Genomic DNA, 72089 nt, shown 5'->3' with positions numbered 1-72089 from the left:
GTAGAAGGGAGGCCACAGAGCAGGAGGTTGCAGTAGTCGAGGCGGGAGATGATGAGGGCGTGCACTAGTGTTTTTGCAGATTCATGGTTGAGGAATGTGCGGATCCGGGAGATATTTTTGAGTTGGAGTCGGCAGGAAGTGGAAAGGGCTTGGATATGTGGTTTGAAGGAGAGATCAGAGTCCAGGGTTACTCCAAGGCAGCGAGCTTGAGGGACTGGGGAGAGTGGACAGCCATTGACATTGATAGATAGGTCAGTTGGGGGGGGTGAATGGGATGGCGGAAAGATGATGAATTCTGTTTTGTCCATGTTAAGTTTTAGAAATCTAGCAGAAAAGAAGGATGAAATAGCGGACAGACATTGTGGGATTTTGGTTAGTAGGGAGGAGATATCGGGTCCAGAGAGGAAGATCTGTGTGTCATCAACATAGAGGTGATAATGAAAGCCATGAGACTCTATGAGCTGTCCCAGGCCTAAGGTGTAGATGGAGAAGAGTAGGGGTCCTAGGACTGAACCTTGGGGGACACCGACAGATAGGGGGCGAGATGAGGAGGTGGTGCATGAGTGGGAGACACTGAATGTCCTGTCTGTTAAGTATGAGGAGATCCAGGATAGGGCTAAGTCTGTGATGCCGAGAGATGAGAGAGTTTGTAGTAAGAGGGAATGATCCACTATGTCGAATGCAGATGAGATGTCTAGGAGGAGGAGGACGGAGTAGTGTCGCTTAGATTTGGCGGTTAGTAGGTCAGAATGGACGTGTTGTTGCAGTAGTTTTGAGGCATAGGGGAGAAGTGATATGGGGCGATAGCTAGTCAGAGAAGATGGGTCAAGGGAGGGCTTTTTGAGGATGGGTGTGATTGAGGCATGTTTGAAGCATGAGGGGAAGACACCAGTTGTTAGTGACAGGTTAAAGAGGTGGGCTAGGGTTGGGATGAAGATAGTGGTAAGGTTTGGGATGAGGTGGGACGGGATTGGGTCAAGTTCACAGGTGGTGAGGTGTGATTTGGAGAGTAAAGAGGAAAGTTGATCTTCCGTAATGGTGGAGAAGGTGGTTTTGGAGGAGGAGGGTTGAGCAGGTGTGGGGAGGGGCTGTGGGGGCTTTAGGCAAAAGCTTTGTCTGATGGTGTCAATCTTCTGCTTGAAGAATGAGGCAAAGTCTTCGGCTGAAATAAGAGGAGAGGGAGGAGGCACTGGGGGACGGAGGAGAGAATTGAAGGTGTTGAATAGTTGTTTGGGGTTGTGAGACAGGGAGGATATGAGGGATATGAAGTATGTTTGTTTTGCTGCAGTGAGTGTGGAATTGAAGGTAGTGAGGGATTGTTTGAATGCAATGAAGTGCTCATTGGAGTGGGACTTTTTCCATCTACGTTCGGCAACCCTGGAGGCCCATCGCAGTTCTTTAGTTAGGCTGGTGTGCCAGGGTTGTCTGTTGATTGTGCGAGCTTTGGTATGTGTGAGGCGGGCGACCGAATCGAGAGCTGCAGCTGTTGTGGTGTTGTATAAAGTGGCAGCAACATCTGCATCATGTAAGGAACTAATGTCTGTAAGATGGAGAAGGGATTCAGAAAGTGAGTGTAGGTCAAGGTGTCTGAGATTTCTGCGAGGGTGTGCAAGTTTGTGGAGTGGGGATTGTTGACCTGGAGAGGAGAGGGAAGAGAATGTAAGTAGGTTGTGGTCAGAGAGAGGGAGAGGTGAGTTAGAGAGGTTAGATAGGGAACAGAGGCGGGTGAAGATGAGGTCCAGCATGTGGCCATCTTTGTGGGTGGGTGTGGAAGACCACTGAGTAAGACCGAAGGAGGAAGTGAGGGATAGAAGCTTAGAGGCAGCTGAGAGGGGAGTGTCAATGGGGATGCTAAAGTCACCCATGAGGATAGTGGGGATGTCAACGGAGAGGAAATTAAGTAGCCAAGTGGTGAAGTGGTCAAAGAAAGTGGTGGTTGATCCTGGGGGGCGGTAGATGACAGCCAGTTGGAGGTTGGAGGGGGAGTAGATGCACACACAGTGCACTTCAAAAGAGGGGAGAGTAAATGAGGGCGGCAGTGGGATATGGGTGAAGGAGCAGTTATCTGAGAGGAGGAAACCTATTCCTCCACCGTGCTTGCCGGTGGGGCGGGGGGTATGGGAGAGGTGGAATCTGCCGTACGAAAGTGCAGCAGGAGAGGCTGTGTCAGAGGGGTTGAGCCAGGTTTCAATGACACCGAGGAAGGAAAGTTTGTTAGTGATGAAGAGGTCGTGAATGTAGGAAAGTTTGTTGCAGACAGAGCGAGCTTTCCATAGAGTTCCTGTTAGGGGGACTGGGGAAGCGGGGGCTTGGTGGGTGGGTATAAGGTTAGAAGGGTTACGAGAGTTTGGGGTAGGAGGTGGAAGTGATTGTAGGGATGTGGTGAGGAGGGCCGGGATGTGGAGAGATGTCGCCGGCAGTGAGGAGGAGCAGAGAAAGCATTAGTAGGTGGGAGCAGGAGAGGGCATGAGGTGGCTGTCTGTGTTTGGAGACAAAGGATTGTATGTTGAGGAATAGCTCTGAGGAGGAGGTGAGGTGGGTGGGGAGAATGGAGGGAGAGATGAAGAGTTCCTTACTAGGTGTAGGGATTAGAGGTGGCTGTAAGAAGTGAATGATTAAGGGGGTGAGAGTGAAAACAAAGACAACCATTGTTTACTGTGACTTAGTATCCAGTTACCTTCAGTTCACTTCAGGTTCAATTCAGGATTAATTCTTATTTCTCATACTTCAGCTAATGGCCATACTTAAAGTAATGGCCACAGACTAAAGTCTGACACAGACTCCTGGCCCACAATATATTTGTAACAGAATGCATTCAGCTGTGAACCAGAGGGGAGTGGTCTGTGCTCATCTTGATCAGCTGATTAGGCTGAGCCAGATGCTGGATAGTCAAAGACTAAAGGCCCCATCACACATAACGAGATCGCTAGCGAGATCGTTGATACGTCACGGTTTTTGTGACGCAATAGCGATCTTGCTAGCGATCTCGTTATGTCTGACAGGTAGCAATGATCAGGCCCCTGCTGTGAGATAGCTGATCGTTACAAAGCTTCCTGGATCATCCCTGGGTCGTTGCACTCCCGCTGGGCAGTGTGCATCGCTGTATTTGACACCTTATCAACGACCTCGTTAGCGATTCAGAACTGAGACACGTAGGCGTGCATAAATTGGACTTTTCCGCGCCCCTCGTCCTCGATTGGTGGTCGCTACAGCGTTCTCATTTTCCGCCGTGCATAAAGAAGGCAACAGAATAGCGATTCCATCCATTGTTTCTGACCTCGTGCTGGATTGCAGATCCTAGCAGAATTCTCCGGGCTGTTGATATGTGGAGTCACAGGAACAAAGCCCAGATGAATGGATACAGAGTCACAGCCGCCAATCGCAGATAAGGGGCGCGGAAAAGTAATTTTATGCACGCCTTTGTGACACAGTACAGTCCCTATCAAGGTGTGGATCATTGAAATAGCTGCTGTGTGAAAGCGTCCCAACGACCGCCGAGATCGTTAGTTAGATCGCTGGGGCGGCCGAAATCGTTGGGAAGTTCTGCATGTTTGACAGCTCCCCAGCGATCACGAAATGACTCTCCAGCGATCCCAAAACCGTGACGTAATAACGATCTCGGTAGCGATCTCGTTATGTGTGACGGGGCCTTAAGTAAACAAGGTCCTAAATGAAAGTGGGGGGTAGCTGGTGTAGTTGGGTCACATATCATTAGAAAATAGGAATAGAGAAGTATAGAGAAATCTGCATGGGATTTAAATCTATATCTATGCTGGAAATTTGTAGCACAATAGCAGAAAAACTCTGACTTCCAGAAAGTTATATTAAGTATTTAACAATTTGTGTAAGATTCTGAAAGTGTAAGATTCACTGTAATTTTGGAGAAAATTTTCACAACTAGCAGTTCTGATGAACGCACAGGAAACAAGTGTGGTGTGGAGGTGAACACATAGCATTGGACAGTATGACATGTTTAAAGAGATTATTTAGTCTTCGGATTCAAGTCTGCAGTCACTATATGTGACTGCAGACTTGCGAATCCTCACAGCGCGTGCTGTCAGGATTCTCTCATGTGACTACAAGTATGCAATTTGTATACTTGAAGGAATGTTCCAACTAGACATGCGTGGCCTTACTCCATTCACTTGTATGGAGTGAGGCTTTGTGCGTCTAGTGGGCATGTGACTGCATGTATGCAATACACATACTTTCAGTCATGGAGAATCCTGACAGCGCCCATTGTGCACACTATGAGGATTCACAAGTCTGCAGTTACATAGAGTGACTTAAACCCCAAGCTTAGCAAACCCCTTTAAGCTCATGGGGACCTAAGTTTAGTTCAGTAGGATTTACCTAAACCAACTCTATGGCACTGATTCATCAAAGTGTTTTCACCATAATTCTGGTGAAAACCCCCTTAAAATATTCCAAAATTTTTACAAACCCGAAGTTGCCCAAAAATGTAGCATTTGTTAGGATTTGTACACCACTCCAGACCGGCTCTGCTAACTTTAAGTAAAGTGGGTAGAGCTGGGGCAGATTAGGGCATGACCAAGAGCACCTGACATGATAATTTATGCAACTGAGGTGGTGTAATTGGCATTACACTTCTGTCAGTTGAAGGCTGCACCAAAGTCATTAGGAGGAACGCCTGTAAATGAATTTGGAGCATGCCATGAATTGGCAGCAATGCACAGTGTATCAAGATTGGAGAAGAAATCTCCAGTCTTGATGAATATGACCAATTGTTCTTCTCCAAAGTAACAAAAGATATTCCCAAGACCTTCATATTCCTGTTGGTAAACTGGTTTATAAGCTTAGAAACGTAAGTAAGCTCGGCGGTGCATACAGGGGTAAAGACACCAGGGAGAGGCAAAAGAAGACAGAAGTCTAAGTCCTGTGCTCCCTGCAGCTCGGTGCCTGATAGCTGGTTGTGATCATGGTCCTGTGATAAATGAATCAAGTCTAACCAGGATTATAAATGATACATTGAAGAAAATAATATTATTATATGATAAAAAATGTTGGCGACTGCGCAAATTGTGTTATCAAAACATTGAGCTTCACCCAGAAATAAAGCGTCATCACCGTCCATGTCCTGTTTATTCGACTCAGCCCATTTTATTACGTATAAACAATGTCTAGTCTGTTTTCTTGACAATGTATTATATATAGCGTAATAAACTGAATATATAAACTTACTGGGATTGTCCAGTTAAAAAAGTTATCTATCCACAGGATAGGGGATACCTTGCTGATTGGTGGGTGTGCAACCGCTGGGGACCCGCACCGATTGGCAGAGCAGGGAATTTTTTACTATGATGTTCTATGGGGTCATTCACATGTCTGTGATTTTTTGGCGGACTGAGTGGTACATCACGGTGTTGAATCAAACTTGGCAATGAAAGTCTATGGGTCCGTGACAAAATTAGACAGCACTCGGGTGACATCCATGTGCCGTCCGTTTTTCACAGACTGATAGAAGATAGAGAAACTTTTTTTTCTCATCAGGGAAAAACTGATAAAACTCTCACCAAACTCTAATGAAACTCTGATCAAAACCAGTGATGAGACTCAAGACCTATTTTTTCGTTCAAGACAATTACTGCCATGTGCATGAGCGCTTAAAGGGGTTGTCTGGTACTTTTTTTAAGTTGCCCAATGTATTCAGCATATGGGCATAAGTATCTCTGTAAATACCTTGTGCTGCAGATAATGCCTGTGAGCTTCGCTATCACTGGCTGCTCACAGGGATCACATGACCCCCGGCTGCAGCCGGCGCTGACGTCACGACAAGTCCAGGCTGCAGCCGGGGGTCCCTTTTCTGCGTTCCACCGGTGGCTGCTGGGTTGTGGGCAGGGTTACCCCCCTGCGTCACACCCGGCATCCACCGCGCGCTCTCCCTGTCCTCATTCACTGGGAAAGCGCGCAGTGGGTGCTGGGTGTGACGCGGGGGGTAACCCCACCCACAACCCAGCAGCCAACGCGGGGACCCCAGCGCTGAGTCACGCCTCACTTGTCGTGACGTCAGCGCGGGGTCACGTGATGCCTGTGAGCGGCGACCGACAGCGCCGCTCACAGGCATTATCTGCAACACAAGGTATTTACAAATATACTTATGCCCACATGCTGAATACATTGGGCAATTTAAAAAAAGTACTTTAATCTGATTGTAAATAGAAATACAAAATATGTTTTCTTCTTAAGACGGTAAAGGAGCACATTGTGGAGTTAACAATCATCTCATTGTGCCTCTGGGCATTAAACCAAAATACATCTTGTCAAACCTAAAATATTTGCATTTGCCAACGCAGTAGAATGATGTTCACTGGTGTTAGTTTCAAGTAGAACGTGTTTCAGACTTTATTGTTTTAACTGCACATTAGCCTAATGCTTTCCATCTTCTATATTGTGCAAAGTCACTTCTGGAAGGTCGTAAGTTTATCAACCGTATCTAATTATCATTTTCTAAAAAAAATTGTGCTGCATCCCATCAGATTCATTATAATTTATGCCAGAAAGTAGCAGAAATCTACTCCAGTTTATAGCCCAAAGATGCACTAAATTCAAGAAGAAGAGTGCGCCTCATAATAAATTTGCCACATCTTACTCCAGCAGATTAGTCCCAAAAACGAGTCAGGGACAGACAGCAAAGTAATGTGGATGGCTCCCCTGTTCCTGTTTCTAACGCCCATGGCTCTGACAGCATGAATCTACTGACAGGTGAATCGGCAGTGAAATCAGGAGAGCAGACTGTCAGTCATTACATGTCTCACACTGGTAATGCCCCCTTTCATTTATAATAAGCTCTGGAGGCAGATTCTCAGGGAGATCTACTATATGTCTGACCAAGGGAGATCTATGTCTGACACATAACAGATCATTGACATATAAGAATAACGTGGATTTTTGTGAATAGGACATCGGATCGCAAATATCAATGTATCATTTTATTCAACTGTCTATGACCTGCATGCCCATATAGACGGCTTAGGAGGGTTGATTCTACTGACAGATTCCTTTTAATCTGAGAGCAGTATGATGCAGGGGCAGAGAGCCTGATTCCAAGGATGTGTCACTTGCTCATAAGCTTGCTGTAGTTTCAATACTATCAGTGTTTTATCAGCAGGAGATTATCACTGCAAGACTAGGTGTCGAGTGCTAGGTAGTCCAGCTAAACTGTGTAATTCCACCCCCACCACTGATTGGCAGCTTCGCACCAAGCAGTCCAGTAAGTGACACATATTTGGAATCAGGGTCTCGCCTTCCCTGCTCTCAGATTCCATAGCTAAAACCTGGTGACATATTCCCTTTAAACATTTGTGTTAGAATTTAGGGAGCCATGCACGTTATTTTGCAGGTTAATAGCGTTCTGAACTTGCTCGGTGCCGGCACTTAGACCCACGCTGCCGGGAGAAAATAAACTTTATTCTCCACAGCAGCGTTCGGGTTTTAGTCATGAAGGTGGTGCCGGCACGATTTCAGTTGCCGCTTTGTGTATAGAGAGCGGCGGCTGTAACCGTGCTCCCAGCACTGACTGACAACAGGTCAGCATTACAGTCGGCTGTTAGTCAGTGCCAGGGGCCTGGTTACAGCCTCCACTCTCTATACACAGAGCGGTGACTGAATCCATGCCGGCACCATCCCCGTGATTAAAACAATAATGCTGCTGAGAGGAATAAAGTTAATTTCCTCCTGGCAACGGGGCTCTAAGTGTCACTGACGGGCAGGTTCAGAACGCTATTAATCTGCAGATTAACCCCATATCTGCAGGTTAATAACGTTTTTTCATGTGACCGGTTCCCTTTACATCTGAACACAATAGCACACAAATCAAAAACACAAACATTAAAAAAAAAAACTGCCACTTAGAGATTGCCAGTGTTAGTTCTTACTGCCTGGTTCTGCAGTTGGAAGTGTAGTTGTAGATGGAGTTAGCGTTTGGAGATTTGTCTGGAGATTGTTGTTTGGAGTTTTGTCTGTGTACATGTACTCATCCGCTCCTATTTGGTTTCTCCTACCTTAAGCTCCTCTGTGTCCCACTCTGTTGTTTGGTGTGTGAATTTTGTATGGTTAGTATTTTCATTTATCCCTGTCCGTCTTACCTTGTTTGTCTGGTTAATGTGTTCCCATACACTTCAGCTTCCCACTACCCTGGGTGGGGGAGGGGACATATAAGGGTTGATATAGGAGCATAACAAGGCACGTCTCCACCGTCAGGAGTAATCTGGGGGATAGGGATAGACTAGGGCGCCCCTAGTTCTAGGGACCTGGCTAGTGCCCATAGTTCCCACACCATCATGACAACTTCATTGTTGATTTGCCCATAGATATTCTCCTATTGACTTCCGGTGTCGTCACTGCATCTTGAGTGATCATTATCATTAATCCGAGTAGGTTGAAGTCCTTTACAACTTCCAGTTCATCGCCGACCATCTTAAATGTGTTCCGGTCGTACCTGGCAGTAGTCAATATCTTTGCCTTCTGTAAGGCGGCGGTGTACACACCGTGCAGTAACTGAGGCAGTGACCCAAGCAAGTCCAACATAAACAGCTTTTATTCAGCAACTCACGGTTAAACAGAAAGTCCTCCGGTTCGCAGCCGGGTTAACATGAGTTCATAAACAACGGTTGCCGGGGACAACGGCCACGCCGGGCCTCTCAGAGCCTGACAGGTGCAGAGCCTTCCTAGGCGGTGGTTCAGCCACACTCAGTCCTGCTGAGCTAACCTGCTGTGCTCCTAGCAGGTTGCAACATAGAACAACACTAAACCTTAGTGAAGGAGTTTTAAAGGACCTGTGGCAAGAGCCACTGGAAAATCCGGGTTGGAGGGAGGAGGCCACCCCACTGCCTCCTGTGACCTCCTCCAAGAAATGAAGGCCCTGCCGGGTTTTACTTAATCTGCCTTAGCCAGGTAGTCTGACCAGGTCAATGCTCACCTTCATTCCTGCATTGCAGCCGCAGCTGTGTCTGTGACTGCAATGCACTCCAATGGATTTAATAGGTCTCTGTACACATTCTGGGGGATATATAACGTCCCTCGTATACGATTCCGGTCACAGCCTCACATATCCCCCCTCTCTGTTCAAACTTGTGGGGTTGAACATTTGCCACCATACAGGGTGCCCGGGACAGGGCATCCGCGTTTCCCTGCGACTTCCCAGGGCGATGTTCTACCGAGAAACTGAAATTTTGCAGTGACAGGAACCACCTGGTGACTCGCGCATTCCTATCCTTGGCATTTCTCATCCATACCAAGGGTGAGTGGTCCGTCACCAAGCGGAACTGACGCCCGAGTAAATAATAGCGTAGTGATTCCAAGGCCCACTTAATAGCCAAACACTCCTTCTCTACCACGCTATAGTTTTTTCTCTGCCGGGACAAGTTTTCTACTCAAGTAGGTGACCGGGTGCTCTTCACCATTCACTTTTTGTGACAATACCGCTCCTAGGCCTACCTCCGAGGCATCTGTCTGTACAATGAAGGTTTCCTTGAAGTTGGGGCTGATGAGGACCGGTTGTCCACACAGGGCCAACTTCATGGACTGAAAAGCTTCCTCTGCCTTAGGGTTCCACTGAACCATTACCGATTTTTTTCCTTTCAAGAGATCAGTCAGGGCTGCCGTTCGCCCAGCAAAATTAGGTATAAACCGGCGGTAATACCCAAGGATGCCAAGGAACGCCCTCACCTGCTTTGTACTTGACGGTTTAGGCCAGTTTTTTATGGCCTCAACTTTATTGATTTGGGGCTTAATAGCTCCTCGGCCTATCACATACCCCAAGGCTTCCTCTAGCCCTATCGCACATTTCTTTGGATTTGCCGTTAACCCCGCAGCTCTGAGAGAATCCAGAACCGCTTGAACCTGGGATAGGTGCATATGCCAGTCAGTGCTAAAGATGATAATGTCATCTAAATAGGCAGACGCGTACTCCTGATGGGGCTTAAGCACTATGTCCATCAACCCAAAAGGTAAGACCACATAGTGGTATAGACCCTCTGGAGTTACGAAGGCGGTCTTTTCCTTCACCGAATCTGTGAGGGGTACCTGCCAGTAACCCTTGGTGAGATCGAGCGTGGTAAAGTACTGGGCCTGCCCCAGTCTCTCAATCAGCTCGTCCACCCTGGGCATTGGATAAAGGTCAAACTTTGACACTTCATTCAATTTCCGGAAATCGTTACAGAAGCGTAATGATCCGTCTGGTTTTGGAATCAATACGATGGGGCTAGCCCACTCACTCCGTGATTCCTCTATGACGCCTAGCTGAAGCATTCGTTTTACCTCAGCCGTGATGGCTTGCCTCCGGGCCTCGGGTACCCGGTACGGTCTTATTCGTACCCTTACGCCAGGTTCGGTGAAAATGTCATGTTGGATAACCGTAGTCCTACCTGGTAGCTCTGAGAACACGTCGTTATTGTGCTGCACCAGCGAGCGAGCCTCCCGTCGCTGCTGTTTAGTGAGGGCACCATTTATCCTGACCTCCCCCTCGGATGCTTCCCTGGCTAAAGGTGGAGAACTCTCTGGTGATATGCGCGGAGTGACGTCTGTAACTAAACACTCTCGATCTTTCCAAGGTTTTAACAGGTTTACATGGTAAAGCTGCTCAGGTTTCCTCCTTCCGGGCTGATACACCCGGTAATTTACCTCCCCCACTTTTTCTCGAATCTCATATGGTCCTTGCCACTTGGCCATGAACTTACTCTCGGCTGTGGGTACCAGTACTAACACCCGATCACCCTTGTTAAAAGTTCTGACTCTGGCTCTTTTATTATATGTGCGCCTCTGAGCTGCCTGGGCATCTAACAGATGCTCTTTCACGATGGGCATGACCGCCGCGATAAGGTCCTGCATACTAGCCACGTGTTCAATTATACTCCTATGCGGAGTTGGCTCTTGTTACCATGTCTCTTTGGCTATGTCCAACAGACCCCTAGGGTGTCTGCCGTACAATAACTCAAAGGGAGAGAACCCTGTGGAAGCCTGGGGTACCTCACGGATGGCGAACATCAAATAGGGTAACAACATGTCCCAATCCCTTCCATCCTTAGAAACCACCTTTTTTAACATGGACTTGAGGGTTTTATTGAACCGTTCTACTAGCCTGTCGGTTTGAGGGTGGTACACCGAGGTGCGTAATTGTTTAATTTTTAGCAATTTGCATAGTTCCCTTGTCACTTTGGACATAAAGGGGGTCCCCTGATCCGTCAGGATCTCCTTGGGGAGTCCTAGGCGACAGAACATGGCAAACAGCTCCCGTGCAATCAGTTTTGCTGAGGTGTGGCGTAGTGGTATAGCTTCCGGGTACCGAGTGGCATAGTCGACGACTACCAGTATATGTTGGTGTCCACGGGCGGATTTTACAATGGGTCCAGCCAAATCCATTGCAATCCGTTCAAAAGGCACCTCTATCACTGGCAGAGGTACCAATGGGCTACGGAAACTTGCAGTGGGTGAGGTCAACTGACATTCGGGGCAGGATTCGCAATACCTTTTGACTTCTGCGTAAACCCCAGGCCAAAAGAACCGCTGTAAGATATGGTCTAGCGTCTTTTTCACCCCTAAGTGTCCACCCAGCAGGTGTGAGTGTGCCATCTCCAGAATCTCTCGACGGTACGACTGAGGTACCACTAACTGTTCTACAACCTCGTCCCTGATCTTATCTGTCCTATAGAGTAACTCACCGTTGATTACCATGCGTGGAAATACAGTATCTGCATCGGGCTGTTGAGCTACGCCATTTATCTCTAACACCCTTTCCCGCGCCTGAGTCAGGGTGGGATCCCGTAGCTGAGCTGTCCCAAACGTGCCCCGGGACACTTTCAGCTCGGGGATCGATGGGGTGTCCTCGACCTCTCCTGCCAACACCTCTAAGGGAAACCTATCGGGGTCACACTCTGTCCCTAGGTTGGACACCCCTATGGCAGGTTCATCGGGCACAGCGTCTGAAATACATTTTACCGAGGGGAGAGTGGATTTTGTTTTTCCACAGAGTCCAGAACAGGGGCAAGTCTCTTCCCAACACAGTCCCATAGGGAAGAGTTTTTACCACTCCCACCACATGTTTTATGTCTCCACATGGCGTGGACAAAACTATCTCTGCAGTTGGGTACTCTCGGAGGTCCCCATGGATATACACAACCCCGAGTGACAGTCCACTGGGGTTGTCTCCTGCCACCAGCGACCCATGTACCAGAGTCACGAGGCTCCCTGAGTCCAGGAGGGCCTCCGTGGGGCACCCATTAACCAGTACCTGGCATAGTTGGAGTTCACTGTCCCGGGATTCGGCGCTCGCTGTGCAGACGGTCTGGGCGTACATTGAGACCCGGCGGCTATATCCGCAGTCCATGGGATCCGTAGTCAGGGAACAATTAGCAATCACATGTCCCGGCCCCTGACACCACCAGCACCTAAGGGTGGAGGTACTGTTAGGTCTTATGGCAGTTTGGGAGGGAACCAGTCTCCTGCCGCTCTCACTCCGGGGTTCCCTTTCAGCACGGGCACGGTGCTGACTGTCCCCAGCAGAGGGACGCGACCCCTTTCCCGACTCCTGGGTTGGCAGGAATCGGCGTGACAGCCGAGAGGGGGCGGAGTCTCGAATGAAGTCCTGAGTAGCCGAGTAGCGCTCGACCAAACTGACCACCTGGTCGAGGGTGCCGGGGTCCCCTTGCCCCACCCAACGTTGGATAGCGACTGGCAGAGTCCTCACCAGCCGGTCAACCACCACCCTCTCCACTATCTGGGCTGGGGACAAAGTCTCAGGCTGGAGCCACCACTTTACCAGCTGCAGGAGGTCATAAGCCTGAGACCGGGCAGGTCGGGTCTCCACATAGGCCCACGAAAACACACGCTGAGCCCTCACGTATGTATTGACCCCCAGCCGGGCAAGGATCTCACCTTTGAGCCTCTGGTAGTCCCGGGCGTCCTCCTGACTGAGGTCGAAACAGGCCTTCTGGGCATCGCCAACCAAAAACGGAGCCACCACTTCCGCCCACTGGTCAGCTGGTAGGTTTTCCTGCTCTGCTGTGCGTTCGTAGATGGTAAGGAAGGCTTCCACGTCATCTTCCGGTCCCATCTTCCTCAACGCTGATCGAACCTTGTCCCGGGCGTCTCGACGTTCGGGGGCTGATGCCGTTGGTGTCTCCCACAGGGCAGCAATTTGTTGCATCATCAGTTCATTTGTTTTTTGCTGCTGCCATTGGAGATCCTAGTGCTGCTCCTGTTGTTGCCGTTGGAGACTCAGGTACTGCTCCTGCTGTTGCCGCTGGAGACTCTGGTGCTGCTCCTGCTGTTGCCGCTGAGACTGCATCTGTTGCTGCTGGGTGAGTACCAGCTGCTTAAACAGCTCCTCCATTTTGTCCATGGGGTGGAACTGGAAGGTGGCAGGCCGAATTGTGGTCATGCAGCTGCCGGTGGGGTATACCTCAGTCACACTGCCCTCATTCTCCACCAAGCTGTAAGGCGGCGGTGTACACACCGTGCAGTAACTGAGGCAGTGACCCAAGCAAGTCCAACATAAACAGCTTTTATTCAGCAACTCACGGTTAAACAGAAAGTCCTCCGGTTCGCAGCCGGGTTAACATGAGTTCATAAACAACGGTTGCCGGGGACAACGGCCACGCCGGGCCTCTCAGAGCCTGACAGGTGCAGAGCCTTCCTAGGCGGTGGTTCAGCCACACTCAGTCCTGCTGAGCTAACCTGCTGTGCTCCTAGCAGGTTGCAACATAGAACAACACTAAACCTTAGTGAAGGAGTTTTAAAGGACCTGTGGCAAGAGCCACTGGAAAATCCGGGTTGGAGGGAGGAGGCCGCCCCACTGCCTCCTGTGACCTCCTCCAAGAAATGAAGGCCCTGCCGGGTTTTACTTAATCTGCCTTAGCCAGATAGCCTGACCAGGTCATTGCTCACCTTCATTCCTGCATTGCAGCCGCAGCTGTGTCTGTGACTGCAATGCACTCCAATGGATTTAATAGGTCTCTGTACACATTCTGGGGGATATATAACGTCCGTCGTATACGATTCCGGTCACTGCCTCACACTTCCTTGTATTGAGTAGGAGTCCCATGCTTGAGCTTTCCATCATGAGACTCCGTAATAAGTCCTTCATTCCATCTACGCTTGTTGCTATCAATGTTATATTCTCTGTATATTTAAGATTGTTGATAGTTCTTCCAGCAATTTTAATTCATTCTTCTTTTTCTACAGAGAGAAAATTAAAGGGAGTGTCCACTACTTGGACAACTCTTTCTCAATCACTGTTTCCCCCAAGTAAGATAACAGTGTGTGAGGTAGCGATATTGATCATGTTGAGGGGCACTCACTTCACCGGGTTAATTAAAGCACACAAGCAACGTTTTCCAGTAAGCTAAAGTCCAGCAGTTTATTACTCATCATAAACTGCTTATAATATAGACCATCTCAGTGGCTTGCAGGAATGTTACACACGTAATATCCTAGAGCCTTTCAGTGGCAGCTATACCCGCTTGGCTTCAGAAACAGTCTTCAGCAAAGTAACAACCCTAATGTCCATATCAAGCACCTTCTTTTACCTTTGCCGGGTCTATCTGCTTCTATTAGCTCTGTTCTGCCAAAGCTGTGGTTTAAGGCTCACCAGGTATGGCCTCCAGGCCTCGTGCCTCCCAGGGCTAATGGTGTCCCAGACACAGAGATCAGGTCTCCTTTGTGCGCACAGGACCTGTGATAATGTCACAGTCATGTGATCAGTCACCTGAAGGGGAGGTTTGTGGTCAGCCAGAACACACCCCCTCAGACATTTTGGCAATACAGCAAGCCGCTGCATTACAAGTGTTACACACCTGGGTCTGGGCTCTGCTCCCTACACCCCGGTCCCTTAAACATTCTTGTGCTCCACGTCAGGCTTTGTAAGTAGCCCGACATGCTCCCATGTTTTGAACGTCTTAGGCCTATATAAGATCTCCCAAGACACACACCTGTGTCTTGGCATTAAGGTTTTCTAGTAAAACTTTTAGTTTGTCTGTGAATATTTCCTGTCTACAGTCTCCAGACGTCTTCTGGCTGCCTGCGGCCTCCAGTCTGCGGCTTCCAGGATCTTATTAAGACTTTTAGTTTGCCTCTACTACTTGTCTGCCTGTGGCTTCCAGGATGTCTCCTGTCCACTTGCAGCTTCCAGGACCTCATTAAGCCTTTTAATTTGCCTTTGCTACCTGTCTGTGGTCTCTGGGACATCTCCTGTCTGGGTGCGGCTTCCAGTAACTCTGCTACCTGTCTGCAGTCTCCTGGACATCTCCGGTCTGCCTGCAGATTCCAGTAATTCTGCTACATGGCTGCGGTCTCCAAGACATCTCATGTCTGCCTGCGGCTTCAGTAACTCTGCTACCTGTTTCGCACATGCATCACCCGCTTGCTGCATCGACGCCCGTGACCTGTATGCTCACCTGGACCTTGGGCTTAGAGGATCAGCCTAACCTAGTCAGCCCCTTTGTGAAAAATAGCAGCTATACTCACCTCCAGTGCCGACACCATTCCAGTGATTGAGTGACATTATGTCACGTGATTTCTGCAGCCAATCAGCGGTGGCTTCACTTTCCCCACCTTCGGACAAATCAGACATCCGGAGAAAGTCAGCGAGCAGCTGCAGTTCTCACTTCCTCCAGATGTCAGTTACATCCAAAGGAGGGGATAGTGAAACAGCCTCTGATTGGCCACTGGGGTCGTATGACATAGCCACATCACTTGAGCCCTGGGAGAGTCAATGTCGACACCGCTGGAACGGCACCGGAGGTCAGTACAGCTGTTATTATATTACTTAGGGGAAACACAGTGATTGAGAAGTTGTAGTTCGAGTAGTAGACAACCCCTTTAAGTTATATTCTCTCTGCAGCCGCTCAATTCCAGTCATTAAGGTGGTGCAGAGTGCAGTTGCAGTCTCCACTCACTATACAATGAACGCACTGTTATCACTCCCTGTGTGTGCAGAGCAGGCTATCAATCAAGAGCAGGGAAGTGATTATAATGTACTCACAGTGTAGTGAGTGGTGACTGTTATAGGTCTCTGAACCTCCCCGATGACTGGAAGCAAGCAGCTAAAGGGAGAATAAAACTTAATTTTCTCTCTGTAGCTTGTTATGCACACGCCCGACTGACTGGCGTGTGCGTGATTTAGTGATTCCACTGTGCCATGAACCCGGAGAGTGCCTGGAGGGGCGTAACTAAGTATCCACCAGATCCGACCAAGGTCGCACGACGACTAACGACTCCATGCACCAGGGAGGAACCGAGCAGAGGGACCAGGTGCTACTCCAGGTCAGACCCCGGACACGGCTGTTGACCCACACCGGGGAATACAGGAACAGGCAGGTTAGGCTGGCACACAGACTGGTGGGTATAGGTAGGCGCGGCTGGCATACAGACGGGGAGGTACTGGCAAGCACGGCTGGTATGCAGACTGGATAGGGTCCAGTACAGACTGAGACTCAGGAACAAAACCGCAGATGCGGTAGACAAACAGAGCAGAGAGGAACCGCTGGAGCGGTGGGCAAGACAGAGCAGAGCGATACCGCCGGAGCGGTGAGCACACAGAGCAGGGCGAAACCGCCGGAGCGGTGAGCAAGGCAGAGCAGAGAGGGACCGCCGGAGCGGTGAGCAAGGCAGAGCAGAGAGGGACCGCCGGAGCGGTGAGCAAGGCAGAGCAGAGAGGGACCGCCGGAGCGGTGAGCAAGGCAGAGCAGGCAGGAACCGCCATAGCGGTGAGCAAGGCAGAGCAGGCAGGAACCGCCGGAGCAGTGAGCAAGGCAGAGCAGGCAGGAACCGCCGGAGCGGTGAGCAAGGCAGAGCAGAGAGAAGCCACCGGAGCGGTGAGCAAGGCAAAGCAGGCAGGAACCGCCGGAGCGGTGAGCAAGGCAAAGCAGAGAGAAGCCGCCGGAGCTGTGAGCAAGGCAGAGCAGAGCGAAACTGCTGGAGCGGTGAGCAAGGCAGAGCAGGCAGGAACCGCCGGAGCGGTGAGCAAGGCAGAGCGGGCAGGAACCGCCGGAGTGGTGAGCAAGGCAGAGCGGGCAGGAACCGCCGGAGCGGTGAGGAAGGCAGAGCAGGCAGGAACCGCCGGAGCGGTGAGCAAGGCAGAGCAGAGAGAAACCGCCGGAGCGCTGAGCAAGGCAAAGCAGGCAGGAACTGCCAGAGCGGTGAGCAAGGCAGAGCAACGAGAAGCCACCGGAGCGGTGAGCAAGGCAGAGAGGGCAGAAACCGCCGGAGCGGTGAACAAGGCAGAACGGGCAGAAACCGCCGGAGCGGTGAGTAAGGCAGAGCAGAGAGGAACCGCCGGAGCGGTGAGCAAGGCAGAGCAGAGAGGGACCGCCGGAGTGGTGAGCAAGGCAGAGCAGAGAGGGACCGCCGGAGCGGTGAGCAAGGCAGAGCAGAGAGGGACCGCCGGAGCGGTGAGCAAGGCAGAGCAGGCAGGAACCGCCGTAGCGGTGAGCAAGGCAGAGCAGGCAGGAACCGCCGGAGCAGTGAGCAAGGCAGAGCAGGCAGGAACCGCCGGAGCGGTGAGCAAGGCAGAGCAGAGAGAAGCCGCCGGAGCGGTGAGCAAGGCAAAGCAGGCAGGAACCGCCGGAGCGGTGAGCAAGGCAAAGCAGAGAGAAGCCGCCGGAGCTGTGAGCAAGGCAGAGCAAAGCGAAACTGCTGGAGCGGTGAGCAAGGCAGAGCAGGCAGGAACCGCCGGAGCGGTGAGCAAGGCAGAGCGGGCAGGAACCGCCGGAGCGGTGAGCAAGGCAGAGCGGGCAGGAACCGCCGGAGCGGTGAGCAAGGCAGAGCAGGCAGGAACCGCCGGAGCGGTGAGCAAGGCAGAGCAGAGAGAAACCGCCGGAGCGCTGAGCAAGGCAAAGCAGGCAGGAACCGCCAGAGCGGTGAGCAAGGCAGAGCAGAGAGAAGCCGCCGGAGCGGTGAGCAAGGCAGAGAGAGCAGAAACTGCCGGAGCGGTGAACAAGGCAGAGCGGGCAGAAACCGCCGGAGCGGTGAGTAAGGCAGAGCAGAAGGGACAGGGCTCTGTTCACATGGAACAGACTGGAAGGGAAAGGCAGAACCAGATACACACAAGATACTTGCAATGAAGTAGCGAGTGGACTCTAAACTCACAAACGGAAGTACAGCGACAACGAGTAGGAGTTAGGTGCAGGTTCAGACTCTGCAGAAAAAGGGAAGGTACGGACATAGAGAAAAACAGGTAACAGGCTAGGAGAGTGTTCAGACAGGAACTGAGTGTTCAGACAGGAACTGACACTGCAGTGAGATACAGGAGCGAGTCTGGGTATGCGGCCCCCAGAATGGCGGACAAACAGGCTAGAAGACACAGATAACAGGTCTGGGTATGCGGCCCCCAGAAGGCGGGACGAACAGGCTAGGAGCGTGTTCAGAAGGCCTGGGAATACAGCCTCCAGGAAGGCGGACAGGCAGGAAAAACAGAAAGGGACCTGGCACATCAGAGGCTAGGAGCTCTCTGAGGGAAAGAGTTGCTCAGGCACCTCCTACTGGGTGGAGGGGGTTTAAATATCCAGTGACTCACAGCAATAGGCTGGAGACGCATTAGCGGTGCGCCCACAGCAGCTATAAGGATCAGGAAGTAACCGGGCCGCCGCCCTAAGCAGTCAGTCAAGGGACATGCAAACAGCATGCACAGGAGCAGGAATAGCAGACTGGACAGACAGGTAAGATTGCGGTCTTGCATAGTGGGAGGTGGTGCACTATGCAAGTACGCCGCCAGGGATGTTACATAGCTGCTCTTCCAGTTAATCAGCCAAACCTGATTTAAATTCTTTATACCGCAGATTAGCACTTTATCTGTAGATAAATAGAGTATCAGAGATGATAGGTTCCTTTTAAAGAAGTAACTAATTTAACAACCCTGTGTAACATTTTGATTAATTTGTCGCAAATTTACAGCAACCTTGCCTGCAGTAAAAGTGACCACCCCTCTATGCACTCCATAAGCCACTGCATATACCGCTCTGGTTTAAGATAGCACCAGCCTCTAGCAGGCTCCTTTCCCATGGATATGTAGCACCCCGAGGGCTCGGCTGCTACAGGGGTATTGCACCTCAAACCAGAGGTGTGATATTCCACTCCCGGGTAAGGATGGAGTGTGGACCACGACTCTTTTAGCTGCATGCACCACACACACCCCATTTCCGAAGGACAGCTCAACGGTGCTCCCACAGAAGTGCAGGCACGACAGCTTCTGTCCCTGGCTGGAGTGGGGAGGGGGAGGAAAACCCAGTGGTGTAGGAGCAGATAGGGGTGGGTCTCTGGGCGTAGGCAGGAGCCCATTGGTTGCTGGGCTCACGGCTAGAGGGAGGTATAAAAGGTGGGCACCATCTTAGGACAGTGTTCAGTCTGTGCAGAGAGAGGAGAAGGCAGGGAGTAGAGGCTCTGTAGGAGCTCTACTCCGGAGTGGGCCTAGTGAAAGGCCGAGGAGGAGAGTGGAGAGAGAGAGGATGTGAAGGTGAGCTGTGGTTTCCTCTCAGCCCAGCTCCACGAGAAAGGAGAAGAAGGAGGAACAGAAAAGAGGAGAAGAAGAGGCAGAGGAACAAAGGGGCTCAGGAACAAGAAGGTGGAAGGGACCCTAAGAACCCACGAGAATACCGGGTGAAGGGTCAGGCAGATTAAGGGTACCGGATCCCAAGTTGGTGGAGGAGAAACAACCGTCAGCCAAAGACCGGAGGCTGTGACCATTTATTGGTGCAGCACCTCATCAAACCTGCTAGGAAGGCACCATAAAGGACAGCAGGGAACGGGGCCCACGTTTAACCGCACAAGTCCGCGGCAGCTGGACAAAAGTGGGTCACTGGTGAGGCAGGCCAGAGGAAGGATTGAAGGGGGTCCTGAGCCATACTTCTGAGCTGCCTGGGAGTTGACCGAGCCCCACACCTGGTGGATGCAGCACGGCTCGGGCGGTCACTGCTGACAGAAGTGACCCGGAACAAATGAACTGTGAGTAAAGACCCTGGACTGTAACTTGTTGTCTGTGTGCTCCTTTGCGCCTCCAGCACTATTGGTACTGGGACTCTCACCACCATCACTCCCACCATCCACTACACTGCCCTGGGGCTGCACTCTTCCCGTGGGGAGTCACACCACCTCAGCTGCACCCACCATCAGCCCCAGCGGTCTGCCCTGCAGCGGCGGTTCCTAATGACCGCAAATCCACGGGTGGCGTAGTCGGACATCATCAACTGTACGTAGCAAACTACCATTGGTCTGACCACCCTGAGCCGCGGGACCGGGCCGCCACTACTATCCCCATCGTTTCCCTATTGACCGGATCCGCGTGCCCCACGGTCCAGGGGGCGAGTCAGATACCTTTCAAACTTAATAATATTATCTTTTGCTGACGTATGGCTTGAAAAAATATGCAACTTTTGGCCTCTTAAATGTCAGTAGACGGCCCTTCATAAATTGCTCCCCTAGTCTTGTTATTTGCAACACTTGTTGGGTATTTCAAGTTTTGTTGCATGTTTTGAACAGTTGCAGGATTGTTGATATATAATATACGCAGATAAAGAGAACCTGGCAATTATACAGTATATGCTGTAGAAGATAAAGCTGAATAAATGAAGCAACAGATAATTTATAGACCTCTGGGTATTGCCATCTATTAGCTTCTCATGCTTTTAAATCTCTGAAGATTTCACAATGGTGTTGCTCACTTAGTTACATGGTAAAAATACCAGTAAGATATTGCATCATGGAGATACATCTGCTGAGCTGACAAGCTCATGAAATGAAGAGATGGGATTCATACAGCAGCGAGAACTATCTGAGCATCAGGACTTGGTGATATGATCAAGTCAGGTTCCATTGCTGTAGATTTGCATGATTGTGACTCGTAAAACCTTATTTCCAGCATCACTTCTAAGGGACAGCAATGGGGGGAGGTGGACTAAAGAGTAACTCATACATACCCTCCAGTCCCGACTAACCCGGCGAAACCCCGCAGGGCATAATGCGTGTGTCTGGGGGGGATTCATAAGTCTGCAGGCACACAGAGTGACTGCAGACTTATCGATTTGGACCGGGCAACCCCTTTAAAATAATAACCCATAAGAGGGCATTAAAGGGGCATTATTACTTTACTCTTTTTGTAACTCCATTAGAAATTAAAAGAAATTATGGAAAGTTTAGCGCAACAAGCTGCGCTGTTTCCGCGGCTCAAGAGTTGCACCAAAAGCTTAGCTTACTTCGCCACATACAGTAAGCCCTATTACTTTGTAGAGACACAGTGGGGACATTATTACTTTCAATGAGGAATATAGGGGTCACGGTCACAGTCTAAGGTGCAGACAAGAAGCATTATTACTACGTGGGAGCACAAAGGAGGAATCCTGAAGTCTCCTACATACATTGCTTATTTGTAACTTGAAGCTTTGGCGCAGATTTAAATCTGCATCATGTCGATTCTTTCAGAGTTTTTCCTCCAGATTTCACCCAAAATAAAGAATGGGGAAAAATCTGCACCAAAAACGCAAGTGAAAGGCTCACGTTTTTGTCACTGAGTAACGTGTGCACATACCCTTACTGTTTGGGGGAACTGAGATCATTATTACTGTACGGGGCACTGTAATCGTCTATTTGCACTGATTATTTTTAGGGGCACTATTGGGCACTGTCTGTGTAGCATTTTTTTGGAGGTAATTAATTTAATAATCACAGTTTTTAAAGTATTCATGTCATTAAACCACACAGCAGGGGGCAGGAATTGGGCAAATGAAGCAACAATGGGCACAAAATTAGAGGTGGCAGGAGAATAGGAAGTTTGGGTAAATTGAGAAAAGGTAGGTTGGGTTCTGGAAGTGTGAACAGGTCAATGTTACAAACTCTGCAGATGTCAGTCATGGCTGAAAGAAACTTCTATGTCGGTCTGGGCCAGGTGGAAAAGACAAGAAAGAAAGCCAGCTGTCAGTCACAGGATTTAGCTGGGATTGCAGTCACTTATATGATCTACAGAATATATGGTATTTAAAGCCACCATAGACATTAGACTGGCCACCAAATCTGCCGATATCGACAGTCTAATGTGCATGGCCGGCTTCACACTATATCGTCATTGTATTGTGGTGATATTGTTATTTTTTGGGTAATTTTTTACCGCAGACCGCCTGAAAAAGACGTTGAGTAGGTATTTGGTGCTTTTGGTAACTATGTGGTAGCTATATGTCACAGGACCGCTTGCAGCCAGTCGCTGGCCTCACTGGTGATATTTGCATGCACTGTGGGAAAAATAAGTATTTGATACACTGTCGATTTTGCAAGTTTTCCCACCTACAAAGAATGGAGAGGTCTGTCATTTTTATCAAAGGTACACTTCAACTGTGAGAGACAGAATCTAAAAATAAAAACCAAAAAAATCACATTGTATGATTTTTACATAATTAATTTGCATTTTATTTCATGAAATAAATATTTGATGCAATAGAAAAACAGAACTTAATATTTGGTACAGAAACCTTTGTTTGCAATTACAGAGGTCAGACGTTTCCTGTAGTTCTTGACCAGGTTTGTACACACTGCAGCAGGGATTTTGGCCCACTCCTCTATACAGATCTTCTCCAGATCCTTCAGGTTTCGGGGCTGTCGCTGGGCAACATTGAGTTTCAGCTCCTTCCAAAGATTTTCTATTGAGTTCAGGTCTGGAGACTGGCTAGGCCACTCCAGGACCTTGACATGCTTCTTACGGAGCCACTCCTTAGTTGACTTGGCTGTGTGTTTCAGTCTTTGTCATACTGGAAGACCCATCCACGACCCATCTTCAATGCTCTTACTGAGGGAAGGAGGTTGTTGGCCAAAATCTCGCGATACATGACCCCATCCATCCTCCCTTCAATATGATGCAGTGGTTCTATCCCCTTTGCAGTAAAGCACCCCCAAAGTATGATGTTTCCCCCACCATGCTTCACAGTTGGGATTGTGTTCTTGGGGTTGTACTCATCCTTCTTCTTCCTCCAAACATGGCGAGTGGAATTGATACCAAAAAGTTCAATTTTGATCTCATCTGACCACATGACCTTCTCCCATGTCTCCTCTGGATCATCCAGATGGTCATTGGTGAACTTCAATCGGGCTTGGACATGTGTTTGCATGAGCAGGGGGACCTTGTCATGGATTTTAATCCATGACAGCGTAGTATGTTCCTAACGGTAATGTTTGAGACTGTGGCCTGTTACAGGTCCGGGTGGTGGAACCTCTGTGCCGAGGTGCAAGGAGGGACCCAGAGGGGCGTGACTAAGTATCCACCCGAACCGAACCTGGTCGTACGGCAGCTAACGACACCGTGACCAGGGAGGATCCGGGCTGAGGGACCAGGTGCTACTCTGGGGACGACCTTATAAGAGAGCAGGTGGCTCCCACGGGTCAGATGGCTGGGACTGACCGGTATGGCGGATGGACACGGCAAGCAGGCGGAAGTCTCTGGTAGCAGACAGGTGGTCACAGTTCGAGAAAGCAGGGCAAGTAGCAGTCTTTAGGTTTACCAGGAAGGTGGTCACAGCAAGTGACGGCAGGGTCTCCAGGCAGGTGCTCCCAGGTGAGCGGGCAGACAGACGAGGCGGGTAACTGGCAGGTAACTGGTGGGTGCTCCCAGGTGAGCCGGCAGACAGACGAGGCAGGTAACTGGCAGGTAACTGGTGGGCGTTCCCAGGTGAGCGGGCAGACAGACGAGGCAGGTAATTGGCAGGTAACAGGTGGGCGCTCCCAGGTGAGCGGGCAGACAGATGAGGCAGGTAACAGGCGGGTGCTCCCAGGTGAGCGGCCAGACAGACGAGGCAGGTAACTGGCAGGTAACTGGTGGGCGCTCCCAGGTGAGCGGTCTGACAGACAAGGCAGGCGGATGCTCCCAGGTGAGCGGACAGATAGCCAAGGCAGGTAACCGGCAGGTAACAGGTGAGCGCTCCAGGTGAGCAGGCTGGCAGGTAACGGGCAGATAATAGGCTGGCAGGCAGGACGAGAAGCCAGGCTAGCAGCGGGACCTGAGGGCTGAAGCACAGATCAGACACAGTGCAAACAACTTTGCTCGGGCACCTCCATTTTGGAGGAGGTGCCTTATATATGGGAGGTCCTCCGGCAATTGGCCGGGGACTCCTTAGGACGGCGCACGCGGTCCCTTTAAGAGAGGGGGAGCACGCGCGCGGGCGCCCTAAGCACACAGCCGGGGAAGGTGCGCGTGCCGGAAGCAGCGGGGAGAGAAGCGCTAGAGGACGCCGCACCAGGAGCGGGGAGGTTAGAGGGACGGCGTCTCTGCCTAGCAAGGGGCAGAGATGCCGATGCTACATGGCCCCAGCTCTCTGTTATACACTATGCAGAGAAACCTAGCAAGACTGGCACCAAATCAGAAAAGGTGAAGCCACAGATGCACTTGGCACAAGCTGCCCAGCTAGGCGAGCCCTTGAGGGCCAGGAATACTCTTCACCCAGCTCCCAGTAAATGGAAAGGGGACTTTGGCAAAGCCCTTCCCAGGCACACTGTCGCAGGACAGCTGGCGTCTAGTGACGCAATCAATGCCTAGTCAAGGACCAGGCGAGTACCTCTGCAAGAACCTCAGGAAGTGAAACCAGAAAAGAAAATGAGAAAACCCCTCAAAAGATAGCAACACTTCTGCTAGCACCACTCACCACCACAGCACATAGGAACTGCAATAAACAGCAAAGGACTAAGCAGGGAACAGGGTTAAATAGCCCGCCTAATGATCAGGTGTTGAATACCTCCCAATCATCCCCAGACAACCACTCCCTGCTAGTTTGCACAGCAGAATGGATATCCCACCACTGCCTAGTGCCAGACACAGCAGCGCGGGGAAATCAGTGAGAGACATAGTGTCCCGCATCCTCACACATCCTACAACACCAGAACGTGATGCTCCATAAGATTGGGACGGTTTCCCAGCATGCATAGTAGCTCCACCTCCAGGGTCAGGACAATGGCGGTGCCTGTGATCGGAGTAGTGTAGTACCGAATCTGATCCATTCCCAGGTGGGAGCACAGAACCTCAATTCCAAACACTCTCTTCAGGTCATTGACCAGGTCTTCCCATGTCGTTCTGGGCTAATTCCCGATTTTTCTCAGAATCATACTTACCCCACGAGCCGAAATCTTGCATGGAGCTCCCGACTGAGGAATATTGGCAGTCATCTTGTGTTTCTTCTATATTCTAATAATTGTGCCAACAGTTGTTGCCTTCTCACCAAGCTGCTTGCCTATTGTTCTGTAACCCATCCCAACTTTGTGCAGGTCTACAATTTTGTCCCTGGTGTCCTAAGACAGCTCTTTGGTCTTGGCCATGGTGGAGAGGTTGGAGTGTGATTGATTGTGTGGACAGGTGTCTTTTATACAAGTAACGAGTTCAAACAGGTGCAATTAATACAGATAATGAGTGCAGAGTAGGAGGGCTTCTTAAAGAAACACTAACAGGTCTGTGAGAGCCAGAATTCTTGCTGGTTGGTAGATGATCAAATACTTATTTCATGCAATAAAATGCAATTAATTATGTAAAAATCATACAATGTAATTTTCTTGTTTTTATTTTTACATTCTGTCTCTCACTGGTGAAGTGTACCTACGATAAAAATTATTGATCTCTCCATTTTTTGTAAGTGGGAAAACTTGAAAAATCGTCAGTGTATCAAATACTTATTTTCCGCACTGTACATCATGTGCCTGCTCAGGCTGTGATTGGCGTCCGCAGGCAGGTGGAGGGGACCTCTTTACCTCCAGCGCTGGCGGTGTGGCGGAAAATTCAACTGACAAGTAATGGTTAATTTATATTAGTATTTTATTTATTTATTTTTTTTAACATTCCACTTTTTTTTTTTCGCAGAATTTCAAAATCTCAAAACCCCTTGTGATCACGTGATGTCATGTGATTAGTACAGACTCTCTTAGAGGAGATAAAAATCATTGCTGTATTCTGTGTAATCCCGACATCACGTCACTTTGTGCGCACCCGATTTCATGCACTGCAATGACATTTTTCACATGTTTCTTACCGCCACTGTAAGTTTGTTCATTTTAGTAAAGCTTTGTCATAACAAAAAAAATCAGTCACTTTCCTACATGTGTATGTGGGGCGCCCTCTCGTGGCTGTTGTCGGTATAGGCGGGGCTCTGCATGGCGGCTCCTGGAGTGGTGGTGAGCCCGCACAGATGATGTCCTGAGCCGGCAGCCTGCTCCCTGCTCCATACAGAGACCGCAATGGCGACGTTTGTCAGCGAACTGGAAGCGGCGAAGAAAAGCCTGAGCGAGGCGCTGGGAGAGAACGTGAAGCAGTGAGTGCAGTGTGTCACCTGACAGTCCGAGAACCGGAGGCCTGCACATCCCCGGGCTAAAGTTACCGGGCACCCCGGGGTAGTGATGGCGAGCTGGGCGGCCACTGACCGTGAGCTATGTGTAATAATGGGGACATGTGAGGAGTTCACAGCTGCTGTATAGTGATCACATCCCGCTCTGCTCATGTCTGATGGCTGTGGGGAGGTGGAGTGTGTGTATGTGATTATATATATATATATATATATATATATATATATATATATATATATATATATATATATATATATATATATATATACTCTGTACCCTCCATGCTTAATGTAATGGGGGAAGCCGCTTCCGTCTGCACATACGGCCGCATGGTACTGGGGAGGTCTTTTTCATCCCCGAGTCTATTGCTGCATCACTCACTCTTTCAGCTGTGTAATCCTCAGTAACCATGAGCTCTGGTTAGTTCTGCTCCCCACTTTTTACTTACAGCTTTCTGCCTATGCACAGGGGGCATAATAAGCTAAAGCCCATGAGTACTGAGGATTACAGAGCAAGAAGCTGGGAAGTGACGTAGTGTTACAGTCAGGGGCTCTGTCCCTACTCTGCTGCTCTCAGATCAGGCAGCAATAAACTGGTGACCGATTCCCTTTAAGCAGGCCATGGTTAGACATCTGGGGTGGAGTTACCCTACTATAGGATGCATCCGTTCCCTGTCCTCAACAGCAGTCTGTCCTGCTTTAATTGCAGAATGAGGTCCCTTTAGGTTGGTCAGTGGGTTCTCTCTTACCCTTGGTCCCCGTGGCCTCTGGCGGGGTCCGCCGTGTGTCGGGTCTTGCACTGTGCTTTGATTTCTGTTATAATCAGATACCAAGTGTCAGCGCTGGAGAATCTTTTCCCTGTCGTGTGTGGGTTTAGATCAGCAGCACATGGATGTGACATCCTATGTTCACATCTGATGGATTCTCTGTGCCCCAAGTTAGAAATCTACCACTTCTTACATTTTTGCTTTTCCATTAATGGGCATGTTGGGAGTTGTATATTGGAAAGGGTTATAGCCTCCTATTTTGCGATCATAGATCTTAATTTGGACTTTTACAGAAAAACTTCTTCTTTTAATAGATTTATTTGTGTTTCAGATATTGGGCAAATCTAAAACTGTGGTTCAAGCAGAAGATAAGCAAGGAAGAGTTTGACGTTGAAGCTCGGCGGCTTCTCTCACAGGAAAACGGTGAGGCTGAGTCTGCTGATGTATTATGTGACTCAGTGCTGGATTATCTGTGAGTGCTCACTCACTTTGTGCCTGGAGAACAGAAGTTTCAACCTTTACAACCACTCCATTGACCTGCTTCATGCATAAATGTTATACTGTAAGGTGTGATGGTGCTTGGTCTGGCCTGACTCGCTACTTTACTGTTAAAGGGTTATTCTCATATTATCAAACGTGCTGGTGGCATGGGGGTTCACCTGTAGGAACCCCACCAACTCCTAGAAGGAGATCTGGAATAACTATTAGAATTGAAGGTTAGTGATTAATGTGCGCCACCGCTCTAGATGGTCAAGTACTCTGATAAGCAATTTCCATCAATCACAGAGAGAGTGAATGAAGCACACCCGCTGCTGCTATCCAACAGGGCATTTCAGAGCCCCATCATTGGGATTGGTGGGGGTCAGAGCCAGCAATCAGCAAATTATCACCCATCCTAAGGCTAGGTGCAGCTGACCATGTATTCTCTCATCTGAGAGAATCAAATCAATTATGGTGACCAGAGTGTGACCAATCCATTCTGTGGAAATTGGACTTCAGTCAGATGTCATCCGAGTGCGGACTGATGGTTTCCACAGACTCATTGACTTGCATGGCCTTATAGAATAATGTTGGTGAGATCTGATGTTTTGTCGAATTGCACTCGGACAGAAAATACAGCCGTTTACGCAAGCCCTAAAGATGGGTAATAACATGCTCTGATAGGAATAACCCTTTTAAAGGGAAGTTGAAATGGAGGCGCAGTTGTACACCCTGCTGTGTTCAGCATCTATGGGGAGGACAGAAGTGGGTGACTTCTGCTCTATTTAAGGGGATCTGTCACAAGATTTTACAATACTCCTTCATGCTGGGGTTGTGCTGCAGGAAGGGTTATTGGTGTCTTCAGTTGTAGTTATTGGTGGGGGTTCCCTCAGTCGAATCCATACTGATCTAGTGTCATCACCCACCCTGTGGCTGGAATACGTCTTTGGCCTATTTTGTGTGCGCTCCTGTCCCTCTCCAGAGCTTCTCTGGAATATGTCTTTAACCCTTTGATTCTAGACTTTACCATAAAGGAACAATAAATAAGTGTCTGAAGCAAAGAGGCACCTACAGGCTTGGGGTCTTCAGGCACTGAGCTTATAACAGCCAGTGTTGGTCCTAATTGCGGAGGTCAGACCTCACACTTGTGCAGACTTATACAAAGAAAGCTGTCAGTCACTGATGGGACCGCTCACTAGGCTGAAAATCCCTGAAAGAGCCGAGGATTAAAAAGAATACGTCAGCAGGTTTTCACTATAAAATCTGAGAGTAGCTTAGCATAGGGCAAGAAAGCCTGATTCCAGGGATATGACACTTAATGGGCTGCTTGGTGTAGTTTTAATAGAATCTGGTCTGATGTAGCTGTAGTAGAGCTCCGTCTTCTGCTCTGCATATAACCCATCCCTCACCTCTGACTGGTATCTTCCTGTGCATTGTGAGTAAGCTGCTACTCATGGCGGGGGTGGGGTTACACAGATTTGCCTGACTGCTGGTCACGTGAGCTGTATTCCTGGCATTTTTAATCTGCAGATAAAACACTAATTGTACTGAAACAGCGGCACAGAGCCTAGTAAGTGACACATTCCTGGAATCATGGTCTCCTGCCCTATGTTATTCTGCTCTCAGACTAAATAGCAAAAACCTGCTGACAGATTCCCTTTAAATGATGAAAACACAGGGTTAAACTCAATCTCCCCCGCTCTATAACATGCTGTCGGCATATTGGGCGGCATGTTCAGGGTGACAGGTTCCCTTTAATATAAATGTGTATTTTTCTTGCAGTTCACTCCCACAATGATTTCCTCCTGGCTATTCTTACTCGTTGCCAAATTCTTATTTCTTCTCCTGGTAAGTAACTGGATGAAAAAGTTACATTGGTGCTATGGCTATACAATTTTTTAACCATGCAATATTTTTCTTGACTTAGAGGGAGCCGGAGTATTACCCTGCACAACCAAAACTAAGCCTAAGGGAAAGAAAAAAATCACATCTGTTCGCCAGAAGTTTGATGTAAGCCCATATACACATTAGTAAGATGACTTGTTTTCTAATGCTCATGATTACACCCCTTCCCTCTGCAGCCAATTTTTATTTTTGTGATTTTTATTTTTTTTTTTCAAAAGCCGTAACTTTCTTTAATTTTCCGTCTATACAGCTATGCAGGTTTTTTTTGTGTTCGACGAGTTAGTTTTGAATGACTCCATTCATTTTACCATTCAATGTACTAAAAAACGGGGAAAAAAATTTGGTGAAATTGGAGAAAAAATGCAATTCCGCTATTGTTTTTTTGTGCTTTATTTTTATGGCGTACATTCTGTGATAAGTTACGATTGTCCAGGTCAGTACATTTACGATGAAATCAAACTTCTAGAATTTTTTTTATTTAAGTGTAGAAAAAAAATTCAGGAATTTAAAAAAAACAAAACCTGTTTCTTCGCTTGTGTCGCCATATTCCAAGACCTGTACCATTTTTGTTTTCCCATCGGTTGAGCTGGGTGAGGACTTGCTTTTTTGCGTGATGATTGATACCATTTTTGACTATATATGACATTTTGATCGTTTTTTTTATTGCAATTTTTAGGAAGGAATAGTGTCTGTCATTTTGATTTTTTTTTTCTTGTTATGGTGTTCATTGATCAGGTTAATTAATTTTATATTTTGATAGATTGGACTTTTATGAACATGGCGATACCAAATATGTTTTTTATTATTTCTTTATTGTGAATTGTAAATAAAGTGTGGATTTAAACTTTTTATATATATATTTTTTTTTTCACTTTGTTAGTCCCCTTAGGGGACTTGAACCTGTGATCATCTGATCGCTTATACTATATGCTGCAATTTCACAGTATATAGTGTAAGTCTCGGTCTCCTTTGAAGTCTAGCTTGTAGCTGAACTTCAGAGGAGCACCAAGATGGCGGGAACGGGGGCCTTCAGCAGGCTCCTGGCTGGCATAGTAACCCATTGGCACGCCACGACCTTGTCACAGGGCGCGACGGGAGCCGGTAAGTACGAGCAGCTGCGCGCATTCCATTTAAATACCGCTCTCCGAGACCTGTATGTGCAGGTATCCGCCACGTGTGGAGGGAGCTCAGCTCCTGAGCGCTCTCACCACACTATTGCCCCCACAATCCCGTAAATGTATGTGATACTGGGTTAAGGCCAGAGATCCCGAATACAGATTTAGCAGTTCTCTGAATGCTGAGCTCTGTATAACCCTGCCCACACCACTGATTGGCAGCTTTCTGTGTGCACTGTGCATAGGCAGAAAGGTCTATCAGTGGTGGTTATATAGAGAACTTCATGACAGCAGGATTACGAGTTCTCTACTGATAAATCACAGTTTTACCAATAGGAGATTATCAAAACTATAGCAAGCTGCCTGGTAAGTGATGAGTCGCTGGAATCAGGGTCTGTGTCTCTACATTATGCTGCTCTGATTAGGTGACAAAAGCCTGGTAACAGTTTCCCTTTAAGTAATGGGCATGAGTATGGAATTGCCTTCTGTTTTAAGACCTAAGTTTTGATTTGTTCCTTTCAGCCCTCCTAATAAATAATGTACGGTGTGATAGAATAGCAGTGCTTGGTAGTGAGCATTGATCCCACCTTATTCCCATTATTACCCCCAGCCTATTCGTCATCACTAATTCTCTGTAGGGAATGGCCCCTTTACACTGTAAGATGCTTCATTACCTTTCTTTTCCAGCATCGTTTCCAGCCTCAGAATCCTCTGGTAGGAGCTCAGCAGTTTGTGAGCCGGGACCCTCAGGAGGACGATGAGCTCAGGCTGTGCTCGCACACTATGACGTTGCCCAGCAGGGGGCAGATGGAGGGGCGGATGATTGTTACGGCTTTTGAACATGGTTTGGACAATGTAACAGAGGACGCAGTGACCATTGTCATCCACGCACTAGAGGTACAGTGGCTTTGTATGGGTTTATTAAACTTTATAAAAGTAGCTCAGGCATGATGGATGATATTGCACATGCTTCCCCCCCCCGTCAGCAGGCTGTAGGCCATGGTGTTAATCTATTTCATTTATTTCTCTAGTCTCTTGACAAAGGGCAACTATGGATGACAAAAAGGAGAACCAGGTGATGGCAGTGTCTTTGCCACCGAGTGAGATCAAGGTGCAGGAACTTCAGGTTGCTTGTAAGTAAAATTGTTTTATTCACACTAATATAAAAAGAATAAAAACTAGGTGAAGAGACCTGAAGAAGGCTGCAAACAGCCGAAACGCGTTGTGTATATAGTTTTTATTTGTTTTATATTGGTGTGAATAAAACAATTTTACTTACAAGCAACCTGAAGTTCCTGCACCTTGATCTCACTCGGTGGCAAAGACAGCGCCATCACCTGGTTCTCCTTTTTGTCATCCTTGTTGTGGGATACTCCTGTCTCAGGATTCAATCCCACCTCACCAGGTCGGCCGCAGTCTTTTGCAAATTCATCTACACTTCAAGCGGGAGTTGTGCCTCTGCTTGCACAACCGCATCAGGTGAGCAATTTCCTATAGATACTCACCCTTTTAATTGATCGAATCTTACTACGCTTAGATAACGCCACGTTTTTTCTCCTTTAGGAAATCTATTATTGTTCAGGACAACTACGGGGAATTTGCTATTTTCTCAGCCTGTTCTGCATTTTTTTTTCTCCTGCTGATAACTGAAATAATTTTAATAGGGAAAGGAATAGGCTATAAGTAAGTGATGAGTAGGGGCGGCATCCCAGGACCCCTGCCATCAAGAGTGAGTGCTTGGCCCTGACCGCATGCCGTTTTTATCTATAACAGCCGAAATAGACAAGTGTTTCCCTTGGCAATAAACAGGTACTAAAGACCTGGATGCAGCGTGACCTTACTAGCCACACTCCACAATTAGAAGCCATAGTATGGACAAGAACGACATGCGGTCAAGAGGATGGGCCTCGTAACCAGGCGGCTGAGGCTTCTGATGGAAAGAAATCTGCTCAGGAGCTCTTGTAAAGATACATTACTCAGTTTATTTAATTCCATTGTGTTACTTGATATTTTTCTACACTGGCCAACTCCTTTTAAGACCTATTATTTAATGGAAAAATTTGCAATTTGTTCCAAAGTTGCGTCCCTTCCCTCACAAAAAAGCGGATGACTAGGGCTGCGATCACATTAATGTGTTTACATTCTGTTTTTCCCTTCTTTGTTCACATACGGCATCTAAAAATCAGCTCAACAACCTATTGTTTTCAGCGAATTGTGTAAATGTTTGGCTGAACTGACACGAACAAAACATTTCAATCACCCATTGAAATAGATAGGCTGTGGAACTGAAAAAAAACACCACACACACACACATATACAGTACCGACCAAAAGTTTGGACACACCTCATTTAAAGATTTTTCTGTATTTTCATGACTCTGAAAATTGTACATTCACACTGAAGGAAAATTCTAACAGTCTATTCAGTAGGACTATCAGCTGTGTATCCCCCAGACTTATGCACAACACAACTGATGGTCCCAACCCCATTTATAAGGCAAGAAATCCCACTTATTAAACCTGACAGGGCACACCTGTGAAGTGAAAACCATTTCCGGTGACTACCTCTTGAAGCTCATCAAGAGAATGCCAAGAGTGTGCAAAGCAGTCATCAAAGCAGAAGGTGGCTACTTTGAAGAACCTAGAATATAAGACATATTTTCAGTTGTTTCACACTTTTTTGTTAAGTATATAATTCCACATGTGTTAATTCATAGTTTTGATGCCTTCAGTGTGAATGTACAATTTTCATAGTCATGAAAATACAGAAAAATCTTTAAATGAGAAGTTGTGTCCAAACTTTTGGTCTGTACTGTGCGTGTGTATGTATGTATGTGTGTGTATATAGAAAATATATATATATATATATATATATATATATATTATTACACTACCGTTCAAAAGTTTGGGGTCATTTAGAAATGTCATTATTTTTGAAAGAAAAGCACATTTTTATCAATGAAGCTAACATTAAATGAATCAGAAATACACTCTATACATTGTTAATATGGTAAATGATTATTCTAGCTGCAAACGTCTTGTTTTTATTGCAATATCTACATAGGTGTATAGAGGCCTATTTCCAACAACCACCACTCCAGTGTTTTAACGGTACATTGTGTTTGCTAACTGTGTAAGAAGGCTAATGGATGTTTAGCAAACCCTAGAAACCCTTGCACAAGCATGTTAGCCCAGCTGAAAACGGTTTGACTGATTTGAGAAGCTATAAAATTGACCTTCCTTTGAGCTAGTTGAGAATCTGGAGCATTACATTTGTTTGTTCTATGAAACTCTCAAAATGGGCAGAAAAAGAGAACTTTCATATGAAACTCGACAGTCTATACTTCTTAGAAATGAAGGCTATTCCATGCGAGAAGTTGCAAAGAAACTGAAGATTTCCTACAATGGTGTGTACTACTCCCTTCAGAGGAGAGCACAAACAGGCTCTAACCAGAGTAGAAAGAGAAGTGGGAGGCCCCGCTGCACAAGTGAGCAACAAGACAAGGACATTAGAGTCTCTAGTTTGAGAAATCGACACCTCACAGCTCCTCAGCTGGCAGCTTCATTAAATAGTACACGCAAAATGCCAGTGTCAACGTCTACAGTGAAGAGGCGACTCCAGGATGCTGGCCTTCAGGGCAAAGTGGCAGAGAAAAAGCCATATCTGAGACTGGCTAATAAAAGGAAAGGATTAATATGGGCAAAAGAACACAGACATTGGACAGAGGAAGATTGGAAAAAAGTTTTATGGACAGACGAATCAAAGTTTGAGGTTTTTGGACCACACAGAAGAACATTTGTGAGACGCAGAACAACTGAAAAGATGCTGGAAGAGTGCCTGACGCTATCTGTCAAGCATGGTGGAGGTAATGTGATGGTCTGGGGTTGCTTTGGTGCTGGTAAAGTGGGAGATTTGTATAAGGTAAATGGGATTTTGAATAGGAAAGGCTATCACTCCATTTTGCAACGCCATGCCATGCCCTGTGGACAGCGCTTGATTGGAGCCAATTTCATCCTACAACAGGACAATGACCCAAAGCACACCTCCAAATTATGCTTGAACTATTTAGGGAAGAAGCAAGCGGCTGGTATTCTATCTGTAATGGAGTGGCCACCGCAGTCACCAGATCTCAACCCCATTGAGCTGTTGTGGGAGCAGCTTGACCGTATGGTGCGCAAAAAGTGCCCATCAAGCCAATCCAACTTGTGGGAGGGCTTCAGGAAGCATGGGGGGAAATGTCTCAAGATTGTCTCAGCAAATTAACAGCTAGAATGCCAAAGGTCTGCAATGCTGGAATTGCTGCAAAGGAGCATTCTTTGACGAAAGCAAAGTTTGAAGGAGAAAATTATTCTTTATAATAAAAATTATTATTTATAACCTTGCCAATGTCTGGACTATATTTTCTAATCATTTTGCAACTCATTTGATAAATAAAAGTATGAGTTTTCATGGAAACCACAAAATTGTCTGGGTGACCCCAAACTTTTGAACGTGTGTGTGTGTGTATGTATGTATGTATATGTATGTATGTATATATATATATATATATATATATATATATATATATATATATATTATATTAGTACAGACCAAAAGTTTGGACACACTTTCTCATTTAAAGATTTTTCTGTATTTTCATGACTATGAAAATTGTACATTCACACTGAAGGCATCAAAACTATGAATTAACACATGTGGAATTATATACTTAACAAAAAAGTGTGAAACAACTGAAAATATGTCTTATATTCTAGGTTCTTCAAAGTAGCCACCTTTTGCTTTGATGACTGCTTTGCACACTCTTGGCATTCTCTTGATGAGCTTCAAGAGGTAGTCACCGGAAATGGTCTTCCAACAATCTTGAAGGAGTTCCCAGAGATGCTTAGCACTTGTTGGCCCGTTTGCCTTCACTCTGCGGTCCAGCTCACCCCAAACCATCTTGATTGGGTTCAGGTCTGGTGACTGTGGAGGCCAGGTCATCTGGCGTAGCACCCCATCACTCTTCTTCTTGGTCAAATAGCCCTTACACAGCCTGGAGGTGTGTTTAGGGTCATTGTCCTGTTGAAAAATAAATGATGGTCCAAGTAAATGCAAACAGGATGGAATAGCATGCCGCTGCAAGATGCTGTGGTAGCCATGCTGGTTCAGTATGCCCTCAATTTTGAATAAATCCCCAACAGTGTCACCAGCAAGGCACCCCCACACCATCACACCTCCTCCTCCATGCTTCACAGTGGGAACCAGGCATGTAGAGTCCATCCGTTCACCTTTTCTGCATCGCACAAAGACACGGTGGTTGGAACCAAAGATCTCAAATTTGGACTCATCAGACCAAAGCACAGATTTCCACTGGTCTAATGTCCATTCCTTGTGTTCTTTAGCCCACACAAGTCTCTTCTGCTTGTTGCCTGTCCCTTAGCAGTGGTTTCCTAGCAGCTATTTTACCATGAAGGCCTGCTGCACAAAGTCTCCTCTTAACAGTTGTTGAAGAGATGTGTCTGCTGCTAGAACTCTGTGTGGCATTGACCTGGTCTCTAATCTGAGCTGCTGTGAACCTGCGATTTCTGAGGCTGGTGACTCAGATAAGCTTATCCTCAGAAGCAGAGGTGACTCTTGGTCTTCCTTTCCTGGGGTGGTCTTCATGTGAGCCAGTTTCTTTGTAGCGCTTGATGGTTTTTGCAACTGCACTTGGGGACACTTTCAAAGTTTTCCCAATTTTTCGCACTGACTGACCTTCATTTCTTAAAGTTATGATGGCCACTCGTTTTTCTTTACTTAGCTGCTTTTTTCTTGCCATAATACAAATTCTAACAGTCTATTCAGTAGGACTATCAGCTGTGTATCCACCAGACTTCTGCACAACACAACTGATGGTCCCAACCCCATTTATAAGGCAAGAAATCCCACTTATTAAACCTGACAGGGCACACCTGTGAAGTGAAAACCATTTCCGGTAACTACCTCTTGAAGCTCATCAAGAGAATGCCAAGAGTGTGCAAAGCAGTCATCAAAGCAAAAGGTGGCTACTTTGAAGAACATAGAATATAAGACATATTTTCTGTTGTTTCACACTTTTTTGTTAAGTATATAATTCCACATGTGTTAATTCATAGTTTTGATGCCTTCAGTGTGAATGTACAATTTTCATAGTTATGAAAATACAGAAAAAATCTTTAAATGAGAAGGTGTGTCCAAACTTTTGGTCTGTACTGTGTATGTATGTATGTATGTATGTATATGTGTGTGTGTGTGTGTGTGTATATATATATATATATATATATATATATATATATATATAATATATATATACACACTGCTTAAAACAATAAAGGGAACACTCAAATAACACATCCTAGATCTGAATGAATGAAATATTCTCATTGAATACTTTGTTCTGTACAAAGTTGAATGTGCTGACAACAAAATCACACAAAAATCATCAATGGAAATCAAATTTATTAACCAATGGAGGCCTGGATTTGGAGTCACCCCCAAAATTAAAGTGGAAAAACCCACTACAGGTTGATCCAACTTTGATGTAATGTCCTTAAAACAAGTCAAAAGGAGGCTCAGTATTGTGTGTGGCCTCCACGTGCCTGTATGACCTCCCTACAATGCCTGGGCATGCTCCTGATGAGGTTGCGGATGGTCTCCTGTGGGATCTCCTCCCAGACCTGGACTAAAGCATCCGCCAACTCCTGGACAGTCTGTGGTGCAACGTGACGTTGGTGGATGGCGCCAGACATGATGTCCCAGATGTGCTCAATCGGATTCATCCATTGATGATTTTTGTGTGATTTTGTGGTCAACACATTCAACTTTGTACAGAACAAAGTATTCAATGAGAATATTTCATTCATTCAGATCTAGGATGTGTTATTTGAGTGCTCCCTTTATTTTTTTTGAGCAGTGTATATGTATGTATGTATATATATCTGTTTGCATCCATTATCGCCTCTGTTTCTTGTAAAATACATGAGCAAAAAAACACACTAGTGTGAATGTGGCCTAATACAGTCAAGCTCTTGCAAACAAATCTCACGTACCGTTTAAAGTTTGGAAATCATTTTCTTTGAGTATAGAAGCTTGTTTTAGGGTGCTATGTAATCTGCATAAAATGAAGCCACCCTTACCTGTGGGTGGTTGGTGTAGCATGTGTCCTAAGCTGCCATAACAAGGCTCTAACGCCCTCTGCAATGTGATGCTGATTGTACAAGACACAAACTGTGCTTCTTAATGAAAATACCTGAGGCCATTTATGGGACGACATACCATGGTAGATGGTAGATTAAAAAAAAAAAAAAATATATATATATATATATATAAAAATTTTAGAGTCCTCAGTGGTTGATACCTGTGAAGACCCGGGGTCTTCCGTGGGCAGAACACTAGTCAGACAACACCGGGTGAGGGCAAAACAGTGTGGCAATACTACCAAATGGACAATAAACACATAGAACAGTCCCAGCAAAAACCTAAGATGATGCAAAATTACACAGTCTTACCCTTCCGCTGGCCTGCCGAGAATAGATCTGCGACTTTGGGACTTACAGGGCCAACTACCTCAACCTGTGGCCCCCCCCCCCCCCCCCCCCCTGCTTTTGGCGGGCCCCCACAAGAGGAGGTAGCGGCAAGGTTAGGAAGCTGACAGTCCATCGAGGTACAGGGCCAAGAGACCAGAGGGTCCCACCCTGGCCTCTCCGAGAGTTTCCATGGGGCCAGATGACCGGCTGATCCCAATCTGGCTTCTCCGAACGTCTTCATGGGTTCTAGGCGACCGTAGGGTCCCACCTGGCAACCCCAAGCAACATATCCATGGGGCCTGGTGACTTCACTGTCCCAACCTGGTCTCCCCAAATATATCCATGGGTTCTCTGGTGGTCAGTGGAGCAGATCCATATCTTTCCAGTCAGTGCTTTATACCCTTAGGCTGGAATCATGTAGAATCCAAATCTGTGTCTCTCTGGATAAAGCCATGCTAGCAAGCTGATGTACTGAAGAGTCTGACTGATCTTTGATTCTTTCTTTCAATTCTCTTGCTACAGAGGCATATGTCCCTTTAAATAGTTACAACTGTCCTTTCAAGCCCACATCCACAGGTCAAGGATTTGGGAGGGTATTATTCCACAGGGTTCAGGTCTCATTGTTTGTGCATTTAATCAATTTACAGAGTTGCTGTAGCAGTGGGTTATTGTAAATCAGCATCTAGCTGGCTGTAATTAGCATATTAACATATTAGCTTATTAACTAACATTATTGTTTCCAGATTTCAAGAGAAGTCAGCATTCAGGTTTATACACATAATGGTATGTCCTTCTTGACCAGCCACAGAAAAAAACCGCATACATTCACAAGTCAACACAAACACAATAATGTATTTCTCTTGGCTTAACAAATCTAGACGTCTGTCTGATTAAGATAAAAAGCTGTTTCATCACAATACCTTTTAATGTCTAAGGCTATGTGCCCTCGATCAGGCAATAGCAGCGCTTTGGACGCAGCATATTTTTGCGGCGTCCAAAGAGCTGCATTCAATCACGCTGGTAAATCCACATGTGTTCATTGAACACATGTGGATTTACCACATCCGATACATTCTGTTGTGGAAATTAACATTCTGCGACTCGTAAAGCCGCGTTGCGGGTGAGTTTTCGCGGCGGCAAATAGAAGCACAGGGGGGCATGAGATTTCTATAAATCCGTCCACTGGGCTTGTACTGCACAGCGCAGAGTTTTGGATGCAGCGCAGGTGAGCTGTGTCCAAAATACTGCTTTTCCCGATCATGGTCACGCAGCCAAACTAAAAATATGGTAATAGCAACTTTCGGGGCTACTCAGGTCTCTTCATCAAGCGTAGTAATAGTACTATGTGATAGCTAAGAATTTTTATATATGTATATTAACAGAAAAAAGCCTGGCATGATTGAGGCTTTTGCTAAGACTGTTGGTAGCAGAAATGTTCCATCAAAGCAAATAAAGCAACAAAATCAACCTGACCTTCGATAAGCAGTCCATCCTTACTCAATGAAAAACTGATATTATTTTGTGTTTTATAGAAACTTTTAAAGAATCTGTTGACTTCCGTGGTGTTGCGCAGACAAGCATATCGCCTTAAAGACGGACACTTCAGATACGCCTTCGGCTGCAATATCAATCCCCAGCCGTACCTAAGAAACAGCGTGGCAATCTACAATCAACTTCTTGACTGGTAAGTGCTGCCGCTCTGCTGTGCCAAAGTATTCTGTAAGTTTTAGGTCACCGTCAAAAAAGAACATTTAGCTTTGTGTCGGGTTAAATGCCATAAATTCAAATTTATTTTATTTTTTTACATCCATAAGTTGTATTCTTTTTTTTTTTTTTTTTACCAAGTCCTAAAAAAAAGCATTTTAGAAAAATGGGAGGAAAATGGTTGATGAAATATAATGAAAATTACTTTTCAGAAAAAAAAAAAAACATTCCCCAATCCTTCATCAGTCTTAAACAAAAACCCATTTTGCTAAAACCATTAAGAGGTGCACACCGATTGATGACTTTGGCGAGTCATTCAGGGCGGTGATTTACATTTTCATGGCGCAAATTAGAGTGAATTTGTCTGGCAGCGACTGGCCAAGAATCTGTGGCTGGCGTGAAGTGCCAAAGTTGTAAAACTTTTGCATAACTAAGCTTTGCAAAACAATTTTCAACTTTTATAATTGAGTTTTCTGGTGTGAACTATTTGATGAATTATTCCCAAGTGTGTGTGAAACCACTTTTCCAGTTTCTGTCACAAGCTAAACTTACCAGAGGTCTTAACCATCAAGGAGCATCTGTTTTCTACATTTACAGTGAAAATGACTAAAATACCACATCAGTAAGGACAGTTGTCTTTGTTCGCTGCACAACATATCATATCTTGGGGAAGTACATTGAAAGCCAGTGGAAAATACAGTGATGAAAAGGAACTATCGCTACTTGATAAAGAGACTTTACCCTTATTATAGGGGAACTCCACCCCAGATGTCTAACCATTGTCTGCTTTTATTAAAGGGAAACTGTCGCCAGTGTTTTGCTGCCTGATCTGATAGCAGCATAAAGTCGTGACCGAGACCCTGAGTCTAAGGACTCGCTCACACCACCGTATTATCGGTCTGAGTTCGATCCGACAAAACATCGGATCGCACTCGGACCAATGGTAGTGTTGCTTTTTTTTTTTTCTGTTGGACCGAGACAGTCTGTAATAAACAAATCACAGCATGTGTGGGTTTGATCCGATATTCGTTTCACACTCGGCCATACAATTCAGAGTGCGTGGAAAACATCGGTCTACACTCTGTTGACGTCCGAGTGCAGTCAAATTTCCGCACACTGCCACAATGGAGAAGATGGAGATACTTTGTTCTCAATCTTCTCACAGACAGTGTGCTCTGATTCTCTCATCCGAGACACTCGTATCACACTATGCTGACTGATCAGAGTTTGGTTGGAGTGTCATTAGCCAAACCAACTCAATTCTCTAGGATGAAAGAATCTAGTGTTGTGTGATCCTCACCTTACGATGGTCACTTACTGGCTTTTTGCTATGCAAACCTTGGTATTCATGGGTTTAGTTTTGTTCTGTCCCCCTGTGCAAAGGCAGAAAGCTGTAAGTAAGAAGCTGGGCAGAACTAACCGGAGCTCATGAATACTGAGGATTACGCAGCAAGAATCTAGTAAATGACTCAGCATTAGGACCATGGTCTCTGTCGCTGTGGTATACTGCCCACCGTGTACACTCTGTGTTAAATTCCCAAGTCTGTCCATCACAGTGTGATGCTATGTCCTCGAAGCTCATGAAAGCACCAAGCTATCACATGCAGATATTGCTAGCAGGTAGGCAACAGGAAGGAATTCTTTAGAGGCCATTGCAACTGGATGTCCAGGTTATGGCAGTCCTGACACTGGGTAAGCTATGCTTGCTTTAACTACCTTGTCTCTAGGTAAAAATCTATACTAATCTGAACAGATAGCCTCCATTCTTACTCAGGAAAAAACACCTGTTTATCAAATCCAATTTATAATCCACTTTTCAGGTGGTAGCTAACTGCTGTATATTCGAGGATAAATTTCTACCTGACTGCAAATATAAAAATCAGAAAAAATCCCTTTATAGTAGACGTGGGCAAAGTGAGGCCCTCAGGCCACATCCGGCCCTCTGGCTATTCCAGTCCGGCCCGCAGACCGAGACTCCCGAAGGGCTTAAAACCTACAAGCCACACAATGTCCTTGCCTGTCCGCCACCTGCATACTTATGTCACTGCTGCAGTCCTGCTGATCATTATTGGCACCCCTTCATTTTTTTCATAGATTGTACAATATATTCAGAAATTAAATGGAAATGTACCAAAGTTATATCCTCAGGATTTTTTAATTAGTGGTCCAAAGTAGTACAACAATAAAACATTGCAACATGAAAGTTGAAAAACAATTTCAACGAAGAAACAGAATAAACACCATGTGCAGCAATAAAGATACCCCTAATTAATACTCCCTTTGGCATTGCTGACAGCCTCCAAATGTCTTCAACTCAAACAAAGTTTTCTTACACTGGGTAGGACATTTCCCTCTTGATAATTCTCTGATTTCATGATTCCTGTGATACGGTCAAGGCCTCCAGTACCGGATGCAGCAAACAACCCCACAGCATTATGGATCCTCCACCATGCTTAACTGTTGTTAAGGTGTTCTTTTCCTTATAAGCTTCATTGTGCCATCTGTAAACAAACTGTTGCTTTGCATTGCCAAAAAGCTCTATTATTTTTTCATCTGCCCACAGAACATTTTCCCAGAAGGATTGTGGTTTGTCAAGGTACTCTTTGGAAAAGATCAATCGTTTCTTTTTATGTCTTTTTTTTCAGCAATGGTTTCTTCCTTGGCCTTCACCCATAAAGTGCTGCTTGGTTTAGTGTGCTGCTTATGGTACTTGTTGAACCCCTGACCCCAGACTGTTCTAGGTTGGCCTTCAGGTCTTTGGATGTTTGACGTGGTGTTTTTTCCACCATTTACACAAACCTTTGTAGAAATCTCTTGTCAATTTTCCTCTTTCCCCCAAGTCCAGACAGGTTCTTGATGGTTCCATGCTTGGCAAACTTCTTAGTAACATTGCACACTGTTGAAACTGGAATAACAAGGTCTTTGGAGATGGCCTTATACTCTTTGGAAGGGTTGTGTTTGCTAATAGCAGTTCTGATGTCCTCAGACATCTCCTTTGTCTTCACAATTGTGATAAAGGAACAGGGCCTACCATTTGGCTTTTTAAAACACTGAAGTCATCATTCATTGGCTAGTTCATGTCACATGGGCACCAACAATCACAGGTAAATCTCTTTTGTGATTTACCACAAGCGAGTCCAAATGTGTTTCCATACTAAATTAACGTAAAGGATGCCAATAGCAGTGACACCGCAAGCTTTAGGCTTTTTTCCCTCCCATTGTTTTTTGTTTAGAATTATTGTTTCTCATTTGCTCTTTTGTATTTTACACGAGTGCTCTATACAAAAAAACTGTTTCACTTGATTCATTTTTTTCAGGAGATATTCCACATTATGTACTTCAATAATAATGAGCAGGACTGTATCTGCATCCTAAGATGGATGCTTCGTGAGTAGGGCTATACGTTTTAGATGTATTGAGGCCTCTCTTTGAGGTGGCTAGTTCAGTACTTGGTTTTCATACTTTATGCTGTCTTGGTCTCCACCTTATCCTAGTCCTTTTCACCTACAGTCCTTGAGGTCTGCGTTTCAGAGTCAAGCGGTGCTTCCATCTTTTCACCTACTATGATAGCACTGGCCAAGTCCGTCTCATTTGGGGGTTAAGGCAGAGCGTTCAAGTGATCAACTTCTGATAACGTTTCCTGGACCTTCAAGGCATGTGCAGAGCTTGGGTCTCTAAGGGTCTCCCAAATAGCCTACAATAGAGCTTCCCCTGGTAGGTGACCGGTCAGGGCAGACATCTGGCCTCTTCCACATCCCAGAGGAATTTTTGTCTTTCCTGATCAGGGCAAGATTCTCCTTTCCCAGGTTAGACTGAGTATTTTGAATGCCGATTTGTCTAGGATCCTCTAGTTTTGAGTCCAGAATTCCTGTTCATCTTGGTAGATACCTCCAGAAGACCTTTCCCAGGGTTGTCCTCTTCTACCCAATTTCTTCTTGGTCATTTAGTTTACTGGCAGGTCTGTCTGGTCTGCAATTCAGAAGGTTCCTGTCCTTTTGGATTAGGGTTGTCTCACTAGAGTTAAGGAACAAGGGCCCTAAAAGGTCGCTTTTCTGCCATTAAACTTAGCACCTGTTTCATAGGTGAGGACCTGTGGGCAGCGCTCGTAGGGCAATATCCTTCTTTTTGCTACTTGCAGGTCTAGATTGAACTAGGGCAGATTTCCAAAAGCAAAGTTGCTACCTTAGCTATCCTGGTTCAGCAGAAATTGTATACCTCCAGGTGGCAGCAAACTTTCCCACGGTTGCTGTGTCCCCCAATGAAGACTATGAGAAAGTGATTATACAGTGAGTAAAATCTTCCTTATATTACTGTGACTATTGCACCTGGCGCAGTATAGCGTGAAGGGGAGAGGATAGCCGGGCTCTCGCTGCTCAGGTTTTGTATTGAGAAATATTTGACTCACTTTCAGGAAGAATTAATATAAATGTTGGCTACGTTGTAACTTACTTAGGTGGACCATGTTTTGGATTAGTGAGGTACCCAGGATCTTTGCTTTTGACTACAGAAATTAAAAAGGAGGCTGTGTATTTGTGGCTCTGCACTTTGCTGATAAATTCCTATACATTGATATGCAGCCTTCTATGATTCTGCCACCAGATGGCAGTATTTGTCTGTATTGCTCATCTCTCAGCTTTGATCCGTAGTGCTGCTGTGTAATACCAAACTGGCATTACTGTACTGCAACCTATGGGGGTCCAATTACCAGATGGTTATATAAGTGTGTATATATACTATATATCTGGTAATTGGACACCCAATAATTTTCCTGCTCTTTGCAGACCTTCGATCACTGTATAATAGGTGATTTATTTTTTTTAGCATAATAGAAAAATTGATGCTACATTGATCGCAAAAACAGACAAAACAAAATGATTTTAGTTTTAGTATTTTTCTTGTATGCAGAAAAAAGCCCCCCCATATACTTGTGTGAATGAGGCCAAAAACCTTATTTACACATCAGTATCGCATCAAACCCAGAAGTGGCTCCAAAACACAGCTTTGATTTTTGCCTTACACATACTATATACTTACTAACACTAACGTGACCGGCGCTTCATACTGATTTTGTTCTGTGTTTATATGAAGGAGAAAGCTGAACATGTTTGCTGATCACATACCCTCTGTAATATGGCGTATTATCCAGCTAAAAGTAACCATTAGATAATTGTATCAATTGGAAAATTGTTTCCAGAAGGATTCACATGAGCAGCAACAACACTCAGGCCGGGCTCAGATACTTCATTGTTGCTCAACATGTTAAGACATTTCTCTGTGTGTGCCAAGAATACATCTGCCATAATATTACCTCATGGACACGAGGTAGGGTGGATTCACACACTTGTGGTTTATGACAGCCTGACGTTACCATTGTCTGGATACAGCAAAAATGAAGATCTCTCAGAGGAGATGAGAAGTCTGCCTGTCTATCTATCTCATGTATGTATGTAGTACATTGCTCAAAAAAGTAAAGGGAACACTCAAATAACACATCCTACATTTGAATGAATGAAATATTCTCATTGAATACTTTGTTCTGTACAAAGTTGAATGTGCTGACAACAAAATCACACAAAAATCATCAATGGAAATCAAACTTATTAAACAATGGAGGCCTGGATTTGGAGTCACCCCCAAAATTAAAGTGGAAAAACACACTACAGGCTGATCCAACTTTGATGTAATGTCCTTAAAACAAGTCAAAATGAGGCTCAGTATTGTGTGTGGCCTCCACGTGCCTGTATGACCTCCCTACAATGCCTGGGCATGCTCCTGATGAGGGTGCGGATGGTCTCCTGTGGGATCTCCTCCCAGACCTGGACTAAAGCATCCGCCAACTCCTGGACAGTCTGTGGTGCAACGTGACGTTGGTGGATGGAGCGAGACATGATGTCCCATATGTGCTCAATCGGATTCAGGTCTGGGGAACGGGCGGGCCAGTCCATAGCTTCAATGCCTTCATCTTGCAGGAACTGCTGACACACTCCAGCCACATGAGGTCTGGCATTGTCCTGCATTAGGAGGAACCCAGGGCCAACCACACCAGCATATGGTCTCACAAGGGGTCTGAGGATCTCATCTCGGTACCTAATGGCAGTCAGGCTACCTCTGGCGAGCACATGGAGGGCTGTGTGGCCCTCCAAAGAAATGCCACCCCACACCATTACTGACCCACTGCCAAACCGGTCATGCTGAAGGATGTTGCAGGCAGCAGATCGCTCTCCACGGCGTCTCCAGACTCTGTCACGTCTGTCACATGTGCTCAGTGTGAACCTGCTTTCATCTGTGAAGAGCGCAGGGCGCCAGTGGCAACTTTGCCAATCCTGGTGTTCTGTGGCAAATGTCAAGCGTCCTGCACGGTGTTGGGCTGTGAGCACAACCCCCATCTGTGGAGGTCGGGCCCTCATAACACCCTCATGGAGTCGGTTTCTAACCGTTTGTGCAGACACATGCACATTTGTGGCCTGCTGGAGGTCATTTTGCAGGGCTCTGGCAGTGCTCCTCCTGTTCCTCTTTGCACAAAGGAGGAGGTAGCGGTCCTGCTGCTGGGTTGTTGCCCTCCTACGGCACCCTCCACATCTCCTGGTTTACTGGCCTGTCTCCTGGTAGCTCCTCCGGCCTCTGGACACTACGCTGACAGACACAGCAAACCTTCTTGCCACAGCTTTCATTGATGTGCCATCCTGGATGAGCTGCACTACCTGAGCAACTTCTGTGGGTTGTATAGTCCGTCTCATGCTACCACGAGTGTGAAAACACAACCAACATTCAAGTGACAAAATAATCAGCCAGAAAGCATTGGTACTGAGATGTGGTCTGTGGTCCCCACCTGCAGAACCACTCCTTTATTGAGTGTGTCTTGATAATTGGCAATAATTTCCATCTATTGTCTATTCCATTTGCACAACAGCATGTGAAATTGATTGTCAATCAGTGTTGCTTCCTAAGTGGACAGTTTGATTTCACAGAAGTTTGATTTACTTGGAGTTATATTCTGTTGTTCCCTTTATTTTTTTGGGCAGTGTATATATGTATGTGTATTCATGGCCGAAAGTGTTGGCACCCTAGAAATTGTTCCTGAAAATTATTGCAATTACACATGTTTTGGTATACACGTTTATTTCCTTTGTGTGTTTTGGAACAAATAAAAAAAGGGGGAAAAAGGCAAATTGGACACAATTTCACACAACTCAAATTGTTGGCACCCTCCGCTTAATATTTGGTTGCACACCCTTTTGGCTGTGTGCCCACGATGCGTTTTTTAAGCTTTTCCGCAGCGGCAATAACTATGCAGAAACGCTTAAACGCATGGTAGCAGGCCTGCCATGTTCCCCAATGATAATCCGCATGTGCTGTGCACATGCTGCGGAAATTTCCGCTGCGGATTATCATTGCGGAAAAAAACGCAGCACTACCAATTATTTTGCGTTTTCGCCGCCATTGACTTGCATTAGATCGCATGGATTACGCATCACTGTATATGTAGATGCGCATTCCATGCGTTCTAATGTGCGGATGGTGCCCAGGTCTAGAGGAGAGGAGACTCTCCTCCGGCCCCGGGTACCATAGAAAACTGTAAAAAAAAAAAATGAAAATAAAAAATAAATATTATACTTGCGGCCCCCGATGCGCTCCTCCTCGCATGCCGGCAGTTCGCGATGGACTGAAGGACCTGGGCTGACGTCATAGTCATGTGACGGGTCACGCGACGCTGATGTCGGCAGGTCCTTCAGTGTACCGCTGCCGGCAAGGGAGAACATAGGGAAGCAGGACACCGGGGGCCATCAGAGGGTAAGTATATATTTATTTTTTTCCATTCTTTCGGTCACAGTATATAAATCTATGCCGTTTCCTATAACCATTATCAAGCTTCTTACACCTCTCCACTGTAATTTTGGACCACTTGTTTTTTGCAAACTGCTCCAGGTCTCTCATATTTGAGGTGTGCCTTCTCCCAACAGCAATTTTAAGATCTCTCCACAGATGTTCAATGGGATTTATATCCGGACTCATTGCTGGCCACTTCACCACTCTTCAGCACTTTGTTTCCATTAGTTTATGGGTGCTTCATGAAGTATGTTTGGGGTCATTGTCCTACTGGAAGACCCATGACCTAGGACTTATACTCAGCTTTCCGACACTGGGCACTACATTGCGACCCAAAATCCTTTGGTAATCTTCAGATTTCATGAAGCTTTGCACACAGTCAAGGCACCCAATGCCAGTGGCAGCAAGACCACTCCAAAACTTCTTTGAACCTCCACCATATTTCACTGTAGGTACTGTATTCATTTCTTTGTAATCCTCATTCCATTTTTAGTAAACAGTAGAATGATGTGCTTTACCAAAAAGCTCTATCTTGATCTCCTCTGTCCACAAGACTCTTTCCCAGAAGGATTTTAGCTTACTCACATTTGGCAAATTGCAGTCTAGCTTTTCTATGTCTCTGTGTTAGCAGTGGATTTTTCCTGGGTCTCCTACTATAGCGTTTCATTTCATTCAAATATCGACAAACAGTTTGCGCTGACACTGATGAACCCTGAGCCTGCAGGACAGCTTGAATTTCTTTGGAATTTAATTGGGACTGCTAATCCACCATTCAGATTATCCTTCATTGCAACCTTTCATCAATTTTTCTCTGCCTTCCATGTCCATGGAGATTATCTACAGTGCCATGGATTGTAAACTTCTTGATTATGTTGCACACCGTGGACAAAGAAACATCAAGATCTCTGGAGATGGACAAGTAACCTTAAGATTGTTGATATTGTAAAGCAATTTTGGTTCTCAAGTCCTCGGATAGTTCTCTTCTCCTCTTTCGGTTCTCCATGCTTAGTGTGGCACTCACAGAAACACAATTCAAAGAATGTCAACTTCTCCCCTTTTTTATCTGGTTTCAGTGAGATTTTTCATATTGCCCACACCTGTTACTTGCCACAGGTGAGTTTGAACTAGCCTCATCACATGCTTGAAACAAAGTTGTTTACCCACAATTTTCTCCGGCCCATTTTTGGGGTTTTGTGTGAAATTATGTCCCAATTTGCCTCTTTCTTTTTGTGTTGGTCTAATAAACGTGTGTAATTGCAATAATTTTCTGGGAGAAATACTTTATTTTCTGGAACAATTTCAAGGGTTCCAACACTTTGTAATGATCGTGTGTGTGTGTCTAATATAATATGACACACATCTAAATGCGCACCCATACTTATATACACTGCTCAAAAAAAATAAAGGGAACACTAAAATACCACATCCTAGATATCCCTGAATGAAATATTCCGGTTGCAAATCTTTATTCATTACATAGTGGAATGCGTTGAGAACAATAAAACATAAAAATGAACAATGTAAATCAAAATTGATATCCCATGCAGGTCTGAATTTGGAATGAAGCTCAAAATCAAAGTGGAAAATCAAATTACTGGTTGATTCAACTTCAGTGGAAATACCTCAAGACAAGGAAATGCTGCTCAGTATTGTGTGTGGCCTCCACGTGCTTGTATGACCTCCCTACAACACCTGGGCATGCTCCTGATGAGGTTGTGGATGGTCTCCTGAGGGATCTCCTCCCAGACCTGGAGTAAAGTTTCAGTCAACTCCTGGACAGTCTGTGGTGCAATGTGGAGTTGATGGATTGAACGAGACATGATGTCCCAGGTGTTCTCGATTGGATTCAGGTCTGCAGAACGCATCAATGCCTTCATCTTGCAGGAACTGCTGACACACTTCAGCCACATGAGGTCTGGCATTGTCATGCATCAGAAGGAACCCAGGGCTCACTGCTCTTGCATATGGTCTCACAATGGGTCTGAGGACCTCATCTCGGTACCTAATGGCAGTCAGGCTACCTCTGGCTAGCACATCTAGGGCTGAGCGGCCCTCCAAAGAAATTCCTCCCCACACCATTACTGACCCACTGCCAAACCGTTCATGCAGAAGGATGTTGGAGGCAGCTCATCGCTCTCCACGGCATCTCCAGACTCAGTCACGTCTGTCACATGTCCTCAGTGTGAACCTGCTCTCATCTGTGAAGAGCACAGGGCGCCAGCAATCAGAGGAAAAGTATAATAGAAATACATCACCACTTCTGTATTTCTCATCTACTCTTGGTTTTGGCTTAAATACTGACCTTAAATAGTTTTTTTTATCATGATCATAAATGGGTAAAATTGGAAAGTGGATATAAACTCAAGCAACTTTGAAATTTATCTCTAATTAAAAATTACTCTCCTTTCTCAAGTAAGAAGGGAATTTTAACCTCTTAGTGACTAGGCCACACTATTTTTTAATCTAACATTTGTCACACTATGTGGCAATAACTCTGGAATGTTTCAACATTTTTTTTTTTCATGACACATTATACTTTTAGTGGTGAATTTAGGTCGACGTGTTTTGCGTTGCATTTATGAAAAATATCAGAAATTTGACCTTGAAAAAATTAGCAGTTTTCAAACTGATTATTTAATTCAATTAGTCATGCTACACAAAGTTAATAACATTTATCTTATGTCTGCTTTGCATCAGCACCATCTGCAAAATGTTTTTATTTTGTTAGAAAGTTAAATGGTTCAAAATTGTAGTAGCAATATTTCATTTTTTTTTTTTTTTTTTTGCAACAACAAAAAAAAAATTTAGGGACATTATTTATTTAGTTTTGAAGTGAGTTTGGGGGACTGATATATTGGAAAAATCCCAAAAGTGATACCATTTTAAAACCTCACCCCCTCAAGGTATTCAAAACTACGGTGAGTTTATTAACCCGTTAGGTACTTTTGAGGGATTAATGCAAAGTGGTATAGCCGAAAAGTAAAATGTTATTTTTACCACCAAAATGTTGCAGGCCACTATCGCTGGCAGACTGTAAGGCCATTACTTGGCCATGAATTGCCTCGGTAGCCATTAGGACCTGTGATCTCAGGGTGCCGATGAGGTTGAAGAGGGAGCCCCACACTCAGTTAACCAACTAGATGCCGTAGTCAATATTGACAGCATCTAAGGGATTAAACGGACAAGACAGGGTTAAACGGACAGTGCCAACACTGATCATGGTTGATGCAACAGGGTGTTAGCAGCTGTCGGCTGTACAGTATAGCTAATGATGCAATTCTCGGCATGAAAATCGGCAAGTTTGCAATAGACTTGCGTTTATCTGTTGTCATTCTCCTACTGTGAGAGCGTTCATCTTTTATAGTGTACAGATGGTTTCCATGGAGCTCGGCCACCAGAGCCTGGCCGAGTGTGCGCTGTTGTTATATTCCATATATTCCAGAACAGGGGTTAACTGCCAATATCCCAGCCACCCATTTCCAAGCCATTGATTTCTATACAGTAGCTATTGGCTCCGCCCCTGACAAACTGCTGTTATAAATCTTATCAAATCACCAGCCCCTACCATTGCCAGCTTTCATAGCAGGTCTCCTAATAACGACTCTCACGTTCATGGGCCATGCCTTGTTCAAATGCTCTGTTATCTCTGTATGTAAGTATAGTGCTGAACAATGTAGACTCCAAAACGAACCTCTGATGGCAGAATGTGTTACAGCAGAAATTGTGCTGAGCTTTATAGTTCTACTAATACTACAGCTCTGCTATTCACCAGAGCTGTCAATCAAGGAAGAGAGCCCACCCTGCTACAAACCAGGAAGTGAGGAGATTTCAGAATTGTGAGCTGCTCCAGAGACCACTTGAGAATAACCCTTTACCTGTACTTGTGCAAGGATTGAAAAAGTAATCTAGCATTAAGAAACTAACTATAAGATTTAAAAAATAAAAAATGTGTTACCCGATAAATCCTGACTTTCAGCATCCATACTAGTGATGAGCGAGCATACTCGCAAGTAATCGGGACTTGCGAGATGCTCGGGCGTATGCTCGGGTCCCCTCCCGGCATGTTTGGTGCGCTCTAGTGTGCCAATCAACATGCAGGGATTGCCTGCCACTCATTGTAATGCCGCAGCCATGGTGGTTGTGGCATTACAGTGATTGGCTGGCCGCACAGCGTCATCAGGTCTATATCAGACCTGGCGCTGCCATGCTTGTCACAGTCACTTCGGTATCAGGCAGTGTAGGGAGAGATGCTGCTGAGCTAGGGAGAGATTTGGTTGTGTATTAGGTAGTGTAGGGAGAAAACAAGTACATTACACATATCCATCTCAAAAAACAGTCCTTCTGAGGACTAATCCATCTGCAGAGATATCAGGCAGGCAGTGTATATACAGACTGCAGTGCATATAGCACAAGAGGCTCCGTTCTAGTTCTTCCTTCTGCTGCTGTTAGATATTTCTAGGCAAAGGCCCAGGTCTCAGGGGCCAGGAATAATTTTTTTTGGCTCTTAATACTCATTATTTGCTTAAAAAGCAATCCAGAGAACAGTTTTTCTGCGCCATTTTCTTGTTGGCACTGCAGAATACAGCCAGGTCCTTTCCATATTAGAGCGCTAGAAATCCAGCTATTTAAAACTGTTTTCTCCGTCAAACGGATCACATACACGTTTTCAGAAAATACTGCCATTTCTGACCTCCATTAAAAATTTGTTTGTGTGTCAGTGAAGCAATTGACACCAGTATGCTGTTCAAAATGGTTACCTACAGGCCAGGTATTTAAAACTGTGGTTTGTCCATCACACGGATCACATATAAGTTCGCTCCAAATTCAGTCAATTGTAGTGAGCGTGGAAGATATTGTCCTCCATTTAAAATGGGCAAGGCATGTGGCAAGGGACGGGGAACTGGACGTGATGGTGATGGTGCATGCAGAGGCCAAGGCCGTGGGCAAACTGAAATTGTGCCACAACAAACACCCATATCTTCTCGCCCGACCTTCCTGTCCCAATTCCTAGGGGATCCCAGCACACCACTATTGAACCCAGAGCAGTGTCAAAAGGTTGTTGGTTGGATAGCGGATAAAGCTTCCAGTCACTTAGCCACCATCACCCTGTCTTCCACACGGTCAAGTCTCAGTAGCTGTGAGTCTGGACCCTGATCCTCCTTCCTATCACCATGCCGAGTGCCCTGAGACAATTGATCCCACACTTGGACACTCTGAAGAGCTTTTCACTTTTCCATTTATAGATTCGGGCCTCTCGTCCGGTCCACTTGAAGCGAGGCAAGAGGAGATCGCATGTAGCGATGCCCAAATATTTGAGCAGCCACGGTCACACAATGGTGACGGTGGGAAAGTGTCACAAGAGGTGGACGATGATGAGACACAATTGCCAGAAAGTCAGGAGGAGGACCAGGGTGCGGAAGTGGAAGATGAGGTGGTGGATGATATAGTAACTGACCCAACCTGGCAGGAGGACATACAGGGGGAGAGAGGCTGAGCACCCCAACAGGCAGGAAGAAGTAGTATGGTGGCCGCAGACAGAAGGCAGGCAACCGTTCCCTGTAACACCAACACGAAGGTAGTTACCAGTACAACTGTTAGGTCTTCCCGAGTCTGGTTGTTAATTAAAGACTCTGCCGATAACTCCAAAAAGGCCATTTGCACCATCTGCCAGGCCAGCATCAGCAGGGGTGGCAAAACTAGCAGCCTGACCACCAGCAGCATGATCAGGCACATGGCAGCAAAGCACCCGACTTTGTGGGCCGAACCCCAGGGTCCAGGAACAGTGTCTGTGGGTGGCACCATTGCTTCTTCCGCTGTTGTGCATGCAAGCCAATCCCCTGTCCATGGTGCATGCGAAGATGCCTCCTGCCCTGTACCTGTCATTGCACACTCTCAAGCAGCAGCATCAGGAAGCACGTCCTTGTCCCAGCGCAGCGTTGAGTTGTCCATACCCCAGTCCTTGGAACACAAGCGCAAATACGCTGTCAACGCCCCACAGGCCACACTACTAAATTCTCACATTTCACGATTGCTTGCGCTCGAAATGTTGCCTTTTAGGCTCGTGTCCCTCTGTACTCTGTCCCCAGCCGCCACTATTTCTCCGTGCCCGCATTACACAAGCACGTGTCCCAAAACATTAGCCGTGCCCTCAACAATGCAGTTACCGGGAAAGTCCACCTAACCACGGCCATGTGGGCAGGGACGGTACATCTCGCTGACAGCACACTGGGTTAACATAGTGGAAGCCGGGACCCAGTTGGACTTTGGGACGGAACACGTCCTCCCGACGCCAAGGATTGTGGGCGCTAGGTCAATCAGGGTTGCCCCCACGGTCTACAGCTCCTGCACCTCCTCCTTCTCAGCCTCCATCTCCGAAATGACCACATCAATCACAAGCTGGAAGCACTGCAGCACTGCCTTGGCCAAGCGGCAACAGGCTGTGCTGAAGCTAATATGCTTAGGTGACAAACCACACAATGCTGAAGAGTTGTGTACAGCTCTGAAAGAGCAGGCAGATCTGTGGCTCACACGGCTGAACCTACAGCCAGGCATGGTCGTGTGTGACAATGGCCGGAACCTGGTGGCGGTTCGGAGGCGAGGCGAGCTCACATACGAACCATGCCTGGCCCATGTGCTTAACATCATGCTTCAGCGGTTTCTCAAATCCTACCCGGAGCTGCCGGATCTGCTTGTTAAAGTACGCCGCCTGTGTGCCCATTTTAGAAAGTCACCTACAGCTTCCGCCGCCCTTACCATGTTTCAGCAGCGTTTGCAGCTTCCGGCTCACAGACTGGTTTGTGATGTCCCCACGTGTTGGAGCTCTACACTGCAGATGTTGGGAAGGATTTGTGAGCAGAAGAGGGCAGTTGTTGAGTACCAGCATCAACAAGGCCGTCGGTATTCGGTTCAGACTCCACACATAAGACCTCAGAAGTGGACATTGATGTAAGACATATGTACCATCCTCCAAAATTTTGAGGACTCCACCAAGATGGTGAGCGGCGATGACGCCATAATTAGCGTCACCATCCCGCTTCTGTCTTCTGAAACGCTCTCTGCTCACAATCAAAGAGGATGCATTGCAGGCGGAGCACGATGAGATGACTCAAGGAACCATACAGGGGGATTACACACAGCCCAGCCTCATCTCATCCCAACGTGGATTGGTGACAATGAGGAAGAGGAGGAGGAGGAGGAAGAACAGGAGCTAGTTTCCTGCGCTATAGACAGTACTACCTGCACAACTGTCATACCGTCTGTTCAGCGTGGATGGCCAGAGGACAGGGAGGAGAAGGAGAGCGTGGTCAGTCATCCTCTTGGTGAAGACACTGAAGTCTTGCCTGTTAGTAGTCTGGCATGCATGGCTGAGCTTGTTACGCTGTCTTTCCCATGACCCTCGCTTTCTCAAAATTTTGGGTGACAGTTATTACTGGTTGGTGACACTTCTAGACCCACGCTACAAGGAGAACTTTATATCTCTTATTCCTGAGGCGGACAGGTCTACAAAAATGGGGCAGTGCCACAAGGCCCTTGAGGCGGAACTATTAAATAAAATTCCCATCTGATAACGCTGGCGGCAGAGGGCACACTTCGTTGGACAACCGAGGAGTACAGGCGCGAGAGACACAACTTCAATCCAGCAGAGGCAGGGGAACACTGTCCATGTTCTGGGAGAATTTTCTCAGCCCCTTCCATTGCACAAGCCCTGAGGCGCGGCGTACTCTCACAAGGAGTGCAAAGTTTGGGAAGATGCTGAGGGAGTACCTTGTCTACCGTTCCAACGTCCTCCGTGATTCCTTTGTGCCTTATCATTATTGGGTATCCAAGCTGGATACGGGGAATGAACTGGCTCTCTATGCCTTGGAGGTCCTGGCCTGCCCTGCCGCCAGCGTTTTATCAGAGCGGGTTTTTAGTGCCGCTGGTGGAATTATAACTGATAAGCGCATCCGCCTGTCAACTGAAAATGCTGACAGGCTGACTCTTATAAAAATGAACAAGGGCTGGATTGGGCCAGACTTCTCAACACCACCGAATGATAGCAGCGTAACATAAACGCAAATCCAGTGTCTTTTCTTGGGAGGTGTATTCCCATGCACCTTTTCACACCCAGCCATGGGTATACGCTTCCTGATTTTGGCTGTTTTCTCTTGTCCTCCTCCTTCTCCTCATCCTCCACCACCATATCACTAGGGTGATGATGGTCCATGATGTATCACCCACATAATTTTTTTAAAGGGTGTTTATGATGCCCGTTAAAAAAAAAAAAATGTATGCAGTATGTTCATGTATACCCCCTAGGTAAAAATTTGTCAGCCCTAACACTTAGTGCATGGGCATTACAAGTATAGGAGGCCCGCTCCTTTCTAATGGGAACATTTTTTTATGAGGCCCGACTCCACCTTTCTTCCAAGGGGCATTGGAGTGCCTCCCAATTTTTGGCAGCCCTTGCATTCACTGCATAGGCAAACACAATGGGAGACCCACTTCTTAATAATGGGAACATTGTGTTCAGAAGGCCCTCCTCCAAATTTTGGGCAGCCCTGCCACTCACTGCATATAACAGTATAGGACACCCACTCTTTAGTAATGGGAACAATAAAACATAGCCGACTGCTGGCTCTCTAAGAATAGTAAAGGCCGCCTGATGGCACTATAAATATAGGCTTTGTGACTTTGAGTCCCTTCTTCATAAATGAAACACTGTGTCTGATCATGTCTCACACACCACATGGCCAGATAAGGTTGTAAAATGTTAAAATGACATTTCTTGGTAAATGCATTTGTCACGGTTGAAAGCAATGCAAAAGTGAAAAAACGCATCAAAAACGCTACATGTGAACATAGCCTGTGTGGAGGATCATTTTTGTTTTTGGTTATTTATTTTGCTTTATATACAAGTCATTACCCTGGAAAGGATGTTCCTTAACACATTTCCCAGGAAAATCCATTTTGGTTTCGTTTTGGTATGTTTTGTTGTGTGTCCGTAAAAGTGGCGTAATACCTCTGACAACGTTGTTGACAGCAGTGACCTGGGAGTCAGAAATGCTTCCCGGGGTCTTCTCCATGTCATTTGAGCACTGTTCCCATCGATTTGGGCAATTTTTAGGCCCTCTGCAGACCGCCGGGGGGAGCCGCCTGAAAAATGCTGGAGTTTCCCATAGACTTACATTGGGCTCGTTGCTTGGATCGAGCACCTGACTATTCCAATGTGCTCGACCTGAGCATCGAGCACCCAAGCATTTTAGTGCTCGCTCATCACTAATCAATACCCAACATCTGGACGTCCACATGACTGCTGCAGCCAATCGCTGGCCTCTGAGGTTGCATGGTGCTATTAGCTGCAGTGATTACATGGTTGTGCTGCATGACATCTCATCATGAAATAAATGAGGCATGATGGGGATAACGGGAGCTTCTGCTCTGGAGCAGTGGATTCTGTTGGGTGTATGCAGGAAAGCATGGTTGGGTGTGATCTTGTTTTTTGCTCTAAATATTTGTTTTCCACCTGAAGCCATATTACAGCAGGATGAATGTAGTCCTACACACCCATACACAATAAAACATAGAATATATGCTCAGACACTTTAGTCATTAGCGAATGTTCCTTTAGTGGACATTTCCAGTAAGAACTGACCAAGTAAATTTTTCCATCCTTTACCTATTTACTCTGTGAAGTGTAATCGCATCTCTAGTAACAGTCATATGTTACTTTCAGCCAAGTCCAGGCTTGGTGATCCCCTTACATAGAATGGTGATAATAGAGCAGGGACTGTCCACTTGTTCTTGTTTTCACCTGTTTTTTTTTTTTTTTTTTTTTCGGTGGGGAAAGGATTACTCATGTGTGCTGATTTCGCTGTTACACTAAAAGATGTTATCACCCTGTGGTAATGATGACGCTGCTTACAAAGAGGAAGTCTTACTCATACCAATCTGCAATGAATGTATTCACTAGGTGCTTTACCTGGACACTTTATTTTTCTCTTATAGGTTTTCCATGAGCTTTCTATTAACTAACTAGTATGACCTAGATCAGAGAAGCTGAAAATTCATTTTTAGGCTATGTGCCCACGATGCAGAAATGCTCCGGATTTTTTCCTGAGCGTTTTTGCATCTCCCTGGCAGAAAAAACGCATGCGGATTGTACATGCGGATTGTACATGCGGATTGTACATGCGGATTGTACATGTGGATTGTACATGCGGATTGTACATGCGTTTTTTCCTGCCAGGGACAAGCGGAAGTGAAGCGTTCTTCACATGCATTTCCGCATGCGGGTTGTCAAGCGCTTTCCAAGCAATTTAAGCATCACGTGGAAAGTGCTTGACAACTTGGTCACACTATATAAATCCATGCAACTGGCATGGATTTATATAGTGTGACCGAAGAATGGTAAAAAAAAATGTAAAAAAAATATTTACTTATCTTCTGATGGCCCCCGGAGTCCTCGTCTCTGCTTGCAGGCAGCTCGCGGTAGATTTGAGGACCTGCCGAGGTCAGCGGTCGCGTGACCCGTCACATGACTAAATGACGTCAGCGCAGGTCCTTTAGTCTACCGCGAGCTGCCGGCAAGCAGAGACTAGAACTCTAGGTGCCATCAGAAGGCAAGTCTAATATTTATTTTTTATTTTATTCTTTTTTTTTTTTTTTTACAGGTTCTATGGTACCCGGGTTCAGAGGAGAGTCTCCTCCTCTTCAAACCCAGGTATCATCCGCACTTTAAAACGCATGGAATCCACATGTACAGATGCAGTGATGCGGATTCCATGCGTTCCAATGCAAGTCAATGGCGGCGAAAACGCAGCGCTTCCGCAAAATAATTGGTAGTGCTGCGTATTTTTCCGCAATGATAATCTGCAGCGGTAATTTCCGCAGCATGTGCACAGCACATGCGGTTTATCATTGGGGAACATTGCAGACCTTCTACCAAGCGGTTTTTAAGCATTTTTGCAGCGGAATTGCCACTGCAGAAACGCTTTAAACGCATACTGGGCACACAGCCTTACATTACTTTTTGGGATTTTGAGATGATCAGAAACCACTATACTTCTCATAGTAAACCAATATTCAGCATTATTTCTTTACCAAAAAAAATAGCTTAAAGGGAATCTGTTAGTAGGAGCAACCCTCCTAAGCAGTCTATGTGGGCACGTAGGTCATAGAAAGCTGAATAAAATGATAACTTGATATCTGTGATCTGATGTCTTGTTCCATAGAAATCCATGTTTTTCTTAATATGTAAATGAGCTGTTAAGATCTATGAGCTGGACATGGATCTCCCCAAGAATCTGCCTCCAGAATTTATTATAAATGTAAGGGGGTGTTACCAGTGTGAGACATGTAATGGATGACAGACTGCTTTTCTCATCTCCCTTCAAAGATTTGGGAGTTTGGCTAACCCAGTACAGCAGAGCTGAACTTTCTCATTACGAAACACATCTGCAGTTGTAGCTGTCTTCTCATAATGTTGTCAGCTCAGCTGTACTCCCCTCAACCCACGCTAACTGCCTGCGAGATGGAAGCTAAAGTGGTGCTAGTTGTAATCCATCTCAGCAGCAGAGCTGATGGCACTGAAAGGAGAGCTGCACAGGTGTTCAGCTTCCTATGACCTGTGTGCCCATATAGACGGCTTAGAAGGGTTGATTCTTCTAAAAGATTTCCTTTAAGACATGCTATCAGCCAGACAAAGAATGATACATACTTTATTGGCAGTTTTTGTGTTTTTAGAGGGAATGCTTCCAAAGTAATTTTTGGCAATATTTTCAAAACCGTTTATTTCTTATAGTATCACATACCTTACTGGGCATTTGAATTTGTACCCTTTTTGATAAAATTAGTGTCTTCTGTGTTTCAGTCCACCCATGATCCCTGCTCATAATGGAAACCAGAATCCTGGAACAAGTATACATCCGGATGACGCCGAACAACAAGCTGCCCTCTTATTAGCCTGTTCTGGGGACAACCTACCGCCTAGCCTGCCTCCCGTTAACATGTATGACCTTTTAGAAACCTTGAAGGTAATGATAGTGCATAATTTCATGGCCTTTTAAAATGTCTGTGCCATCTCATAAAAACCTAATCATCTCAGAAAATAAACAAGAGATTCATGGATCCAAGAATGTAATTTTAGTGCCGGCTTATAATGCAAGGGTTTACCCATATACAGTACTGTGAAAAAGAATTTATCTCCGAAGACGCCTTCTATCTATGTGCCATATACTACAAGTGCTTCTCACTAAATTAGAATATCATCAAAAAGTTAATTTATTTCAGTTCTTCAATACAGAATGTGAAACTCATATAGTGTATATAGAGTCATTACAGAGTGATTTATTTCTGTTAATGTTGATGATTATGGCTTACAGCCAATGAAAACGCAAAAGACATTATCTCAGTAAATTAGAATACTTTATAACAGCTTGAAAAATGTTTTTAAAATCCGAAATGTTGGCCTACTGAAATGTGTGTTTAGTAAATGCCCTCAATACTTGGTCGAGGCTCCTTTTGCATCAATTACTGCATCAATGTGGCGTGGCATGGAGGCGATCAGCCTGTGGCACTGCTGCGGTGTTATGGAAGCCCAGGTTGCTTTGATAGCAGCCTTCAGCTCGTCTGCATTGTTGGGTCTGGTGTCTCATCTTCCTCTTGATAATACCCTCTCTATGGGGTTAAATTCAGGCAAATTTGCTGGCCAATCAAGCACAGTGATACTGTTGTTTTTAAACCAGTTATTGGTACTTTTGGCAGTGTGATAGGTGGCAAGTCCTGGTGGAGAATAACATTTCCATCTCCAAAAAGCTTGTCGGCAGAGGGAAGCATGAAGTGCTCTAAAATGTCCTGGTAGACGGCTGCGCTGACTTTGTTCTTGATAAAACACAGTGGACTTACACCAGCAGATGACATGACTCCCCAAACCATCACTGATTGTGGAAACTTCACACTAGACCTCAAGCAGCTTGGATTGTGGCCTCTCCACTCTTCCTCCAGACTCTGGGACCTTGATTTCCAAATGAAATGCGAAATTTACTTTCATCTGAAAACAACACCTTGGACCACTGAGCATTAGTCCAGGTATTTTTCTCCTTGGTCCAGGTAAGAGGCTTCTGGCCTTGTCTATTGGTCATGAGTGGCTTGACACAAGGAATGTGACACTTGTAGCCCATGTCCTGGATACGTCTCTGTGTGGTGGCTCTTGAGGCAATGACTCAAGCAGCAGTCCACTCCTTGTGAATCTCCTTCAAAATTTTTGAATGGCCTTTACTTAATAACCCTTTCACGGCTGCGGTTATCCCAGTTGCTTGTGCACCTTTTTCTACCACACTTTTTCCTTCCACTCAACTTTCCATTAATATGCTTGGATACAGCACTCTGTGAACAGCCAGCTTCTTTAGCAATGACCTTTTGTGGCTTACCCTCCTTGTGGAGTGTGTCAATGAATGCCTTCTGGACATCTGTCAAGTCAGCAGTCTTCCCCATGATTGTGGAGCCTGCTGAAACAGACTAAAGGACATTTTGAAATGCTTCAGAAGCCTTTGCAGGTGTTTTTTGTTAATTATTCTAATTTACTGAGATAATGACTTCTGTGTTTTCATTGGCTGTAAGTCATCAACATTAACAGAAATAAACACTTGAAATAGATCACTCTGTTTATAATGGCTCTATATAATAATGAGTTTCACTTTTTGTATTGAAGAACTGTAATAAATTAACTTTTTGATGATATTCTAATTTAGTGAGAAGCACTTGTATATGAACAAAAGTACTGGAAAAAGAGAAATGCCAGCTCCCCGTAATTCAGATAACGCTCTTCTATGTGGCGTCTGATAGATGTGTCTGGGTTTGGTGAATGTCAGGAGAACATTCCCCGCCTGACTGCATTGTGCCAGTTGTAAAGTTTGGTGGCGAACGGGTAATGCTACATATGTCTTTCAGGGGTCGGCCTCCTCCCTCTTATTCCAGTGAAGGGAAATTTTAATTCTTCAATACATGAGAGAACTTTCACAAATTTTTTCAGGTTGAATTGGACACGCCATGTAATATTGGCTGCAGAGCAGAATAAAACTTTTTTTGTTTGTTTTTGTAGTTTCGCTCTATTGTGGAGATATTGGCAAACTATTTGGCTCATGAGTTAACTTTAGTTATGTCTAAGTGGGTGGTTTCACTGGTGGCGTGGACTTCTTCTCCCTGTATGAGTTGCTATCTGATTACACCCACATGGACTTAATAAAAGATCAGACCGCAAATGTGAGGCCTATTCCCACCAAAGTGGTTATGACAGTCACCAATTATTTTACTGGGAAGAGGTCATCGATAAAGGCTAAAACCGACGCGCTCTCAGCAGCTCATCTACTTGGGTTTTCCTGCAGTTGAATCACTACCAGTTGTGAATAGGTCACAGTACAAAAGTGCTGGTAAGATTGTGCTGTCAGTGAGTGTGAGTGCACCTCCAGTTCACGGTTTGTAGGTACTCTAAGCCTTTCCCAACTGGGCGATATTCCATTTTTTCACTTGTTTTTTTTCCCTCCCTTTTTATCAAGAACCATCCTCTTTAGTTTTTTATTTTTGTTTTTCCTCATCATAGTTATTCTAGGAGTTATTTTATTGCAGGGAGAGTTGTAGTTTTGAATGACACCATTCTTTTTAATATACAATGACCAGGGTGTCCCAGCGGTGTGAGTCAGGAGTCATTGATCTCCCGGCAAAGGGCTTCAGGAAAATGGCCGCCGGTGTCAGCCCATGCGCAGATTCAGATCTCGTGTCAATGATGAGCCGAAATCTCAATTTGCGCATGCATCACGTCTGGCGGCCATTTTCCTGAAGCCCACCGTTGAGAGATCAATCGCACCTGCCTCGCACTGCCAGGACACCCCTCCCAGCCCAGGGCCTGTAGCATCACCCGACTCCTGCTGCCGCCGGCTTCCTGCTCCTCCACCACTGCCCCCCCCCAAGGAAGCCAAATTCGGACTAGAACACGGACCTCATTTTACGTTTTAATTTTTTTTTCCTATTTTCCTTCTTTTAAATTTGGAGTGTGTCTTATGGTCCTGTGCATTTTATAGTCCGAAAAATATGGTAACTGGGAAGTAGGGCAAAATGAGTAATTGTAAGTACACAGCGCCATATAATATGATGACTGCAATATATTAAGAGGATAAAAATTTTGCTGGGAGGAGGGCTTCTTTACTTCATTCCCTATGCTCCTCTGAGTATTGAGGTGTTTGTTTTTTTTTAATGAACTTCTCTGCATACTTACCCTGTCAGCACCACTTTATTGGTAAAGGCCATAAAAACTAGCACTGAAAACCCAATATCTCCGGAACCATATCACATTGATTAAAACAAAACAAAAAAAAAAATGATTACTCAGGGGAGCAGTGGGAATAAAATAAAAGCAAAAACTGGACACTTTTATCCTGATGAACAGTTCTCTTTAACCTCTTCCTGACATATGACGTACTAATATGTCACGTCTGATGTTTGGTGCGGGCTCAGTAGCTGGGCCTGCATTATACCTGGCACAGCTCCTCTCACTGCTGGCTATATAACAGCCCGAGTCTACAAGGCATATGCTGCAGGATCAGCTCCTGAACCTGTATCGTACTCGAGTATCCGACATAGGAAGTGCTAGTCCTTCCAGTGTTGGGAAGTGGTTAAAAGGGGCTGTCCATAGTGGTACATTGTTTTTCAGAAATCCTCACAATGCTGTAAAATAAAAGATAAAGCAAACTCTACTTTACATCTTTCGCCACATTGCTTTGAACGCTGCCTGGGTCCTCCATTATTCTTTGTACTTCCCCTACTTGATGTGGCGAGAAAAGGAAGTACATGAACTATTGGAGAAGATGGGCTGTGTTAGAACGGAAGCGGCAGGGGGGCATAAAGGGCGCATGTGCTTTATTTTATTTTTTATATTCTTTCTTTTACAGCATGCCGGAGAGTTTCTGAAAAACATTTTTTAGGTGTGAACAGCCTTTCAAATGGTGCCCACCTTAGTGAACGGAATAGGGAAAGCCCCATAAAAATCCACATTCACTATCTACATGCGAACCCTATACATAATCGCGAGGGTTAATAATGCTTTTTACGTGTGGATATATGGCACTTTTGGACACAACTTTCCCATTTAAATGTGGAAATGAAGTTCCTGACCTTGGACTTTTACCTCTTTTTCAGATTCACAGAGAAGTCATCCCTTCTCACACTGTTTATGCACTGAACATGGAGCGGATAATTATGAGACTTTGGCACCCGAGCCAAGAGGAGCTTCAGCAAGACCAAATTCATCGACAGAGGTTAACAGCCAAGGAAGGACTATTCAGTTAGACACCGAAGCTTTTTTATGGTTAAACCTCCCTATACCCCATACTTTTTTCTGAACTGCTGTGCCCTACAACTAATGGACTGAAAACATTTTTAAGACCAATTTACAACTTTTTTTTTAACTCGGGCTTATATCAACTTCATCATTTTTGTTAAATAAACAGAAAAGCATCATTTTGTACATCGCAGTGTTAATTAAAAAGTATAAAATCAGAACAAAACATTGGTAAAACAGGAAAAGCAGTCCTGCTTAGAAGTTGCAGGATGTACAGGTAACTACTATTTTTGACCCTAAACAATCTAGAATTGTGTGCTGCATTTTTTTTTTGTTCCACATGGAAAAACTACCATGTGCACGAGCACATTGGATATAATTGGCCATTAGTGGACCGAAAACGTGTTCATCTGAACGAGTAAATAGGGCTGGGTATTAGAACGAATTCAATTAATTTGCCATTCGATGTCATCTCGATTCTGGGTTGGCCAAAAATTGTGAATTTTATTGAAGTTATTCCCCATGGCAGGAGAAAGGGGTTGTGGGTTTCATTATGTGCACCATGGCATGCGTGGCTTCCTCACCAGGAGCTGCAGCCTTAGTTTGGGAGGTATTAGTTCTGTGAATTATAATGACCTGAACACTTGCAGGATCCATCCTAACCCATCCAGTGTGGGCTGCATTATTGGGGCAAGTATTCCGGCTGGGAACATTGACAACAGGGTTAGATAAGTAGAAATTGATAATTTGACAATTTAGTTCACATTGGGGACATACATTCCCTGGAGACTTGTTCACACATGTGGCAGCATAAATCTAAGCTCTGCAAAACTGTACATCCTCGGCAAGACAGTTATGTAGTGTATCCTGGGAACTGGCACTTAATCATGTATGCTGCACAGCTAGCTGTCAATCATATATGCAGCACGGCTAGCTGTCCAAATATCCCTGCTACCTGTGTGTTGAAGCTGCCTATATAATTGTACTGCGGATATTGTTTCTTCACAGCACAAATATAGCTATTAAGTGTCCTACACAGCGAGTAAATGGCAGAGAGACTGAATACAGAGGAAAGAACAAGGGGTATGATTCCCTCAATGAATAGAGGGAGGGTGAGACAAGATCCAGTTTCATACAAGGATAATATTTTCTCAGTTTTGTTCTGGAAGGGTAGGTTCCCATGATGAGTATTTGAGTTTTTGATGTTGCAGATTTTCTGCACCCATTAAGTAAAATGGGTTACTTGCAATTTAAAATTATTTATGTGCATTGACTTGAATTAATCTGCGTGCTATCCACGTGTGATATTAGTGTCCACATAGACCAAAATTACTGTTGTCAAAAGCTGGCCCTTGTTTTGTAGAAAACCGGTAAACAACTCTAGTCATACATAGGGGCTCATTCAGATGTGGCTGATTTTGCACTGCAAAATACAGTAGAATACTTGCAGATGGGGTTTTGGAAAGTTTTGTGAAATGTGACTGTAATGGCGCATCCTCAGAAGCACATTCATTGATACTCCGTCCCACTCACCTTACCTCTCCATCTAACTACGGGCTCTAGCAATCAGGTTCACAGGTAAGTGGGTACAAATGGTCATGAAGGTGTGAAGTTCATGGTTACCAAGGAGAAAATAAATGATTAACATGTCAGATGGTGCTCTGTAATTCACTATATTAGTCTACAATTAAGATATATGTGATGGCGTCCAAAGATTCCGATTTCCATATTTGATTTTTAAGCTTTTTATTTTAGGCAAATATGATAAATAAATCGTACAAATTCGTTGTATACTTCAGTTGAGACTGAGAGCAATTAATTTTCTCAGCCAATCGAATACTTCCCAGATAGGGATGGGCGAACCCGAATGGTGAAGTGTGCGTGCACGGACCCCGAACACTGACTTCTCCCAGAAGTCCGTGTTACTGTTCGGGTTCGGCAGCCTGAATAAAGCCTGTTGAAAGGCTGCCGCCACTCAACAAACTTTTCCGGTGTGGTCACTTCTGGCCCCATCACAGCCATGCCAAAAAGTGGCGTACCCTCTATTTTTGATAACAAGCACAGGTAAAGCAGACAGCTGTAGGATGCATCCCTCAGGTGTCTGCTTTATCTTGATTGGTTAGCAAAAATAGAGCGCCCCCCACGCCGTTTTTTTAAATTATTTAAATGAATAATTAAAAAAGCAGTGGGTTCCCCACTATTTTTGATAACCAGCCAAGGTAAAGCGGACAGCAGGGGGCAAGTATTCTCAGGCTGGCAAGCTCCATGGATATTTGGCCCTCCCGAGCCTAAAAAATAGCAGCCCGCAGCCACTCCACAAAAGGCACATCCATTAGATGCGCCAATTCTGTCGTTTGCCTGGCTCTTCCCGCTTGCCATGGTGTTTTGGCAAGCGAGGTAAAATTTTGAGGTTGATGTCCATTGATCTTAAGACAGGTTAGTAATGGAGAGGTGTCTATAAGGCACCCCCATTACTAACCCCATAGTTAAAACCAATAAACACAGAAAAAAGTCCTTTAATTGTAAAAAGCACACCCCGACCTTCTTTTATCCATTTATTACCTTCCTGCATCCCACGTCCTACAACGATCCCCGACTTTGCTACAGTGCTGAGCGGTGACATCAATAATGTGACCATTTAGCACGGCAGCTGGAACACAATGAGAGTAGCGTGTGAATCCGGCTACTGTGAATATCGCTGACGTCAGAAAGGTTGATACAATTGTAGCTAATCAATAGTTCTTGGGATAATAATAATTTCCACAATTGGATGTGTTTTAATAAAATGTTCCGGTGCTGAGATAATCTTACAAATGTTCCCCTGTGTAATGGCGGTGTCTGACCGTCCAGGGCCATGGTCTGATCATACCACAGCTCCTGGCCAGGGGAGAATGCAAAAGGGTATACAGACGTTATAGCACGGGATCACAAATAATTATTTCTTTGAAGTAAAAGATTATTTAAAAACAGGCAGAAAAATGCTTTCTCTCACAAAAAGTATCAGCTACGATCCCCTTCTGTAATGTCATACACAAACATTACACAGGGGCACATTTTATAAGATTATCTCAGCACAGGAACATTTTATTTAAACACATCCAATTGTGGAGATTGTTATTATTCCAAGATCTATTGATTAAAATGAACTATCCGTAGTGGGGAAAACCCCTTTAATCCTTGTTGCAATTATAGAAATAGATTAAACAAAATTAGTAAAACACACAAGGTACAATTACAGTAATGTTTGTTGTTTGGTATGGAATTAAAATGGTTTGTAAACTAATGGAGAACCCCCATTCTTAACTGCTAATGTGCCCCTCCTTAAATATAAAAGTATACTCCCCTCCCAGATTGTCACCACTCCTGCCAAATGGGTACTGATTTCTGGCAGTCACGTGACCGCTGCAGTCAATCAGCGGCCACTTTTTGGCTGCAGACTTTAAGTATTCCTTCGGTGTGGATGTTCCCTTTAGTGAAATGAAGAAAGCATTACCGGTCGGCAGGTAAGTAGTAAATATACTTATAGATAGCTAGTATCTATCTCTATCGAACCCGTTCTACGCTCGGGTGGCGAGCGTTTTTATTGGTATATGGTCTTCCATCCTGGTATTTGTGCTGCCCAATCCTGGTATTTGTGCTTCCCAATCCTGTTCCCCCATCCTGGTATGCATGGCTCCCCTCATCCCTATCCTGGTATGCATGGTACCCCCTCATCCCTTATCCTGGTATGCATGGTACCCCCTCATCCCTTATCCTGGTATGCATGGTACCCCCTCATCCCTTATCCTGGTATGCATGGCACCCCATTCCTCATCCCGATCACGCTGCACATATAAAAAAAATAAACACTTACTCACCTTTCTTCCCTGTGCTCCAGCGCTGCGTCCTGTTCTGCCAGAGGCCGGGGGAGGAGTGTGGTGCCGGAGTAAGCGCATTGCCCATAATGCGCTGTCTGGCGCCATTTTGCTGAAGACACACTGCAAATGTGTCTTCAGTAAAATGGCGCCAGATAGCGCTATGTGCATGCGCCAGTTCCGACGCCACACTCCTCCCCCGGCCTCCGGACTGAACAGAGGCGCCGCTGCAACGCTCCTCCCGGTCAGTTAAGTATGTAAGTATGGCGCCGGAGATCGCGATATGCGTTCAGTGTCTATGCATACCGTGATCTCCGGCGCCATACACTCCTCTTACCTGTAACGGCTCCATGCGTTCTGTCTGGAGCCAGACTGTGCAGGTGCGTCGTGCTTGCGCAGTCTATAAAGGCTTTAGACAGAGGGATGCATCTCTGGTTATATGATAGATGGATATAAATTCTGTTCTGTGAGTCGGTCAGTGGGCACATACATGTGCACCTCTTTTCTGCATAATATTCCCATCTGCCTCCTGCACTGCACTCTTCACTTTCACATAATTTCCATTGCAAAGAGTGATATCTTCTGTGAAAATGTGCTTTATTTCTGCCCTAGAACAAGCATGCTCTGATCTCATTGCAGGGTTTTGATGCGGGTGGGATTTTGAAAACTCCTTCCACTTGTATTATAAAATTTTGAGGTGCAGAATTGGCAAAGGAACCCTGCCTTAGCCAATGTCTTTTTGGCTTGTAAAATACTGAATGAATGCCATGTTTTTTTTAGCATCGTTTTGTACATTAGTCCTCTGTCTCAATAGAGAAATCTATTGGACAAGTTCCCTAGCCAGAGTATGCTGTGTTTTTCACTGAAAAATATGAGTAGCCAGCTCACCACAGTAGTCCGTAGTAGCTCAGATCGACACTCCTGCTCAGTCGGGACGACAAGTAAGCTAAGTAGAGATGGATTCAGCTACACAGACAAAAAATCTTGAAGTTTTATTTGTTCATATAGATATTTTGTGAAATTTTTAATAAGGGTCTAAAAACAAAACACCACCTTTTCTAGTGCAAGTTTGTACTGTGTTTTGTTTTTTTTTTTCTTTTTTTACAGGCACAAAAAAAATCACATTGGTGCGGATCTACTAATCCTTTAGTTGATTTTTTTTTAATCACACATTTCCATTATTGACAAAATGTACGTTATTAAAGTTTTTAATTTTTATTTAAAATTTGTTTTCATGGTATAAGATAGTAAAAATTATTCAAATTAGTTTTGTTATTTTTAACTTTTAAACGATAATGGAGCAGCTCCTGCCATTTCCCGTGAAAACCTGGTGTACTGCTAGCTCGCATTATGACTACAGTAAATGTAAGTGGGATCTGCTCAATGTGTCTGTCACTCCTACCCTAACCTTCTGGGTATTCCCAAAAGTTGTAAGGATAAAGTTTAAGATCACAGAGCAGAGACATTTTGTTTGTAGTCACTAAGTGATACTGAGATGTGAACATAATCACCAAGAAAGGCTAGCAGCACTAATTCTGTTACTTGGTGCGATTTTGCTCACTGTTCTTTACAGAGATCTCAGCGCTGCAGTCATATTATTTACAGTAGTTATATAGATTTGAAAAAACAAACATAGGTCCATCAAGTTCAACCTTTCTACACCAGTTTCATATATTTTCTATTGCTAGATTATAACCCACAATGCCATTTGTTGTGAGAAAAACATCAAGCCCCCTTTTTAGGTGCTGATATAGTGTCTGCCATTACTACCCTTTGTGGTCGGCATTCCACAATACTGCTCTAACCGTAAAGAACCCTTTCATATTTAGCTTTAAGAATTGCCTTTCCTTCAGATGTAATGAAAGTCGCCTGGTCCTTTGTTTGGCCTTTTGAATGAATAAGTCATGTGCCAGTCCTTTTGTATAGACCACACATGTATTTATACATAAAAATGAGATCTCTTCTGACTCGTCTTTTTTTCCAAGATTAACAAGCCCATGATAGGATTAAATACATTGTTCAGCGGACAGTATTAAACATTATAGGATTAGGTATACAGGTCAGTGGATTATATCCCATATGATAGGATTACATACAAAGTTAAGCAGTCAGTCCCATACATAATAGTATTAAATACACAGCTTTGTGGACTATATCACACATGATAGGATGATACATTGCTCCGCAGACTGTGTTATATAGTTGACAGCAATGTATCTAATCCTATCACATGATCAGATTAAATACATGGTTCTGTGGACTGTATCACACATGATATAATTGGATATACAACTCAGTGGACAATTACTGTGATCTGAGTCGAGCTGTCATGTGATTGGGGCTTCAGTACTCCGATTACAGTAGTAAACGTTCACCAGGTCCCGACACCAGCACTGACAGTGAATTCATACAGTGACATATACTCACCACTGGATGAAGTTACCGCTGCAGTCCTGGTATTTGAATCTGGTAAGTGCTTACAGGCAATAATTGATCTGAGCTCCGCAATGACATGACGGCTCCACTCAGATAACAGTAACAACCTGTGAGCAGGGAACTGCTTTGGCGGTGACTTCATACAGCTGTGAGCACACGTCACTCAAATCACGGATGCTTGGACATGTGCTCACTGTCAACTAGTGATCCGAGTGCAACAATGACATTATGCCGAGACTCGCTCATTGTTCATCTCCTAGCGCCACCTCCTTCTGCTTGACTGACAGCTTCTACACTATGTGACTTCAGGCAAAGGAGCTGTCAGTCAAGAAAGAGGAGGAACTGCTGAGCGGGAAATAGAGCTGGAGTGACAGAGGCTTCAGATCTACAAATAGTTCTCCATCCTCATTTGCATATCCATTCAAATGCTGATTTTGCTAATGGAGGAAATAACTGGTCATGTAAAGGTATTGCTGGACTTGTCTTTGAAAGACCTACATGTGCATATTAATAGTATGGGTGGTGAAATTATATTAACGCATTCCATTAATATTTCATGTAGTAATAAATTATATTTTCTGCATCTATCAAACTTCTTTCCAAATGCCACTTAATGGGAGAAACACTGTGAGCTAAATAAAGGATGGTGACTTTACTGGAAAGTTTTGTGTGAAGTTCAATGTAATAGCAGAAAAGAAAGAAAGGTCAGAAAGATAATCACATCACCGCCCGGTACTATCACAATCGAGTGAAGTGATTCAACTAATATATGGGTGGGATGGAAAAGTAAATCAAAAGGGGAATTGGGAATTGTCAGCGTATCTACTATGAGAAAGGAATTATGTGGATTGACTAAAGGAAAGCCCGTAAATGCCTCTGCCACCCTTATATTTTGTAAAACTTTGTGAGTAAATCATTTTCTATCATCAAGGGGTTGTCCAAGGTCATTTAAAATCAGCCTACAGACAGCAATACTTTTACCTCTGTTCCAGGGCCGTGACCCCGATTTATTCTCCCTGGTCTTCTATTTCCATTAGTAGAAGCCATCATAGCCTGTACAGCACAAATCACAACCACTGACCTCAGTTATCTTGTGTCGTATACTGCTGAGACCAATGATTGACTCCAGCAGTCATGTTGGGTATGCAGGCTGTCATGTCTGCAGCCAATGAAAACCCAAGACCGGAAGTCAAAATTGGGTTTGCAGTGCTGGGGTGGCGGGGATGAAATATGTGAAAATATCTTATTTCAGTAGTATTGCTGTCTGGGTAGATTTTATTGTTAAAGCTCTTTCCAACTCTTTAAAGAGGTTGTCCACTACTTTTTCATTGATGACCTATCCTTAGGATCCTTGATCCTTAGATCAATGTCTGATCAGCCGGGGTCCGGCACCCCCTGCCGATCAGCTGTTAACGGTGTTGGCGGCCGCCAGTCGGAAGTATTCACTTGTGGAGCTGCCCGTCTTTTGATAGCGACCGCAGCTGAGTACTGCACATCTGCTTCCTGTTGAAATCAATAGTAGGTGGATGTGTGGAGTACTCTGCGGCGGTCACTATCGGAATATGGCCAACTCCGCAAGTGAGTTCATCTGGCCAGTGGCTGACACCGATAGCAGCTAATTGGTGGGGGTGCCGAGTGTCGGACCCCAGCCGATCGAGCATTGATGATCTATCTCAAGGATAGGTAATCAGTCAAAAAGTAGTGGACAACCTCTTTAATGCCATCACATCAAATGCCATGCATGTATGTAATTTACAAGGTCTATTTCTGGCAAAATGCAGAAAAATGTACATCACTGTGACACCTGAGGTCGTGCTGCACTGCCTGAGATAGCGATAACCCCTTAGCTGGCACGGCCAA

At 45.4% G+C, this 72089-nt stretch overlaps 1 protein-coding gene across 1 annotated transcript; it reads left to right on the top strand.

Moving 5' to 3' along the window:
* The first annotated feature begins 26059 nt into the window (after positions 1-26059).
* Positions 26060-64125, top strand: TADA1 (transcriptional adaptor 1). Its single transcript, XM_073643146.1, has 8 exons — positions 26060-26276; positions 27405-27496; positions 29336-29401; positions 29481-29563; positions 31261-31470; positions 39629-39780; positions 59479-59641; positions 63798-64125. Exons 1-8 carry the CDS (start codon positions 26203-26205, stop codon positions 63945-63947), a joined length of 990 nt encoding a protein of 329 aa, XP_073499247.1. The 5' UTR covers positions 26060-26202; the 3' UTR covers positions 63948-64125.
* The last annotated feature ends 7964 nt before the right edge of the window (positions 64126-72089 follow it).

This window comes from Phyllobates terribilis, unplaced genomic scaffold, assembly GCF_046119375.1.
Source record: "Phyllobates terribilis strain yellow unplaced genomic scaffold, ASM4611937v1 Scaffold_8__6_contigs__length_399053987, whole genome shotgun sequence".
NCBI classification, from domain to species: domain Eukaryota; kingdom Metazoa; phylum Chordata; class Amphibia; order Anura; family Dendrobatidae; genus Phyllobates; species Phyllobates terribilis.
Note: the sequence above shows the minus strand (reverse complement) of the source record. Positions and strands in the feature narration are given on the sequence as shown.

Bases quoted from the DNA above. Each gene is read 5' to 3' on its own strand.
- TADA1 (XM_073643146.1), top strand. From the start codon at position 26,203: ATGGCGACGTTTGTCAGCGAACTGGAAGCGGCGAAGAAAAGCCTGAGC. The intron at 29,564-31,260 runs GTAAGCCCATAT...TTTCTTTTCCAG, and splicing joins CTGTTCGCCAGAAGTTTGAT to CATCGTTTCCAGCCTCAGAA. The intron at 39,781-59,478 runs GTAAGTGCTGCC...TCTGTGTTTCAG, and splicing joins TACAATCAACTTCTTGACTG to TCCACCCATGATCCCTGCTC.